The sequence below is a fragment of the Vipera berus genome, assembly GCF_964194415.1.
Source record: "Vipera berus genome assembly, chromosome: 3".
NCBI lineage: Eukaryota > Metazoa > Chordata > Lepidosauria > Squamata > Viperidae > Vipera > Vipera berus.
The window spans coordinates 93529769-93590716 of NC_138204.1; the positions used below are offsets into that span (position 1 = coordinate 93529769).

The window sequence follows — 60948 nt, forward strand, 5'->3', positions numbered from 1 at the left end:
GGGTCACTATGGGTGTCTCCCATTCGGCCCCTTCTACTGGCTCTAGGACCCCTAAGTTAATTAACCGGTCTAGTTCATTTTCTATTTTTTCCCTCAAGGCGAAGGGAACTCTTCTCGCCTTGATTCTGACAGGCAATACACTCGGGTTTAGTTTTAAGGATACAGGTGGTCCTGTGTATTTTCCTAGTGAGCTGTCAAAAACGTCCGCGAATTGAAGGCAGACGGATTCTAATTTTGACAGCTGAGTGGCGTTGACGCCTGTCAACGCTATCCCTAGCGCCTCAAACCAGTCCAGCCCTAGCAGGCTGGTTCTGTTTTCCTGGGTCACTAGTATAGTAAGGGGTCCTTTAAATTGCTTAAACTCCGTTGGGACGGAAGCCTTTCCCCGGAGTTTAATGGGCGTTTTTTGGAAATCTGCTAGGCGGAGTTTAGTGGGGTGAAGGGCGGGCCGTTTCCTGCTGCGGATACAAATGTCCCTGTAAGTTTGCCAAGAAATGAGTGAGACGGAGGACCCAGAGTCCACTTCCATCTCACAGGGAATTCCGTGAATTAGGACGTCCACCTTGACTTTGGGCTTAAGGGTGCTGTGGACTGTATGTTCCCTCACTTTTCCCTTCACATTTTGTACTAGGGGTTTGGATTTGTGCCTGACCCTGGGTGTGGGCTGGTTCATACCTGCGGACGTCACCTCCAATTCATGCAGATTCTCACGGCTCCGGCTGCGGCACACGGCTTTGAGGTGACCTGTTTTCCCGCATCCATGGCACTTGGCACTGCGGAACCGGCACGCTGCTCTCGGGTGGCTTCCGCCGCAGCTGGCACATTTAGCCCTGTTCTGCTGGTAGCTGGCGCTCTTTTGGTTGTTGGCAGGGCCCCCTCGGTTGTTACGTTGCAGTCTGAGCCTTTCGAATCGCCGCTGCACCGCATCGATGTCCATGGAGACGTCGTCATCCTCTGGACCGCTGAAACCGCCGTCCTCCTGGTGCACGGACCCACTGGGCCCGCTATCAGGGGAACGTTGGTTGTCACCGTGGCTGTCCTCGTAGGCGATGACTTCCATTGCCACTTCAGCCAGTGTCAGTGCGGGCTTGGCGATCAGCTTCTTCCTCAGTCGCTCATCTTTAAGTCCAATGACAATTTGGTCCCGGATTCGGTCCTCTAAATCAGGGAACCGACATCGCCGTGCTGCGTGTCTGACCCGGGTTATAAAGTCATTGGCGGGCTCGTCAGGGAGCTGAACTCTTCGGGCAAAATTTACCCTCCAGAAGAGCTCTGACTTCATGGGCATGAAGTGTTTACTCAGCCCCTCGGTGAGCTCAGCGTAGGAGATTGTAGCGATTGGTTCTGGACTGAAGAGTCCCACAGCGGCATCGTAGACGGCGGGCCCGCTGAGCCAGAGGAGGGTGGCTGCCTTTGCCCGGTCGTCCGTAATCTTCTTCACCACCAGGTATCCTTCTACCTGGCCTAGATGAGATTCCCAGCATTCTGGGTGGCGAGTGTTGAACTTGCGAATGTGGCCGTGGTTCGTCATGCTGTCTATCTAGTCGTGGGTGCAGCTGCTTGCGTTGTGTGGAAGCTAGGCTTCCAAGTGACTTCAGCGAGTGACTAGCTCAGGCTAAGGGAAAAAATCTCTTCTCCCCTTAGGCGGTGACTTCAGCTATGCAAGCAGGCATCCCATCCTCGTCGCCAGTGCTTTGTCGAAGAGAGCAGGCGAGACAGCAAAGTTAAGCAACTTAACTTTTATTAAGAACCAGGCAAGGAACAGAAGAACAGCGCTCTTATTTATACTCGCAGCTGTCAACATCTCGACCAATCAGGGCTGAGCCGGTTTCCCACGCCGTCTGCTTCGCCAATCCGAGCCGGCTGGGTTTTGACAGCTCGGAGCTGTCATCGGTAGCACGTGCGGTTGCCAGGTGATTCTGACAGCCGAGAGCTGTCAGACGGCGGCGCCTGCGTGGTTCTGTCCGGCAGCTTTTGACAGATGTCAAAAGCTGCCGCGGCTTTTACCTCAGCCCTGTATTTAATTATACTTATGTTAACATTAATAACCTGTGAATACACAACACCTATATTAATATTGCATATTTTACACAGCAGCTTAGTGTATCAATTTTGCAGGGATATTGTGTGGGAGCAAGTGTCACATATGATGTAATCAACTGCATATTTATCACCATCCCTTTTCCTTTCACATATGGGATCAGTATGATGTAGTAGTTAAGATGTCAGAGTGGGGTAAGAGACCCAGGTTCAAATCCACCCACTGCTATGGAGTTTCTATGGGTGACTTTGGATTTCTCACTCTCTCTCAGCCCAGTCATCTCACAATGTTGTTAGGATGGGTAGAGGGAATGTTACTTATATAGTGACTTGAGCTCCTATAGCAGGCTATAATGGCAATAAATGAAATTATTATTATCTACACTATGGAAAATTACTGGTGCCAGTTCTTTAACTGGTGTTGGCCTTCATACACCTTGAGTTCTTCCTAAGGATGTCATAATGTGTCGGCATAGTATATGTGCAGATCAGTGTTGGGATTCATCTTGTTCGCACCACTTTGGCAGAACCAGTAGCTAATTTTTTGTTGCCCAGGCCCAGAATGGACTTCCGGAAGCAGCATCCACACAGAGAACCGGTTGTTCATATTTTTGAATCTGACCACTGGTGCGGATCCAAGCAGTGTAGCCTTTTGTATTTGAGAGACAGAAATTGTTGTCAATGAGCAGATTTTTCTAAGCACCATCCAAGATTTTCTGGTATGACCCCCTGTGTGCTGATTACTACTGGGACAGCCAAGATCAGTTTATGTCATAAATTATTATTTTGTTCTAAAAATCTAACAAATAAATTAACCTCTTGAAACCTTTCCTCCAGCAGCTGGGCAGGGAAGCAGTCACAATTTAAAAAAAAAAAGCAGTAATCTTCCAGGATAGTGTATTTGTGATGTGTGAAAGATCGGAAGGCTGCCAGTCTGAATTGATTTTGAGCTGCTTTTGCTCTTTTCAATCCTGCCTGACCCCAAAAGTAAACAATTGATTTTGCTGAGGAAACATCTTCATTCTTGCACAATGTTTCCTGGTGAGAAAGATTCCCCGTTTGAGCAGCAGAGCCAATTTCTACATACGGTTTTTATTATTTCAATGCAATTTTCTCAAAATATAATGATTGCCTAATACACATAAGATCACACAAAACTCTTTTTTTTTTGCTTTCAGAAATCAAATCATTTATGGTTTGATTTTTACAATAACTTTCTATATTGTTAGCCAGTTAAAATATTAACCAGGCCTTCTAAGTAGCATGGTTGTCTAAGCTGAACTTTAGAGAAAAAGTTCAAAGTGTCTGTCTCAGAAAAAATCCGAAGAGGCCCTCTGAATACAGCAGCGCAGCCTTGCCCCATTTTGAGGTAAATGAAATAATATATAGTACTGTCCAAAAAGCCTCTTTCTTCTCTCTCCCTCCCTAAAACCATTAAATTCAGAGTCTAAAATTACATAGTGAGTTACTGACATCAACAACCACAAACCTAAGCCAATGATTTTCCCCGAATTGAAGCAGTATACACAAACACACACACACACACACACACACACACACCACCAACACTCAGACTGTAGGTTCCAGAGAGCCATGTGCCGGGCCTGCAGAAAGATTGGCCACATCACGTCCGTCTGCAGAGGTCACCAGAGGGACCGGCCATTGAATCGCCAGTCGGACATCCCGACCAGGAGAGGTACCGGGGCCCCGGGACAGTATAGCGTGGGGGTTTTGCTCCAGCCACAGAAGCATTTGCCATATAAGAGCTCGCCGCCCCATTAAGCCAAAGTTTAGACTTCAGGTGGAGTTGCAAGGGGTCCCCTGCAAGATGGAACTGGACACGGGCTCCACCGTATCTATTATTTCATTAGAGACATTTAATTTCATCTGTAATCGCAGTAAGAGATGGGCCAAGCTGAGGCCTTCTGACATTATTCTAACTGATTTCCAGAATGCCAGAGTTACAGTCAAGGGTGAGGCCACACTAGCTGTTAAATTTAAGGGGTTTTATGGGCACCTGGACATTGTCATAGGGGGTCAGCGAACGAGCCTGATTGGGCTCGATTGGTTTGATGCACTAGGCATCCAAGTAACCGGAATCAACCAGACGCAAGTCGAGAGTCTAGTGACAGTATGCAAGGAATTCGCAGATGTGTTTGATTCAGCTCTGGGGACATACACGGGCCCGCCAATAACATTTAAACTAGATCCTACTGTAGTGCCAGTCAGGATTAAACCTCACAGGTTGCCATTTGCTCTTAAACACAAGATAGATGCTGAGTTAGATAAACTTGTTGAACAGGGCATACTGCAGCCAGTAGATGGGGTGAATGGGAGACCCCAATCATAATGCCACTAAAAGCCAACGGGGAGGTCAGGATCTGTGCCGATTACAAATGCACAATTAACCATGCACTCAAACAGCATGCATACCCAGTGCCAGTAGTAAGCCACATCCTGGCATCTTTGCAAGGTGGTACCATTTTTGCAAAATTAGATTTGGCTCAGGCCTACCAACAGCTCCCTGTTGATGAGGCCACAGCTGTGGCACAGACAATTGTAACCCACAGGGGGGTGTTTAAAGTAAAGCAAGTGCAATTTGGGGTCAGTGTAGCCCCCGGCACTTTTCAGAGCATTATGGAAGAACATTCAAGGGCATTCCGGGGGTTTGCCCCTATTTTGATGACATGCTCATTGCCAGTGAATCCACTGAGGTGCTTGTAAGGAGGCTGAGAACCGTCCTTCAAAGGCTGCACGAAGCAGGCCTCAATCTTAAAAAGAATAAGTGCAGTATTAGAGTCCCTTCAACTGAGTTCCTGGGTTTCTGTATAGATGGTGACGGCATCCATCCCTCCGAGTCTAAAGTAAAAGCCATTCAGATGGCACCCAGCCCCAAAACGAAGGGAGAGCTGCATGCATTCCTAGGCCTCCTAAATTTTTACCACACGTTCCTTCCTAACAAGGCCACAGTGGCAGAGCCGTTACACCAGCTTTTGGACAAAAATGCTACATGGAAGTGGACTAGTGTTCACAAAAATTGTTTTCAGAAATTGAAGGCTCTTCTGTCAGTTAGTTCCACGATCACTCATTTCAAGGAATCAATGCCAGTATGCCTAGCGTGTGACACGTCCCCATATGGGGTGGGGGCAGTCCTAAGTCACTTAGAGAGAGATGGAATTCAAGTTCCAATTGCTTTTTATTCGAGGACACTGTCCTCCGCCGAGCGTAATTACGCTCAAATTGACAAAGAGGCACTGGCTATAGTAGCTGGAGTAAAAAAAATTCCAAGACTACTTATATGGCAAGGACTTCACAGTCTTCACAGACCATAAACCGCTATTGGGGTTATTCACTACAGACAGACAGACACCCCACATCTTATCCCCTAGGATGCTAAGGTGGTCCATTTTTTTATCGGCTTACAGCTTTAAGCTAATTCACAAACCTGGCAAGGATATGGGCCATGCAGATGGCCTGAGCAGGCTTCCACTGCCGCAAATCCAACCAGATCTGGTCCCAGCAGCCCACGTTTTGTCCATTAAGGACTTGCCGGAGTTTTCCCTCCATGTGGGGGACATAGCTGCTGAAACGGCAGCAGATAAGAATCTAAGCAGAGTGCTATCTTGGGTACATACATGGTGGCTAGTTTCAGAGCTATTTCACAAGGAGACATGAGCTCTCAGCTCATAAAGGTTGTATTCTTTTGGGGAATAGGTTCATAGTTCCCACCTCATTAAGGGACAGGGTTTTTGCAATCGCTTCATGAAGGTCATCCAGGTATTGTTTGCATGAAAGCTTTGGCAAGAAGCTATTTATGGTGGCCAGGATTAGATAAAGCCATTGAGGCTCAAGTGCATGGGTGTTATACATGCCAGCAATCGAGGCCTGAAATGCTGCACGCTTCCGTTCACAGGTGGAAGGAAACACACACACCCTGGTCAAGGATTCATATAGACTTCACTGGGCCCTTTCAGGGACAGCTTTTCCTTATAGTGGTTGACAGCCAGTCTAAATGACTAGAAGTTATACCAATCGCAAACATGACTACTGCTAGGACCATCCAGGTGCTTAGGAAACTCTTTGCAATGCACGGGCTGCCGGACGTCGTAGTGTCCGATAATGGGCCCAATTTACTGCGGCAGAATTTCAAGCATTCCTGAGGGCAAACCTCATTAGGCATGCGACATTGGCTCCATTTCACCCATCTAGTAATGGTCAAGCCGAATGTATGGTATGCACCATGAAAGAGTCATTGAGGCGTATAGTGACTGGGGACTGGCACCATAGACTGGCCGACTTTTTGCCCTGCCAACATTCCATGCCATGCATGGCAACGGGGAAAAGCCCAGCAGAGCTATGCTGGGGGAGGCACCTAATGACGAAACTGGACAGGTTGCACCCAGACTGTGTGGCAGCTGAGGCCTCTCACCCAAAACCCCCAAGGGGGCTGCAAGTGGACAATGGGGTGTGGGCCAGGAACTATGGGCATGGGAACTTGTGGGTGCCAGGGAAAATCACCAAAATGTCAGGCCCTCTCTCATATGAAGTGGGCCTAGAGGGCAGGCGAGTCGTCCATCACCATATCGATCAGCTTAGAAAGCATTTTCCAGAATGCTCACAAAGCGAGGACTTCATCCCAGGTCCCATCCATGGACCATAAACTGGCAGCCAGGCCGATCAATCCATAGGCTCTGAGGTGCCAAGCAGTCTGAGCAACAGGGAGGTGGCTGTAGGGGAGGAAAGCCCAGGAGTGCAACATGGGGCCCATGACAGAGAAAGCCAACCAGAACACTACAGCCACTGTGCTAACTCTGTGGAGCAATTGGACTCTGGGGTGGGTCGTCCTGGAAGGGCCAGCCAGAGAATTCCGAGTCAACCAGACTTGCTTGAACTTATGAGCACTGGTCTACCCAGCCTGGCGGACAAACTAATATTTTATTTGCACACTGCCTAGTCTCCCTCTAAAGTTGGAATTAAGATTGCCGGAAGAAATATCAACAACCTAAGATACGCAGATGATACCACTCTAATGGCAGAAAGTGAAGAACTAAAGAGCCTCTTGTTGCAGGTGAAGAAGGAGAGTGCAAAACTTGGGTTGAAACTTAACATTAAGAAAACCAAGATCATGGCATCTGGCCCTCTCAATTCCTGGCAAATAGATGGGGAAGAAATGGAGGTAGTGACAGATTTTATTTTCCTGGGCTCCAGGATCACTGCAGATGGGGACTGTAGCCAAGAAATTAAAAGATGCTTGCTCCTGGGGAGGAAAGCCATGGCAAATCTAGACAGCACACTAAAAAGCAGAGACATCACCCTGTCAACAAAAGTGCGTATAGTCAAGGCTATGGTCTTCCCAGTTGCAATGTATGGCTGTGAAAGTTGGACCATAAGAAAGGCTGAGCGCCAAAGAATTGAGGCCTTTGAACTATGGTGCTGGAGAAGACTCCTGCAAGTCCCTTGGACTGCAAGGCGATCAAACCGGTCAGTCCTAGAGGAGATCAATCCTGACTGCTCTTTAGAAGGCCAGATCCTGAAGCTAAAACTCAAATACTTTGGCCACCTAATGAGAAGGAAGGACTCACTGGAGAAGAGCCTAATGCTGGGAAAGATCGAGGGCAATAGAAGAAGGGGATGACAGAGAATGAGGTGGCTGGATGGAGTCACTGAAGCAGTAGGCGTGAGCTTAAATGGACTCCAGAAGATGGTAGAGGACAGGAAGGCCTGGAGGAATGTTGTCCATAGGGTCGCGATGGGTCGGACACGACTTCGCAGCTAACAACAACAACAAGTCTCCCTCTGTGAGGGATTTAGATAGATAGATAGATAGATAGATAGATAGATAGATAGATAGATAGATAGATAGATAGATAGATAGATAGATAGATAGATACACAGAAAGACAGACAGACAGACAGATGTTGAAATATTTCAAGGTTGTTTTCCAGAATATTTTATTGCATTTCCTGCCCTGACTCACTTGGGTTTTTTTAACTTCTTCTCAGTGATCCTGTGCAAAATTCAATCTTCACATCAAGATGTAGTACAATTTTAACTACTCTCTCCTCAGAATAAACAGGGAGCAAACATCTCCATCACTGGATGTCTATCATTTCTAACTGCTAAGTTTGTAAAGCCGCCCTGAGTCTTCGGAGAAGGGTGGGATATAAATGGAATTAAAATAAATAAAAAATAAATTTCTCTCTAGTTTCAAGATCAATCAATTACTGGTGGGGATGCTACCTCTTTCAAGAATGCACATACTCAAGAGGCCTATTGAAGGTGACAGTGGCATTCTGCAAAGGTCAGACATGAATTACAGATCACACTGATATTTTCTTTTGTATAGCTCTTGAGTATCTGAAAGTACCTGCAGCAATATGAGAATTTATTCTCAGGAAGATTCTCACTCCCAGTGAGTCAGTCTTAAACCACTAAAGGTCACTCCTTTGTATGCCCTGATAGACAGTGGTTAATTAATGCAGACTACTTTTTTGTTTACTATGTGGCTTCAAAGGGGCTCCATTTTGAAACCTGATTATCAGAAGCTTAATTAAACATTAGGAATAGAGGAAAGATCAAGTACTGTGGCAGCCCATTCCCCTGACCACCCCAAAGAGCAAACTCGAATATATTTATTACATTGTTGTGTATTAACCATTAATCCATTTTTAAAATTGTTGCAGAACTCTTGTAGTGAGAGAGGGGGAAAAAGGATCACTCACAAACTATGTGGCATTCTTCACATTATTGTTTGCAGTCTGACCTCTCTGCATGCATTCTTTCAATCTTTTCTTAAAAAATGGAAGAGGTTTGGGTTTATTGTCTTGTTTTTTCTCTGCTTCCTTGAATTACAGATGTTTAGAGTTCTGAGGAACCTATGCAACAACTCAGAATGAAGCTGTTTGGCTTTTCAGAGTTGGTTTCAAATATACAGTCCTGGTTTTTCATTTTCCATCTCTGCACAAGGGAAACATTGCCCAAATAAAAATATACCATTTCCAGTAAATTTAACACAAATAGTTCATCTTACTGGAAGAGTTATATTTTAATCTGGGCATCAGGATACACAGACAAAAAAAAATGAAGAGACAATCCTGTATATTTCTTCGGACTATTTAAGCAATAAAATAAATAAAAATGGAATTCTGTCCTTGCTATTGGACCCAAAAGTGTGTGAGATGAGAAGGGAAATTACTAAATAATTCAAACCCTGAAAATGCAGTGTTCCATTAATACTGTAAGCGGAAAAATCTAAGCATTTTCAAAAGAACTTTTATGAGTAGAAAACACATCAAATTCATTTTTAATAGCCAGTATTTCAGTCAATTTATTGCCACCAAGAGATGTTTAGGCTAATGGCCAGGTGTGCTTTCTGTCCCCAAGGGTTTATAAATCAACCGTCTCTTCTCAATACTTCCCATCTCTGGTCATTTGTTCCCCTTATTTTATTTTATTTTAAAAGTTTATATTACACGCTTCAGACATGAATTACTTCCTTCCAGGATAAGGAACAATTCTTGGGCAATGGAGCAATTAGCATGCACAAGTCTACAAGTGTGAGGTTATTTCTTTCCTTTAGGTTTTTTAATTCACTTAATAGCTAAGGATTCTTCTTCAAACAGATATTGATAGTCGGGGGATTATTGCTTAAATTAATATTGAAATGTTCTAATGAGTGATATCTACTATCTATAGACATCTATAGACATTTGACCTGCCTGAATGTGTGATGTTGCAAAAGAAAAATTTCGAAGTCTTGAATTTAGTCAGCAAAGAAAGAAACCTAGCAAACTTCAGTTGGATGCATTAGGATGCTGTTTAACTTTGACAGAGCTGATGCTGCTTTAACAGTAATGATTCACACCATTGATTATTCATGCTAATCTTCAGGCACTCCTAAAAAGAATGTACATAGAAGAAATGGGGACGCATTTCCTGGTATTTCTGCCTCACTGCCATCACCACATTGATGGAAAAGTTTTACAGTGAGTATAGTTACATTTTGGTGTAAGACGGCCTGCTGGCACAGTGGTTAACGTGCCCACAGTCTGGAGTTTGATTCTGACCAGCTCAAGATTGACTCAGCTTTTCATCCTTCTGAGATCTGTAAAATGAGATGGTTGGTGGCAATATGCAAATAATGCATCTACATTGTAAATCACAAAGAGAGTGTTGTAAAGTGCTATAGGGTGACATATAAGTCTAAATGCTATTGCTATTGCTACATTTTGTTGCACATGTATGACTACAGATTTTCATGGTGGGGAATGGGAGGATTTATATTCTTAGCAATCATCTGATCATTAGCACTCTGAGGGTTGCTTCCATCCGTTCATTCCCCACCAGTCAGTCAGAACTGAAGAAGCTTCTTGAATGAGAAGTGAAACATGTTCAAGGTAAAAAACCAAGAAAGTCCAGTTGCCTTTTGGAAAAGCACCTTTGGGACAAACATGACCTGGATGATTGAGAATCCCCATAGACACATATGATTAGGAACCATACACAATTATGCTCCCAGATCCCCAAAGTCCTTTAAAAACATTCGGCAAAATGTGGTCACACCCTCATGTCAAGTACATCTGATGAGACCTCAGGTGAGAAGTTTTATGAAAGATAGCAAACAAAACAAAATAAATGTTTTTTAATAAAATACATGCATTTTAATTTTAGTCAAGAAAGTCATTTGACTGCATTAAAAAAAAACCTAGTGGGAACCCCAATTGAGGTGTTTTAATGCACAATCATTTATACTTATCCAGAAAATTCAGTTGGCAATTATATCTTCTATTTCCAATTGCAATGTTGCTATGTTTCCCAATCATTTTTTCCAAACATTTTCCTAATCAAAGGAAGATGGAGATTGTTACATGGTGTCTTTTGATTCATAGACCTTGAAGTCATCTATTGCTAGTGCAACTTAAATCAAAGAGGTGGTCCATGTACCTTGTTAGGAATACAACTGACATCCCATTTGTCCAGTCTCTGAAATATGGCATAACAGTAACTTTCAGTATACAAACACATTGAAACAGAAATTAAAATGATTGGTCACACCTAATTCGCATCTAAATTTATTCCAGCTCCTGAACCCAATTGTTCTTCTTTTAAGAGGATGTTTGAAGCAAAAGTATCTGTCAAAATCTTCAAGCTGTTATTCTAACTTGTTAAATTTATTAGAAAAAATGCAGAAAACAAATTTCTCATTAAGATTGCCATACAGTATCTCCTTTGACATCATTTATTTTAGAGTTTATATCTATAAACTGTTTCCTAGGTTTGAGGCAAACTGGAAATGAATATTTTTCTTAATTTGATGTAAGCTCGTGTTCCCACTGACTACCATAAAGGAAATAAAAAAGACATATCCAGTTAATCTTACATCTAGAATACTTAGTAAAATGTTGAACCGCCTGTATAATATTTGTTAATGAATTAGCAAGTTTATCTAAAATTGCTGAAATATCCATTTTAGCACATAAAAATGGTTTATAATCAAAGTCCAACAGTGTAATATGATTAGACTGCCTAATTAAAATAGCTAAGTATTCCAAGACTAATTCAAACATAGCAGAGAAAATAGATACCCCCTGACAGGTACTGCAGTGTAACTCAAATGGCTCTGAAGCAAATTGGTTTGTTATAAATTGCACGCAGGTTTGTTGGTAATAAATTTCCATCCATTTAATAAAATAGAATGGAAACCTATACTGCCTCATCACTTGCTTAAGAAAATTAATTTGAACCACACAAAAGCTTTCTCAGCACTTAAAGATAATAGCAACATGGGGTCAATTCTGTCTCAAACTGTACCCAAAATATCACCGAATAAATCTAAATTGTCTGATCCTTTTCTATCTACAGTATATACTATTAAAACTCTCATTCTTGTAACCTTTAGCTGGGCAAAACAGTGCACCATAGGGCAAAAATGTTTTGAATCAAGGTACCTCAAATAGGCTGACTTATACAATGCATCCAAAGTCCGGGGAAAGTTTATAAAACATTTTATGACATAAAGCAGTTTATGACATAATAAAAAATGTCATAAAACATTTCCTGTGCTGATGTTTGACTGTACTATACAATTTGATATGGGCTACTTTCAAGGCAGAAACATCTCTGAATGCATCCCATCTTTCCCATTGTTGAAGGAATAGGGAATCTGATAAGGAAATATCTCTGAAAGGATGATCCAAGGGGTCATTGGTTGTCTATTTTTTAATAAATTCAGATTGAAAGCTTGATGAATTATATCTGAGAGAGATGAATTCTATCTTGCAGAGCCTTTTGCAAACATTAAAAAAGTTAATAACTTTGTATCAACATTAAGGAATGAAATAAGTCTCCAACATGCAAAGTTTGAGAATTTTACCAGGTTTTAAAATCACTGTTATTACATGTGTCATAAAATGATTGGGACATTTACTTGGTTTAAAAGTTTTTATTATAATATATATGATGAGAGTATTCTCTCTCTCTCTCTCCCTCCCTCCCTCTCCCTCTCCACTCCCCTCCGTCTCCTCAAGGTGGCAGTCCACAGGTCTTAAAGTTGCTTAGTTTGTAGACCCCTGAGCTAGCTGGTCGGCCCTTCTTAGCTCTCTTTCCACAGTGTAATAAGAATGCACCCACACCTCCCCCCAAACCCTTCCCTGTACCCTTAAAGACACAGGAATCAAGTTCAAAGCTAGAAAGGCTCACAAAATAAAGAAACACATAAACTCCAGGTTTCTTTTTCTTTAAGCTGCCTCAGGCAAGTCACATATCACAATGTTGCAATGCAAGACTGAAGGTAAAGGTAAAGGTTCCCCCGCACATGCGTGCTAGTCATTTCCAACTCTAGGGGCCAGTGCTCATCTCCGTTTCAAAGCCGAAGAGCCAGTGTTTGTCCGAGGACGTCTCCGTGGTCATGTGGCCGGCATGACTAGACGCCAAAGGCGCATGGAACGCTGTTACCCTCCCACCATAGTGGTCCCTATTTTTCTACTTGCATTTTTACGTGCTTTTGAACTGCTATGTTGGCAGAAGCTGGGATGAGTAACAGGCGCTCACTCTGCTATGCGGCACTCGGGATTCGACCCGCCAAACTGCTGATCTTCTGATCGACAAGCTCAACATCCTAACCTACTGAGCCACCACGTCCCTTACTGCAAGACTGAAAGGCTCCTGCAATTGCAAAAAGCTTTAGCTTTAAAATTAAGCCTGTTTACCTTCAAAGAAAACTTTCTAAAAGCCATAGACAGACTCAAGATAAGGGGGTAAAATTAATTACATTTGTTTAAAGGGATTAAATCTACAGAAGGTGAATTAGCGGGATGCAAAGACCACGAGAGACAGCAGGCTCAGTTCTTGAAGCTTTTATTCGGGAAGGCACCAGACCAAAAGTGAAATTTTTTCACGCTGGCCACGATTGCTAGTGCTTCTTTGTCGATTTGTGCGTAGTTCCGTTCTGCCTTTGAGAGGGTTCTGGAATAGTAAGCGACAGGTGATTGAGTCCCGTCTGCTTGCAAATGGCTCAGAACTGCTCCGATCCCATATGGGGAGGCATCGCAAGCTACGCAAAGGGGCTTGTTTTCTTTATAATGGGTGATTGTGGAGTTGTTAGAGAGTAGTTTTTTGAGTTGCCTGAAACTGTCCTCGTGGATTTTAATCCACTGCCATGGGGCCCCTTTGTCTAGCAATCTGTGTAATGGCTCAGCAATGGTTGCTTTCTGGGGCAGGAAGGCATGATAAAAGTTAAGGAGCCCTAGGAAGGCTTGTAGCTCAGTTTTGTTCTTGGGTGCTGGGGCAGCCTTGATGGCCACAATTTTTGAATCTGTGGGGTGTATTCCCTGAGCATCTATTCTGTACCCTAAAAATTCAGTGGAAGGCACCCCTATTGAGCATTTTCCCTTTTTAATTTGAGACCTGCGGTGCAAAATCTGCTCAGCACCTCCTGCAGTCTCTCAGCTAAAACTTCCTCAGTTTCCCCTGCAATTAATATGTAGTCAAAATAGGGGCAAACCCCGGGAATCCCTTTAAGTGTTTTTCCCATGACTTCCTGGAATATGCCAGGAGCCACCGCTATGCCAAATTGCAGGCGGGTTACTTTAAAAGCCCCGCGGTGAGTTACAATCGTCTGCGCGTCTGCTGTTTCCTTGGTGACTGGGAGCTGTAGGAACGCATGCGCTAAGTCAAGTTTGGCGAAGATGGTGCCTGGCAGGATTTCTGAGAGGATGTCCTTAACAGCGTGGACCGGGTAAGCGTTGGGGTTCAGGGCACGGTTGAGGGTCACCTTGTAGTCTGCACAGACCCTCACCTCCCCGTTAGGCTTGATTGGGGTGACTATGGGGGTTTCCCAGGTTCCCCCATCAGCAGGTTCCAATACCCCGAGTTTTACCAGCCAGTCCAGTTCGTTCTCAATTTTACTCTTGAGGGCGAAGGGGACTCTTCTGGCCTTAATCCTGACTGGTAAAACCTCGGGTTTTAGTTTTAATTCTATTGGGGGGGGGCGTGTATTTTCCTAAGGAACCATTGAACATGTCTGCAAATTGTTTGCAGACGGCTTCGAGGGCTCTGGTCTGTGTCTGGTTTACACCCTCTATTCTGATTCCTAGGGCTTTGAACCAGTCGAGGCCAATGATACTTGTCCGTCTCCCTTCGGTGATTTGGGCAGTGAGTTCCCCTTGGAACTTCTTGTATTCTACCTTAAACTTAGTTTTCCCCTTTAGCTTGATCGGAGCCCCTTGGAAATCGGCAAGCAGAATTTGGGAGGGTTGTAGGGGGAATTGACGTTTGCTGCGGCGGGAAATTCCCTGAAGGGTGTCCCATGAGATAATGGAGACTGAAGACCCAGAGTCCACCTCCATTTTGCATGGGACCCCTTGCAGCCTGACCCAAATTTTTACGTTTGGCCTGAGGTGGTGGATGGCTAGGGAGCCCTGGTCTGAGTGGACTGTTAGGACAGAGGCCTGAGGGAATTCCCTGCTCCGGGGTTGTGGGGTTGTCCTACCTGATGGGGTTGCCTCTAGCTCGTGGAGGTTTTCCCTGTTCTGGCTGAGGCAAATGGCACGGATGTGTCCCATTTTTCCGCAACTGTGGCACTTGGCATTTCGGAACCAGCAGGTGGTTCTGGCATGGTTTCTGCCGCAGCTGGCACACCTTGATCTGGCGCTCAGGGGATTTTTGCTGGTGGCGCCTGGCCTGTCAGGTCTTCTGTCTCTGTCGCGGCGTGTTTGGAGCTTGTTAAACCTCGGGAGGATGGCATTGACTTTGGCCTCATCCTCGGGTTCCCCATTGACGGTTTCCCTTATGCAGTCTTGGTGGACCGATCCATTGGAGCCGCAGCCTGGTGAGGTCAGGTCTTCCCGGTGGCTGTCCTCATATGCCATGATTTCTAGTGTGACTTCGGCGAGGTCCATTGTCGGCTTTGTGACTATCTTCCACTGCAGTCATTCGTTCCACAATCCCGCTATCACTTGGTCGCGGATCCGGTCCTCGAGATCTGGGAAATGGCATCGGCGGGCAGCGTGGCGCACCCCCACAATGAAAGCCGTGGCTGATTCACCCGGTTGTTGGCATCGGCGGGCGAAGTTCAAACGCCAGTATAACTCTGACCGCCTCAGCATGAAGTGCTTGCTGAGGCGTTCGGTCAATTCCGTGTAAGGTACGGTGGCGACCAGTTCCAGGCTGCAGAGTCCGATGGCGACATCATAGACCGCTGGCCCGCTGAGGCACAGTAATGCCACGGCCTTTAGTCGGTCTTTGGAGATTTTATTCACCAGGAGGTAGCTTTCAACCTGTCCCCAGTGGGACTCCCAGCCGGGTGCCTGATGTCAAATTCCCGAATGTGTCCGAGATTAGCCATGCTGACCGGGTCCGCAGTTCTGCTTCGCTAGAGGTCTGATGGAGGGTTCCCTTTTTATCCATCCAGTGACTTCAGCGAGTGACTACCAACAGCTGGTGGGACGGCTTCCCTCCCTTGGCTCGTGACTTCAGCTTAGTGATTTAGCTCTCTGAAGCAGACCGATCCCATCATCATCACCAGGTGAATTAGCAGGATGCAAAGACCACAAGAGACAGCAGGCTCAGTTCTTGAATCTTTTATTCAGGAAGGCACCAGACCAAAAGTGCCTGGGGATTCCCCCTATCTATACATAACCTTGTCAAACAATTAACCAATCCCAATAGCGCGTTCTCCCGCCGCTGCTGCTGTGGCCAATCCGCTGCCGGCAGGTTTTAACAGCTCGGAGCTGTCAACAGCTGCCGCGTCTCCGCGCTCAGCTGACGGCAGGTCTTTGACAGCCTGGAGCTGTCAAAGGCTGCCGCACATGCGTGGTCAGCTGGCAGCTTTGACAGCTGTCACTGCTGCGCATGTGCGATCAGCTGGCGGTGGCCTTTTGACAGCTGTCACTGTCAGCCGGCCACTGCGCGTGCGTATTGGGTAGGCGGCAGCCTTTTGACAGCTGTCAACTGTCAACCGGCTGCCGCGCCTTTTTTACCTCAAGTTGAACTTAACAAATCTGTGCTTTAACACAATATATATCAGAAGCCAACACTTTGGACTCATTGCTAGCCTAAAATACAAACTAAAATATTCCAATAACCAAAGCACACAAACTGAATTACAAAATGCTGTAAAAACTGTACAAAAATCCTTATGGTAACCCAATCAAGCTGCCAGCTGATCCAGAACTAAATAAACCCACCTCCTTTCCGACATGCCAGCTTCTCATTTCATCAGTGCTGATTGCATTCTCCTGGCTGGAGAAAACAAACCAGGGGAACTTTTCTTCCAGCAATAGCTGCTGCTTCTTCTCTGCCCATGTTTCCTCCCTGCCTGCTGACCTCTCCTTCTCTTTCCCTGTTGTCTTTTTTCCCTTTCCCACCCAAAGAATCTCCTTTTATAACTTCTCCTCTCCTCCCCCCACCTTTTTCTTCACCTCCAGCTCGGTGCTGCTTCCGGAAGTGCCAATCAGCTGGAGCCAGTGGTGGGATTCAGCCGGTTCGCACCACTTCAGCAGAACTGGTAGCTAATTTTTTGTTGCCCAGGCCCAGAATGGACTTCCGGAAGCGCCATCCACACAGAGAACCAGTTGTTCACATATTTGAATCCCACCACTGGCTGGAGCCAATCAGCTGGAGCCCTGCCGGCTCCTGGGACTTCCGCCAAGCCCAGACAGTCCTGCAGCTGCCTCTCCCTTAGGCTCATTACCCTCCCCTGCTACACCAGGCTAGCAGTTGCGTACCACCTGCCACGTGGCAAAGTACCACAGGTGGTACATGTATCAGTGGTTGAAAAGCCCTGTTCTAGATAACCCTCTGCTCAAGCAGGAAACCCTATACTATTTCAGACAAATGGTAGTCCAATCTCTTATTAAAAAATGTCCAGTGTTGGAGCATTCACAATCTCTGGGGGCAAGTTGTTCCACTGAAGTAGGAAGAATACTTGCATCCTGCAATTTCCTCTTTGTACAACTCTGGTTGTTGACACCACAATACAAAGATTTCACATTTTTTAATGTGCATTTCAAAGACAAGTATTACTGGATATTTCAAAAATGTCAAAACTAAATTGAAATTACAGATGAGGAACTCTGGATAAAAAAATACATGACCACAATTCTTGTTGTGAGCACTGTCTTTCCTAGACTTTGGTTTTCAGCCTACATGTACTGTATGTAGCAAGAATATAATGTTACTCATATGCTTTGTATAAATAACCCTTCTACAGGTCACATCTTGAATGCATCAACGCACAAGAGATACTAAAGCATAACCTATAATCACAACAGACCTTGTCCTTTGTCACTCCCTCTTTTTTTCTCTCTCTCTCTTTGCAAGCTGCTGAACTTCAAATGCCTACAGAAATGCTCAGAATATGAGCACTGGTGTAATCAAGAATGCTTGCTGGTCCCCATGTAAATGCACATTGCAGTATGTGGATGTTTTAAATTTGCTCTGTGTAGAGCAAGTAAGCTCATCAGTTGACTAGGCAGTTAAGGAAACATAATCATCACCATTTTTCACAGCTAAAACTTAAGCAAGTCTAAGAGAACAGTTGCAATTCCCTTTAATTTACAAGGGGCATATGATGGTTTATAAGCAGGGGTCTTCAAACCTGGCCCTTTTGACTTGTGGACTTCAACTCCCAGAATTCCTCTGCCACCGTGCCTGGCTGAGGAATTCTGGGAGTTGAAGTCCACAAGTCATAAAATGGCCGAGTTTGAAGATCCCTGGTTTATAGGGTCACAGTTAATGCTTTCATACTCTCTACTGTAGAATTCAGCACAGTGACCACTAGCACAGGATCAAATAACTTACATTAATGCAGTGTCTTCCCTCAATAACACAAAATGCATTTCAGATCTTTTGTGTATCATATTCCTGAGGCAGAACATTTTCCAGACAAGAACTTTAATGATATAATATAATTGCTAATGTTGTATAAACTGTATTCAGATTCATATTGGGATTGTTGTGATTCAGGGTCAGCCTGTGGGTTCGGCAGTTGGGTTGGATGACTCAGATGAGGGGGAGGAGGGGGGTGTTGAAGAACTTGCTGATGATGGCTTTGAGGCTCCGCAGAGCCCCCAGCCAGGCCCCTCCTACCTGGTGGAGACCCAGACCCAGCTGTGTGAGCCTGACAGTGTGGATGAAGATGACCCACAGCTGGCCCTGTTCAAGGACGCCCGACGCAGGATGCAGTCAAGTAGGAGCAAGCAGAGGAAGGCTGTGGGACTTCTCGGAAGGAGGCAAAGAGAGGCCACGCCCTGAACTCTTTATAAAGGGAATGTTTGGGGGAGGGCTGGTTTGCTGAAAGCAACCGCTCCAATAGAGTTTCAAAGCTCCGGTATCTTGTTTCATGTTTTGTTTGTTGTTGTAATAAATTTGGCAGATGTATTCCAGCCTTTTGCCGTCTGTAAAGGGGTTGCCTTTTCTGCAAGGCCGGTAGCAGGCTGGTACAGAACAGTTTGCTTTCAGCCTCCCACCCCTTACTAATATTATGGAGCAGCTACGTGCGGAGAATGCCCAGCTCACCCAGCAACTCACTTTGCTGGCAGCTCAGGTGGCTCAACTGCAAGCTCAGGTTCATGCTGCACCCCCACCATCACCCCCACCCAGGAGAAAATGCCAAGTTGCAATGCCGGATAAATTTACAGGCACTCCAGAACTGTTTCCTGCTTTCCTGGGACAATGCCAGCTCTTTATCAGCGTGAGAGCAGCTGATTTCCCCACTGACCGGGATAAGGTGGGGTTTGTGTTAAGCCTTCTTTCGGGTGATGCAGCTCGTTGGGGCACGCCTCTGCTGGCTCAACCTAGCCCATTGTTGGACAACTTTGTGGGGTTTTGTGATCATATGCGTCTGATGTATGAGGACCCTATTAAGACGCAGACTGCTACTCAACATCTGAAAGCTCTGAGGCAGGGTCAACGCCCCCTACAGGGCTATATCAGCGATTTCCGGCTGCTTAGCCAGGATTCCGCCTGGAATGAGGCTGCGCTCGTGGATGCCTTCCAGGATGGATTGTCGGAGGAGATGTTGGATGAGCTGGCCTGTGTGGATATTCCCTCAGACCTGAATGGGCTGATCCATCTCTGCCTGCGGATCGATGCTCGGTTGCAGCAGCGAAGGAGTCGCCGTGCCACCCCACAGACCCCTGCCGCCCCTGTTGTGCGAGAGCCCCCAGTTCAAAGGGAGGAGCCAATGGATCTGGGTGCCGCCAGGTCTCGTCTATCGGTGACTGAAATGAACAGACGACGATCAGGGGGGTTGTGTTTTTACTGTGGGGACCCTGGACATTTGGCTGCTTTTTGCCCAAAGAAGCGACAGCGGGCATCAGTGATCGAGTCTGCCCCGAGAAAGTCCCCTACTTTTCTGTCGGGAAACGCCCCGAGCCCGATCTAGACGGTGTGATAGATCGGGCGTCCCACAACAACAACACTGAGCGACGTCTTTCCGATGCTGCCTGTGGACCTCCACGGCATCTGATATTGGAGGCACGTCTGATCCTTCCTGGCAAGCCAGAGGGGATTCCAGTCCATGCCTTAATTGACTCTGGGGCCACCACAAATTTTATGGACTCAGCATTTGTGGCCAAATGGGCTGTTCCCCAGTGCCTGGTGGATCCGCCCATGTTAGTGGAGACTATCGATGGTCGAGTGCTCCTGTCTAGGCCTATTACAGCCGCCACGCAACCATTATGTATGGCCATCAGTTCCCATGTGGAGGCCATCCAGTTCTATATCACCTCAGACCTGCACTTCCCCGTGGTCTTGGGACTGGCGTGGCTCCGGGCGCATGACCCACAGATCTATTGGTCACAGAACTTGGTCACCTTCCCAAGCTTGCAGTGCGTGGACCACTCCAGCCATATTTGTGCCAGCCAGGTGGAGGGTTTCCCAGGGGTTTCCTTGCCTCCCGAACTGTCCGACTTTGCTGATGTGTTCAGCGAGACAGAGGCGGATCAATTACCCCCGCACAGGCCCTATGACTGCCCCATTGATTTAGTCCCTGATGCGCCTCTCCCAGTGGGGCGTTTGTACTCCATGTCGGACCCCGAGTTGGCTGCATTGCGGGACTTTCTGGAGAAGAATTTGGCTCGCGGTTTCATCCGGCCCTTGTCCTCGCCAGTGTCTGCACCCGTGCTCTTCGTCAAAAAGAAGCTGGGCGAATTACGGCTTTGCTGCGATTACAGAAAACTCAACGCCATCACGGTGTGCAACCGTTACCCGCTGCCCCTCATCCCAGAACTCTTGGACCGACTCCGGGAGGCTAAGATCTTCACAAAACTGGACCTGCGTGGAGCTTACAACCTCGTCAGGGTTCGGCTGGGTGATGAGTGGAAGACGGCGTTTGGTACTCGCTATGGACATTTTGAGTACACGGTGATGCCGTTTGGCCTGACCAACGCCCCCGCTGTGTTTCAGCATTTCATGAATGACATTTTCCGGGATTTGTTGGATCAGTTTGTCGTGATCTACTTGGACGACATCCTGATCTACTCCCCGTCGCGTGAGGTGCACCATCAGCATCTCCATCAGGTCCTGCAGCGACTCCGAGAACATCGGCTGTTTGCCAAGTTGGAGAAGTGCCAGTTCTACCGGGTGACCATCGATTTCCTGGGTCACCGCATTTCTCCTGAGGGCATCGCCATGGAGCCGAGTAAGGTTGAGTCTTTGCAGAGTTGGCAACCCCCGCGTCGCGTGAAGGATGTTCAGCGACTTCTTGGATTTGCCAACTATTACCGAACTTTCATCCCTGGGTTTGCTGCCTTGACAGCCCCCTTCACCCGGCTCCTGCAGAAGAAGACTCGGTTCCAGTGGAACGCACCAGAACAACAGGCTTTCCAGACTTTGAAGGAAGCCTTCATGAAGGAGCCCATCTTGAAGCATCCTGACCCGCAACGGCCGTTTGTCGTGGAGGCGGACGCCTCCGACATTGCCATTGGGGCGGTGTTACTCCAGGCAACGACGCCCAGCGGTACCCTCTTCCCTTGCGCGTATCATTCACGAAAACTGAACCCTTCGGAGCGCAATTATACAATCTGGGAGAAGGAGCTGCTGGCCATCAAAGCGGCGTTCGAGGCCTGGAGGCATCATCTGGAGGGAGCGCGGCATCAAATCGAGGTCCGGACGGACCATAAGAATCTGGAAAGCCTGCAGACCGCTCGGAATTTGAACCAACGCCAGATCCGGTGGTCTCTTTTCTTTGCGAGGTTTGACTTCCGGGTTTGGTACATACCTAGCGGGCACAATCAAAGAGCGGATGCTCTGTCCAGGAAGCCCGAATATTCCCGAGTGGAAGACAAGCTTCTGCCCAGGACAGTGATCCCCGTCGAGTCTTTTGCTGCAGTACGGGAGCCGGTTGATATACGGGCTCGGATCCGGGAGGCACAGCAGCAGGAGGTGTGGGTGGCTCAGCGGAAGGAGGAGGTGGGGCCAGATTCTCCTTGGACGGTCACGGATGGACTCTTGTATTATCGTGACTGGCTCTATGTTCCGGGAGGGCCACTCAGGGGACTCATCCTCAGCCAGTGTCACGATAACCCGGCAGCGGGGCATTTTGGCCTGTTCAAGACCCTGAACCTGGTCTCCCGTACCTTCTGGTGGCCCCGAGTCTGACACGATGTCCAGTCCTATGTCACCTCCTGCATCCCATGCAGGCAGGCCAAGTCAGCGACAGGGGCCCCGCCTGGATTACTGCAGCCCTTGCCAACACCCAAAAGACCCTGGGGGGCTGTGTCCATGGACTTTCTGACGGATTTACCCCCATCCTCTGGTTTTACGACAGTGTATGTGGTGGTGGACATGCTGACAAAGATGGCGCACTTCATCCCCTGTCGCGGCTTACCGTCAGCCCGCGCCACTAGTCGTATGTTCATTCAGCAGGTGTTTTGGCTGCACGGCCTCCCTGATAGAGTCGTCTCTGATAGGGGGGCCCAGTTTACAGCCCGCTTCTGGCAGGAGTTGATGCATGCGTTGGATATCAAGATTTGTCTCTCGTCCGCGCATCATCCTCAAACTGACGGGGGAACCGAGAAGGTCATCGGTATCCTGGAACAATATCTGCGCTGCTACGTCAATCTGCAGCAAAACAATTGGGTGGACTATCTGGCCATAGCTGAGTTTGCATTTAACAATTCGCAGCACACCTCCACACAGATGACACCGTTCTTGGCCAATGTGGGTTATCACCCCCGGTTTTTCCCCCTTTCTCCCGTGGACTCACCGGAGCCGGCAGCGAACGACTTCATGGCAGAGTTATAGGCGATCCATCGATTGGTGCGACATCAGTTAGAGAAGGCCAAGGCCGATTACAAAAGGTTTGCTGATCGGTCAAGACGGGATACGCCTCCACTATCGGTGGGGGATCGGGTCTGGTTGTCCACCAGGAACCTACCGTCAACACGGCCGGTGAGAAAGTTAGATCACCGATATTTAGGACCGTTCCCAGTCGAGGCTGTCATCAATCCGGTCGCCTATCTCTTAACTCTGCCACGTTCCCTGCGCGTGCACCCAGTCTTTCATCGGTCTCTGTTGGTCCCCGAGCAACCGGCTTGTCCACTCCGCCGAGCGGAACCTCCCCCATCAGGACCTCGTGATGGAGGCAGCACCCCCGAGTACGAGGTCGCCAGCATCAGGGATTCCCGTTGGCTGAAAGGTCGTTTCCAGTACCTGATTGAATGGAAAGGTTACGGACCAGAGGACTTCACCTGGGAAGACGCGACCGCCGTTCATGCCCCTGCGTTGGTGACTGCTTTTCATGAACAATTCCCATCCCGACCGCATCCGGATCGGCAGCCCTGGGGGAAGGGCCCTGCGGTGCGGGATAGTGTTGTGATTCAGGGTCAGCCTGTGGGTTCGGCAGTTGGGTCGGATGACTCAGATGAGGGGGAGGAGGGGGGTGTTGAAGAACTTGCTGATGATGGCTTTGAGGCTCCGCAGAGCCCCCAGCCAGGCCCCTCCTACCTGGTGGAGACCCAGACCCAGCTGTGTGAGCCTGACAGTGTGGATGAAGATGACCCACAGCTGGCCCTGTTCAAGGACGCCCGACGCAGGAGGCAGTCAAGTAGGAGCAAGCAGAGGAAGGCTGTGGGACTTCTCGGAAGGAGGCAAAGAGAGGCCACGCCCTGAACTCTTTATAAAGGGAATGTTTGGGGGAGGGCTGGTTTGCTGAAAGCAACCGCTCCAATAGAGTTTCAAAGCTCCGGTATCTTGTTTCATGTTTTGTTTGTTGTTGTAATAAATTTGGCAGACGTATTCCAGCCTTTTGCCATCTGTAAAGGGGTTGCCTTTTCTGCAAGGCCGGTAGCAGGCTGGTACAGAACAGGGATGTCTGAACTTTTAGTGGCATTCTCACGTCCATTCACTTCAGTTAGCTAGGAATGATCACTCAGGAATGATTTTTTTGATGTCTTTGAAGCTATCCAATCAATGTCATTATTATTCATTCACAGGTGTATCCTGATTGGCTCTGATCATAGGCAGTTCGTGAACCAGTTGAAACCCCTTCTCTGCAAAGAGGGGAGAAAAAAACCTAGACGTTTGATTCCTGACTCTTTCTTGATAAATCTATTTGTTTACTGTAAGCACAACACAGGGCCCTCAGGAAGCTAACTGGGAGATCAAACAAAGAATAACGGGGGAGATGAAATGTAATTAAGGGAACATCTGAATGAAAGCACTTCTGGAATATGAATTTTATTTCTCCAGGAAGAGCCCTAATATCTAAATAGTGCTGTGATGCCAGAAATACATTTCTGAAGGGGAAAATGCTATCTGCAAAATATCCATCCTGACAATGATGGGATTCAGCCAGTAAATAAGTAAAGGTGATATTCTGTTACTGAAATGAAATATGGAAGTCATCTAGAATATTGTAGATATGTGTATTCTGGTCAGATGGCAATTTTCCATGGAGATGTGACATGTAGCACCAGAAAGAGGATTAATAGCTTCGGCTTTAATATCCTTGCTTAAACATCCATTGATGCAGAATGAGGTTTTCTCTCTTACAGTATTTTTGCAACATGTTCCAAATCCAAATATTTGACCATATATTACTTCCCAAGTTACCAAAATTTGTATCATAATTCCAAGGTTTCATATTCCCTCCAATATTTCTTATGGCTTCTCTCCTTGCAGAATCACAGAAACAGGATATCATGTTTATTAAAATTGATCGGATCTGGAGTAATTCAGAAAAGTTAGATTCTTCTCCCTCCTACTCATGTTATAGAGCAGTGGTGGCGAACCTATGGCACGCATGCCAGAGGTGGCATGCAGAGCCCTCTCTCTGGGCATGCGCGCCGTCGCCCCAGCACAAAGTGTCATGGTTCCGATAAAAGACACAGTTTCAAACAAAATGCAAGCATTGTTTATCTAAAAAGTCTCAATAATGAAATGAAACATCGGCACTCATGGAGGGATGCCAGAGTCTGAAATCTCCTCCCCCCAAACCCATCATCACACACAAACAATCCCCGCCATTATCTACACGTCATAAATCACATCATCCAATTAGTTTTATATATGAGGTTTCACTTCCCATTCTGTACGTGGGCTTTTCTAATCTTCTCACAACATCCGAGTAGATTTCCTCCCCCCCAAATGAAGCAATTAAAGTTTGAGTCTGTCTCTTATATTGTCAGTGCAAAAACATGTCAATGTTTGCAGCATTGACACAGAGTTCACCCGAGTAGCTTCCGCCTTCACTTTTCCTGTTTCCGGTCTCGCTGTCCTTCAGTGGTAGCGAGGCCTGTGGGGCGATGGTGGCCGTACAGGGCCTCCGTATTTCGGTGAAGGTGACCAAGCCAGAGCTCATGGAAGTAGAAAAGGGTGAGCTGTTTCTTCAGACTGGAGCCCCTTGCCTGTGTTATGGCATCAGCAAAGGAATTAGCATACCAGTGGGGCACTCACTGAGGGAGCTGCTGCTGGTAATGGAGCCAGGGAAACAGGCCAGGTGGGGGAGGGAGCTGCCCGTGCTGCTGCCACAAGGCAAAGCCGGTGGGGGAAGTGGGATCAGACCCGTGTACCCCTCTTCCTGGTATCCTGCCACAGCTGTGATGCATTGCCAAAATCAGCCGCATCACCAGTGGGGTGGCGTGAAAGGCTACAGCAGGATACCGGGAAGTGGACACGTGGGTCCAATCCCCCTTTCCTCTCCAGCTTCACCTTGTGGCAGTGGTACTGGCAGTGCCGCTCCCCAAACCAGCCTGTTTCCCTGGCTCTGTTACAGGCAGCAGCTCCCTCGAGTGGCGCTCTACACAGCCGGTCAGTGTATCTGCTTTCACTTTTGCTGTTTCCAGTCTCATCCTCCTTTGGTGGTAGTGGGGCCTGTGGGGCGATGGTGGCTGTACAGGGCATTCGTATTTCAGTGAAGGTGACCGAGCCAGAGCTCGCTGAGGGAGCTGCTCCTGCTAGCAGAGCTGGGGAAACGGGCCGGGTGGGGGGGAGCTGCCCATGCTGCTGCCATGAGGTGAAGCTTGTGGGGGAAGGGGAATCAGACCCATGTGCCCCACTTCCTGGTATGCTGCCACAGCCATGGTGTGGCAACGTTGCTGAAATTGGCTGCAGCACCAATGGGGTTGCGTGAAAGGCTGCAGCAGGATAATGGGAAGAGGGCGCTAGGTCCAATCCCCTTTCGCCTCATGGCAGCAGCACTGGCAGCTCCCCCACCCCACCCAGTCTATTTCCCCAGCTCCTCCCCAGCAGATGGAGATGGCAAAAAGGGGCTGGGGGCATGCGCGGGATGATGCAGAGCAGCAGCTGTGAGGGGTGTGCACACGCCAGAGCCTGCTTTCACCTGCCGCCAGCCCCACCAGTGCGAGGATAGGCAGCACAGCTTCACTTCCAGAACTGCTGCCAGGCAGGCCTGGCAATGCAGGGATCACAATCGCCACTGCCTCCTGCCCAGCCTGCCACATAATAAAGCAGGCAGAACTGCAACTGTCCCTCTCTTCAACCAGCCTCCCACTAACTTGCCGAGGTCCCACGTGGCCAGTTACATCCCAGCATAGTTGGTTTCCCTCCTTCCCATCCCACCCCTCCTGGCCTTGCATCTTCTCCTTTTCCTGGGCACGACCCACTGCATCGCCTCCTCAGCTGTCAGCTGGCCGTCCAGCTCAGAGGCAGCTTCTCTGAACTGCTGGAGGCGGGCAAGACGGGGTTGCTTTTTGTCTTCTCCTCAGGGCAGCTTCAGCAGATCCCTCCTCACCTACCTACCCACCCTCTTCCCTTTCACTCGACTTCTGAGCCCTCTTCGCAGCTCTGCCCACACAGCCATTGAAGCAGCAGGTGGAGGGCCTCTGCCACTGCAGAGCTGGAGAGATTGCCCCACCCACCACTGCCCAGATGCCCTCGCTTTCCAAACCATTTCTTTTCTGACCTTCTTTCTTCATCACGCGCCTCCCCCCTCGCCTACTCCACCTGTTGCTGGAGGGCTGGCCCGGTATTTGCAGCAGGCTGAGGAGCCCCATGTTGGGCCTGGCACGCCCGACATTCAGAGGGGCCGCGGAGCGACCCGCCAGGCCCCTAAACCTACCGCCGGCGCCCGCAGAGCGCCCCGCCAGGCCCCGAAACCAACCGCCGGCGCCCGCGGTTTCCTGGAGGGCCGGGACAGTGCTCGGCCGTCGCCACACCCCAGCAACCGCCTGCCCAGCACTCGGGGAAGCCACGGAGCGACCTACCAGCCTCCAGGGACTCCCGCCAGCCTCTTCTTCTCCCCGACGAGCTGCCGCGCTCCGGAAACGGCCGCCAGCGTCCACGCTGTCCTAGCAGACCAGGAAGAAGGGCGGCCGGGGTGACAGCGCAGCGGCGGGCCGCCCGTCAGCTGGGGAGGCCGCGGACCAGCCCGCCGGCTCCCGGAAGCAGCCAACGAGCCGGGAAGGAGCACGGCTGCCGTGTACGGCCAGGGAGCGACCTACCGGCCTTCAGGGACTGGAGAAGAGGGCATGGACGCCGACGCAGCCTAGCAGCCTCCGGGGCCGACCAGAAGGCCGGGGAGCGGCCGTACGGTGGAGCAGCCGGTGGATGCCCAGCGCTCGAGCGGCAGAACAAGGACGGGCGCCAGGGTGACTCAGGGGGTGGTGGAGACTACCGGCGGGTCGGGGAGGGGCTCAGGGCACAACTCACGGCGGACTGGAGAGCTGAGGGGGAAGATGAAAGTATGCGGAGCCCTGGGGAAAAAGAGGGTGGTTTGGGCTGGGGGGTGGCTTACCGGCTGCAATGGTGGTGGGACGGGTGCCAAAGGGCGGGAACCATGGGAGGCGGTAGTTAAGTAGGGTGTGGGCGTGGTGGAACAATTAAGGGTGTGGTGGAGGGTGTCGGCTTTGCTGGCTATTTAACAGCGTTGATTATGCTGTAGAATCAACGCTGACTTCGTCTGTCTTCGAGCAACTGTTTATGAGGATAATAAACGTGGCTTAGGAGAACCAGCTCCCGTTCCGGATTCATTCTTTTTGGTGGCTCGTCGGACGGGGCCTGAAACCCCAGAGTGTGCCGGTCGAGGGGCCGGCAGGCTGTGGCTGCTGACGGAAACTGTCAGCCCCCATGCACTCTCTGGCCTCTGTGTGTGGAGGCCTATGGTGTCAAAGCAGCCCCTGCCAGACCTTGCCTTGCCCCGTGGCAATGGCACCCCCCCTGCCCCTCTGCCTCGCCTCACCTTGCAGGATGAACCTCCTGCCCACTGCCCCACCCTCCAGAGACCCCCCAACCCTGCCTGGCCCCACAGGCATCCCTCCCCATGAGCAACATCGAAGAGTCCACACTCACCCTTCTGTCGTGACCCACCCGGCACCCAGCAATAAATAAGTGGCTTTTGGGTTGCAGTTTGGGCACTCGGTCTCTGAAAGGTTCGCCATCACTGTTATAGGGAATCACCTAGAAGATGCACAGTCATATTAGATTCCATAGATTACTCAGTGTGGATTTTCAATTAATCTCTAGTCCTTTTGATCATCCATTGAAATATATTTAAACATATTCTTTTGTCTTTCTCTCTGATAATTATTAACTATTTTTCTGTGTATCTATCTCACCCTAAAATTTGTCTTTCATTTCTAAGCATCTTTTGTATTATATGAGTCTTGGTTTTTATTTTCTTTTGATAAGTAAGTAACTTACCTTGTTAAATGTATATTCTTTAATTTGCTTTTTAAGAGCAACTAGTCATTTTTTTAGCTTCTCTCATCTTAAATACTCAATTACTGCAGTATCTTTAAAGGGTATCCACATGGAAAGTTGAAAAGGTCAATATCCCACAACCCATGGGATAAAATCCCCCTCCCCCATTTTTACATGAATGTGATGAGGGCTTAGTTATATAGTCATGTTTGTATTTTGACACCCCCTACCTATATATTGCTCTTTAGTTTTGCATGTCTAGGACTGATTTTATCCAGGCCACCTAAGTTGATAGGTAGAATTAAAGAATCTCACTAAAGAGTACTTGTTATTTGTGAAAAACAATTTCTCATATATTTCCAGTGCCTCAAATGACATTGTCAGGGAAACTTTTAGACAAGAGACATAAGGCTTCCTTTAATTAAAAAAAAAACAAGTTTAATCTCAGATCAATCAATCTAATGATAGACACTAGCTTAATTCAGAACAGGCAAAAAAAGAACACATTCCTTGCAAATTAAGTTTTAATTAGTTCCTCTGAATTTTTTTTCTCCAGCTCATTTAATGAGTTAAAATAAGATAAAAACCAGTACAACAACAAATTAACTTCCTCCTGTCTTTCTGACCTAATCTAAATCAGGAAATAAGGAAATCGTAGCAATGTGTGGGTTTTGCTGTCTGTATTCCAAGAATCACATGCTTCTCAGCTTTGATTTGTTGGCATGGGAACGAAGGTACAGCCTACATGTTAACAGTACACTGGCTATTATTTTAATTTTGTAGAAATTTTAATCAAAATAATTAAATCCCTAGTATTCCAAATTCACTGTTGAATTTATATATTGGATTTGAATTTAATGAAGATTAAAAGGGCTTCTTTTTCCAATATATACTGCAGTTGAGCTGTTAATACTACCTTATGATATAGATTTATATAACTGTTGGTGAATAAGCCCTGACTATAGAATTTTATTTGGATTAGAAGTCAGACTTTTTTTTTCTTTTCCTTCAATTGTGTCTGATTCTTGGAGACTGCCTGGACATGTCCCTGCAGTTTTCTTGACAAGGTTTTTCAGAAGTGTTTTGCCATTGCTTCTTTCTTAGGGCTGAGAGAGAGTGACAGGACCAAAATCACCCAGTTGGCTTTGTGCTTAAGGTGAGACTTGAACTCACAAATTCCCTGTTTCTTAACCTAGTACCTTAACCACTATACGAAACTCTCTCTCAAAGTCAACATTCAGGACAGTGTAATAAAGAAGACTTTTAATACAATATTTTATCTAAAGCTTATTTTCTCTGATAAGAGCAAAGGAAAAACCATATATGGATAAGATCATATATGAATCTCATCCATAGTACAATATGCAACACAAAAGAAAACTGAGGGGATTTCTCTCCATACTTTATGTGATCACAACACCTTTCATAGTTTCCATGTATATTCAGTCCTCAACTTACAACAGTTCATTTAGTGTAGACATGTCAAACTCACGACATCACGTGACATCACGCGACGTATCGGGACTGTTTTGCCATTGCTGGCAATGGGTTGGGCGTGGCTTCTGTGTGACACGTCCAGCCCGTGGGCCGGCAGTTTGACACCCCTGATTTAGTGCTATTCAAAGTTACAACAGCACTGAAAAAGTGATTTATGACTGTTTTCACATGGTGGCAGCATCCCTATAGTCACATGATCAAAACATGGATGCTTGGCAACCAGTTCATATTTATGACGATGACAGTGTCCCAGGGTCATATGATGCAACCTTCTGATAAGCAAAGTCAATGGGGGAGTCAGTTTCACTTAAAAAACTTAGCTTACTAACTTAACAACTGCAATGATTCACTTAGCAACTATGGCAAGAAAGGTTGAAAAGTGGGGCAAAACTCACTTAACAAATGTCTCACTTAACAGCATAGGTTTTGGGGCCAATTGTCTGTACTAGCCACCCACTGCATGCTAATACAGAAATTTATCCACAATATAGGGAATCAGTAATTACACCTGAGAATCTGATTTTCAGGGAATAATTTAATTTTCTTTCATAAACTAGGGCTGTGCTTGAATTGACAGTAATTCAAAAACACTTTGGACCATGCATAAATGCTACAGCAGTGTGCTATTAAGTAGCCTGACTTTTTTTCAAGCTTTCTTCCGCTTCAGCTTGAAAAAAGAGCTGACGCTGTTATCTTAATGTTTGGGGTGTGTTGTTTTTTTTAGCAGCCATAACATTTGTTCAAATACCCGCAGAAATCTGAAAATAGCTTATTTATTGAATAGCAGAAAAATGCTGTCCCTGTACAAGGCTTGGAACACATTTTCCACAGCATTTTTAAAGAATTCACAACCCCCTCCCAAACAGAAGTCAAGGGCTGAATGGATGGAGACGTTTTCACTAGAATGCTTAATACTCTTTTCCTTTAAAGACTGAAAAAGCTTTCTAAGGAAATGATCACATGGCCAAAAGTTGCTGGCTCCAACAATATTTGATCTGAGAGCAACAAATTTTGGGGAGATTTAAAAATTACTCATTCCAAGTGAGTATTGTCAGTTTGTCATACCCTTTTATTTGCTGTAAAAAAGAAGGGGGGGAAACAGCCAATCTTCTCTATCTGCCAGCATTCAGACATGGCAAATTGATCATTTTCATACAGTATAGTAGCCTTTCAAATTTGACACCTTTCATTAAGGTATCAAGGAGAGATTTCCCAACAATTAGAATCAGTGCAACAACTTGCCTCCAGAAGTTGTGGGTGCTCCAACCCTGGAGGTTTTTAAGAAGAGACTGGTCAACATTTATCTGAAATGGTATAGGATTTCCTGCTTGAGTAGAGGGTTGGACTAGATGACCTCCAAGGTCTCTCCCAACTTCGTTATTCTGTTGTTATTATTCTGTTATATGTGTTCTGGTTACAGCCCCAACATCCCCAACCAGAAACCATAATGATAGAAGTTGTAATCTATTACTCATAGAGGGGAGAGCTCTTTAAAGCTTTACATTTCTCCATGGGAAATATGTCAGTTGCATTTGAGTTGTGTAATCTGTCTGCATTTATATATATATTTTCCAAATCTCAACATTATTGTTAACTTCTAAATTAGTTTTTAGCCATCTGTCTGCCTACTCACTAGTTCAAAATGGGGCCATCGTGGGTGTTTTGGCAAATTCAACAGTCTGTTTTGTTATTATAATTCATAAGGATGATGATGTACCTGTGGGAAATGTCCATTTGGACACAAAACATAGTTAGTTTTTATCAAGATGGCTTATGACAACAATTGATGATAATAAACAGAAAGCTGCCAAACCTTATCATGGGATAGGAAGAGGAATGCTTAATGGAGTCTTACTCAGTGTTTAAACAAAATAAATAAATAACAGACTGGAATTTTTTAGACTTCCATCATATCATTGTTTTCAACTGTCAGTTTGTTCCTTATGTAAATGCAATAATAATCTGGTCCAACCTGCTGGCTTACTGCCAGTCAACTGCATAGATGAATTTCACAGACAATAAAATCCTACATGTAAGACAAACTATCTGAACAATACAATGTGTGTTGTTGATGGGATCATATAACATGCTAGTAATAAATTGGATAAAGGGATAAGTTTTTAGAAAGGTGTATTTTAACAGAAGCTAGCCAAGACTAAGCCTCAATCAGATACTCTCTTTATACAGTAGGATAAACAATCATGTAGGACAGAGACTAGGGCCCAATCAAGTCCCCAGTATGAGTGGCCCCACATCCATTATGTGTGGGGCTGCATATTTATAAATGGCAGCTTGGTGGAGTCCTAATCATACAATCCATCCACATGTGACATTTGCACTGCTCTGGGACTAATATCACATTTGGGGGGTTATTTGGGTTTGCGTAGCCTTTTTTGCAGCTGCAAAGTCAATTTCTGGTTCAGCCATAGCAGAAATTCCAAATGAGAGAATGAGGTACAATGAGAATGAGGTTCATTTTGATTTTATTTGGAAGGACATATTTTGTATACTACTGGAACAGACTCTATTATAGAGATTACAGGTAGTCCTCAATTTACAATTACAATCGAATCCCAAATTTCTCTTTCTAATAAGTGAGTTTTGTCCCATTTTTACAACCTTTCTTACCACATTTGTTAAGTGAATCACTGCAGTTATTTAGTAACATGGTTGTTCAGCGAATCTGCCTTTTCCATTGACTTTGTTTGTCAGAAGGTCACAAAAGGGTCATCCCGGCACATTGCAACTGTTGTAAATATGAGTCAGTTGTCAAGTGTCTGAATTTTGATCATGTGACCATGGGGATGTTGCAATAGTCATAACTGTGAAAAATAGCCATACAGTGCCGTTGTAACTTTGAATGGTCACTAAATGAACTATTGTAAGTCAAGGACTACCTGTGTATAAGAAAGAATGTTCAAAAATTTTTTATAAACAGCATGGTCCTGAACCATTCCATCTAAGAAGGATAAAATGTGTGAGCAGCAATCAGTATACAAGCTAGAAGACTTGATAAGAAAAGTAAATGTTAAAATGGATTTCTGATCTGGAAAAACACTGAATTTTGCTTCATAATCAGCTACCACTCAACACTTATTGAGGGCCAATAGAGTCCTAATTTCTGAATGCCATTATGTAAAAGAGATGAGCTAGTATAGTTCATATGAAGCTTATGGTATAATCTCCTATTCATATTGGTGGTAGCTCTCTCATAAAAATCATTACAGTTTTATAGGTTAAAATTTCACAAGAGACAATAAACTAACTCAGTCTAAAACAAAATACCACAAATGGTTAGGGTTAGCTTGTTGAAAGTCCAGTAATATATATGCAGACAAGCATTGGACAAAGTATTCTTAAATAAGACCCAGTCACTCAAATATTCCTGCCATTTTATCTTCAACAATGTTCTGCCTAGCAGTTTAGGGATTGGAGGCGGAGTGTGACTGATTTTTGCCTCTTTAATTCAATGCTATTTTAAAAATTAAGCTCACAAGAATTCAGATCTAATTCTCTTAGAGGAAGTAGAAGAGAAAGAGCTCTCTTTTGCACCCTCACAGTTACATGGTCAATTTTGCATGCAGTTTTCCTTGCTTTGCCCTATTTCAGAGAAAACTGGTGTATAAAATGATAAAAATTAAAATGGATTATAAATAGGTACAAAAATTTCTCCGTTGAAAATGTGGCAAAAGAATCATCTGGAGAATGCAACCTACAGACTGCCTATGTTATCCATTCTCATTATTTTGATTAATGTACCTCTGCAGTCTCAGAAACAGTTCTTTTTCAATACTATTCCCAGATCCTTTGGCCTGAATGTGAGACCTTTTAGTTGAAAAACAAGCACCCTGTCAAAGATCTTTCTCCTTTGTTGATCAAAGATTGAAGACTTTGTTGACCATAGTGCTAAGTACAATTCCGTATTATATCAGATTAAAGGTCCAATTTCTCAAAGCATTGTCTGAAGTTTAACCACACACATTCCTATCCATCTCCAGGTCCAAGGATAGAGAACAAAAAGTATTTCACAGACACACATTCCACCTACAATGGTGTACTATACAGCTCCATGGTGTGATCTTCCTAAAATTACCAGATAATTGATGTAGCCAGGGATATACAATTTAATGGTCCTCTTGATCTTTCTTTGTATTTCAAATGTATAATACATTCACCACCACCATTCTCTCTCTATTGAACAATTAATCCTTGCAAATCACTCTCCAAAGATAAAACTTGCACAGAAGGAAAACATTTATTAACCAAGACAAGGCTAATACCACAGATAGAAAATGTCAATTTTCATCAACTGTTTCCAAGATAATTCTAGGATTTATGGTGTGCAGTCTACTAAAAAATTAACAAGATTAGAGAAAGAGGGGAAATAAGAGAAGTTCCTTTCTACTGATTTATTGCAAAATGAGAAAGAATGAGTGAAGTTGTTGCAATTTATTTCACTTATTGAAACTACTGGTCTTCCTTACAACTATGAGATGCATGCCCTCTAGATGTAACAAAGGAATAGATTAATGACTGTTCTCTTGCTCTTAATTCCAGTGAAGGAGGAAATTGGTACCATAAGACATAACATAGTTGAGCACAAAAAAGTTAAAAAGACAGATTAGTCTGAAGAGCTGTCAGTGCATTATATCCAAATGCATGAAATAACCACCACAGGTATTTTTAAAAGAGCAACTATGCAGAGGTTGAAAGTAGCCAGGAGGCAATGATGGAATCCATAGGAGGCAAGAGACTGAAACTAAATCTCAAAAAGAGAGAAGACATCCACAGGTCAGCAAGTCAGGATTGTGTTCAAGGAATCAGAAAAGTGAACAGTTCTGGATGTGGGAATATTTTCCTATCAGGACTCTAACTTGGAGAAGCTCCTCGATTCCAATTGGTCATAAGAGGCCTCCTCAGTGGCAAGGAGGACCAGGATCCGGTTTTGGATGATGGGACAATCACAAACCTTTGAGTTGAATTGGCTAATCTTAGTGGCTCACGTTGTAATAATGCTGACATTGGATTGTACTGCAATCCACACTATACAACAAGGCTACCCTAGAAGATGCTACCATCAGTAGCATGAACAAAAAAAAAGCATTCCTGTGCTTTAAAACCTATGCTGCCTTCCCTTATATAGAAGATTCCCTTCTGTGAATCAGTAAATGAGAAGCTTTGGACCAGCTGAAAGGTTGCTAAGGCATACTTGAACTACAGAGGCTGTTGCAAGCTTCAGTCTCAAGGGTTCTTCTCCCTGCAATCCACTGCCTCATGCCACCCTCTCCTAAGCAATTACCCTGGTCAGTCTCAGCTTGACCACCACTTGGCGGTGTCTCTCTGCCATCACATCTCTTCGATAATACACTGCTATTCTAGCTTCTTCGGTAGCTTAAACTCCATATTAACATATATATATATATATATATATATATATATATATATATATATATATATATATATATATATATATGTATGTATGTATGTATGTATGTATGTATGTATGTATGTATGTATATATATATATATATATATATATATATATATATATATATATATATATATATATATATATATATATATATATATATATATATATATATATATATATATATATATATATATATATATATATATATATATATATATATTATTTGCTTGCTTATGCTCCCTGTATTTCTCTTGAATAGCCTCTAATAGCCTTCTCTTGTACTCGCCTTGATGCACAGGCACTTGCTGACCTAGATGTATGCTATTTATCTCAATCATATCGCTATGATGAACAGACGTACTCTATAACCCTTCAAAAGGAAGGATGAGTTGACAGATGCCAAGTAAAGACATTTTCTCAGAAATGTTCTTGGTGGGCATTTCCAGGTGTTACTGCGGATCATCCTCCCTCATGCATGAAAAATTATTGAAGCTAAGTGAATTCAGGGTGAGATTAGGAAGTTTGGCATAAATTTAACTAGGAAGGTCTGTGTCCAGCTGGCAGGAAAAGAGATCCATCTGCAGTTTTTCTGGAGTCTGCAGAAAGCATGCATAAGAATACATTGTCCTATAATTTATATTACTTATGATACACTTCTGGACTGTTTTGTCTATGAATGAGTTTATTGTCTCAAATCCTAAAGCAGCCTACTTCTATCCAACTGGCTACAGGATACCAGAATAATTGCTTCACTCCCTTTCTTCTCCATTGAAATGTGCCCCCACTCCTAGCCAGAGTTTAAAACACAGGTTAGCAACCACACATTAAAACTATATGGGAGAACAAGCAACTGGGAAGGTGTGAGGGGAGAAAGAAATCAACAGAGTCATTGTCGAGTAGAGTGGTTTTATACAGTGTATATATAATTGGGCAGTAAATCAAATCAGAAGTCCATGCAATTCAAATGAATATAGGTTTATTGTATGTTAATGCTCTCTACAAGAATCTGAACTACTAACAGTCAAAGCAAATTGGTGGTAAATAAGAATCACCAGAATTCAAGGTAGGCAGGACTTAGATCTTTTGTGGCTATGAAGGGACTCAAGACTGATGATGCATTTCACTCCTCCCTCAAGTTATTTCACTTTTCTTCTCACACTAGAACAATATTTTTTTTGTAAAAATTCCCGAGTGTCTTTGGAAATATCCAGAAATCCAGAAACGTATTCAATAGAATCCAACCAAGAGTGCAACAGAGAAGAAGATGCTTGTATCTGTGGCTAGTTCTCAGTAAGCTTGTCACCCTATGCCTAAATTTTGTCAAGATTCACAAAATCCTTGTTTTTCTATTTTTTAAAAATAATTTTGTATATCATTCTACAATTATTTAGACTGAATGTAAAGTATATAAAATGGATAAAATAAATAGCCTATTACAAAAGCAATGAGAATAACAAAAATATGTTCAAGCCTAAACAAAACACAAATGAAACCTCACACACTTGCATACATGGGCATACATATCTGAACACCATTGATGGATAAGCACACATACAACTCTCAGTATCAAGGGAAACCTCCTCAGAAAGAGAGCTCCAGAATTAGTGCCATAATTAAGATTAATTAATATGTAATTAAGAAGATACTGCTTTAAAAGATTCAGATGCTGTTCAAGGACTATTGGTGATTGGGAATTCTAGTTTGAAGCCCCAACAGTTTAGAAAACACCTTTTTCAGGAAAGCTTATTTAGAGAGAAAGGCCTAACCTGAGCATGGTCATATGGAGCACTTTAAAATATTGGTTACTTTTGTTATCCAATTTTAATTGTCATATAATAAATGGGAAGTCTTTATATTAATAGTATTTAATTGACTGAAGTGGATTTTAATTTAATTTGAAATGAAAATAAGTTCAAATCAAATGTATCATGACATTTTTCAAAAAATAATTTCTACCCTTCATTTATTTTGGCAGGATACACAGTCCTTCTAGCTTGTACATTGATATTCTGTACAAAACTTCATGGAAATTTTTCATTTAATTTGAAAGCTGACATGGAAACTGAACTGAAACTACTTGCAATAAAAAAAATGCAAAATCTCTTTGCTTCCTCCTAGATAAGTTAGTAACAGATGTTATGGCCTATAGCCAGAAGGCTGAAACTCTACAGAACCATTTATTGTCTGTAACAGCCTGTCTCAGAACGGGGGGGGGGGGGGGGAATGGCATTGTCCGAAGAGGTAGCAAAACTGCCTCCATCACTCTGAGAACTCTAAATCTGTTTTCCCTCACAAGCAACTTTGAGTCATGCCAGACCAGCACAGGGCCAACATGACTGATATGTAGGAAGTCAATCCATTACATCGCCTGTTTTTTTCTAACAAAAGTAATCTAAGCTTGTCACAGAATTTTCATTTTTCAGACAATCCAAATTCTTTTTTAAAAAATGGTATATTAGATTTTCTGTTGGATGGGTACCTTTTATCTTCTTTTAAATTGCCTTTTGTTTTTAGTATTTTTTGTTGCAAATTGTTTTGCAATCTGTGCATTGTCGTAATAAAATATTTCAAAAAGTAGGCAGATGATTATCTTAAACTCACCTCTGTTTTGCAGCTTGATTCCCAAACTAAACTTGCTCCGGTTCCGTCTCAAAAGCAGAGAGAGGGGCAACAGCATGCAAAACCTCAACTCAAAATTAGCAATAAATGCTACATTTGTGTTTTCTCATGCAAAATAGCATTATATTGCAATGGAACTTGTTTTACAGCTGTATGCTCTAATTGCTAGAGAATCAAGATGTCAATTTTACTGTGTCAGTGATAAAAGGAAGTGACATTTCCAAAGCCTAATGAGCATAGGTTCTCCGCAGAATTTATCAATAGTTTTCTTAAGACAAATTGTTTTAAAGTGTTCCCGAAGGATCAAGGGGATCAAACATATAGGGAAAAATATTAATGTTAACCAAAAATGGATGTGCAAGAAGCAAAGCTCTATAAATGGACCTGATGTAAATCTCCTTCTAACAATTTGTGGCACACTTTCCTAATTTTTAAATTGTTCTTTGGACACTGCATATTTCACAATGTAAACATTAATATCAACTGGGAGACAAACTCTGCAGCGAGTGGTAAATGAAACAGATTCCTAACCAACCCAGCCGACAACTTTTTCATACAAAAGGTAGAGGAGGGAACTAGAAGTAAAGCTATACTGGACCTAATTCTTACTAATAGAGAAGAAGTGATAGAGGGAGTCAAAGTTGCCAGAACCTTTGGTGAAAGTGACCACATCATGCTGGAATTCAATATAATGCAAACATAAGCAATAGAATATAATCTAACCAGTGTCTTAAACTTTAAAAGAGCTGATTTTAACACACTCAGAGAGAACCTAGGAAAGATTCTATGGATGAAAATCCTAAAGGGGAAAACAATTCAAGAAGCATGGGAAGCTCTGAAAAATGTGATCATAAAAGCCCAGTCTAGCACAATACCACTGAAAAAGAAAAACAAGAAATCCAAGAGGAAACCAGCATGGCTGCACAAAATCTCTCTGACAAACTGAAAGACAAAAAGAACAAGTATAAAAAATGGAAAGAGGGACACATAACTAAGGCTGTTTATCAACAGATAGTCAGAACATGCAAAAATAAAATCAGGAAAGCAAAGGCTCAAAATGAACAAAGACTTGCAACAGAAGTCAAGGACAATAAAAAAGTTTATTTCAACATATTAATAATAAGAAAAAGGTCAAGGAAACTGTAGGTCCACTAAAGAGAGAAGATGACAAGGAAGTTACAGGCAGTAGGGAGAAAGCAGTGCTGCTTAACTCATTCTTTGCATGTCTTCACACAAAAAGAAATTATAGCCCAACGTACCAAAAAAAACTACTGTAAAAGACAAACTAGAAATAAAAATTAAAATAAGAAAACAGTAAGAGAACACCTATCAGACCTTGACAAATATAAATCACTGGGACCTGACAGATTACATCCCAGAGTTCTGAAGGAGCTGACAGGTGTTATCTCAGAGCCATTGTACCATATCTTTCAAAAATCCTGGAGCACCAGGGAAGTACCTGAGGATTGGAAAAGGGCTGATGTGATTCCCACCTTCAAGAAAGGTTAAAAAACAGACTCAAAAAACAGACCCAGGAAATTACAGACCAATCAGTCTAACATCAATACCTGGAAAGATCCTGGAAAAGATAATTAAAAAAAAGATCTGCAAACAACTAGAAGCAAACAAACTTATAACTAGTAGCCAGAAAAGGTTTGTTAAAAACAAATCATGCCAAACCACTCTTATTTCATTCTTTGGTAAAGTGACTAAATTAGTAGACCAGCGAAATGCTGTGGACATAGTATATTTAAATTTCAGTAAGGCATTTGACAAAGTAGACCACAACCTATTTCTTGGTAAGCTAGAAAAATGTGGAATAGACAACATCACCACCGGATGTATTTGTAGCTGGCTGACAAAACATACTCAATGAGTAGTTCTCAATGGTACTATATCCACATGGAGAGAAGTAAGCAGTGGGGTACCACAAGGCTCCATCTTAGGCCCAGTACTCTTTAATATATTCATAAATGACTTAGATGAGGAAATAGAAGGGAAATTCATCAAATTTGAAGATGATACTAAACTGACAGGAATAGCCAACACCCCAGAAGACAAGCTCAGCATCCAAAAAGATCTTGACAAATTTGAACCATGAGCCTTATCCAACAAAATGAATTTTAATGGAAAGAAAAGCAAAGTTTTACATTTAGGCAGGAAAAATCAAAGATATAAGTACAGGAATAACTCCCAGGAATTCTGGAAGTTGAAGTCCACAAGTCATAAAAGAGCCAAGGTTCCCCATCTCTGGTATAGATGGAATTTCAAACATGTGATGGTTGAAATACATTACATGATACTGACGGTGAAAATCTACATTACACGGAGTCTTCCACTTACAACCACAATTCGAACTAGAATTTCCGTTGCTAAAAGCAAAGTGGTTGTAAAGTGAGTCCTGCCCAATTTTACAACCTTTTTTGCCATGGTTGTTAAGTGAATCACTGCTGTGATTAAGTCAACTACATAGTTGTGAAGTGAATCTGGCTTCCACCATTGAACATGCTTGTTGGAAGTCAACTGGGAAGGTCACAAATTAGGGTCACATAAGTCCAGGATGCTGCAACCATCATAAATACATGCCAGTTGCCAGGTGCCTCAATTTTGATCAGATGATGTGAAGATGCTGCAATCATCGTAAGTGTGAAGACCGGGGTTATAAGTCACATTTTTTTCAGTGCTGTTGTAACTTTGCAGTCACTAAATGAATTATTCTAAGTCGAGGACTACCTGTATACTAGTTTGGACTACTTCACAGTGTTCAATATGTTGAACAAGAGCTTTTTCCCATCAAATACTATGTCTCTCCCTGTTTTAAACTGCATTTTTCTTAAATTTTAATCCCATTTATATCCTGCCCTTCTCCGAAGACTCAGGGCGGCTTACAATCTAAGCACAAATCAATGTACTTAGCAATAGCCTTTATTCTATGTATATGCCTGCTTATTAGGGCTTTCGGGGGGGCCCAAGCGGCATTATTACAAAGTCAGCTTATTGCCCCCAACCATCTGGGTCCTCATTTTACCTACCTCGGAAGGATGGAAGGCTGAGTCAACCTTGAGCCTGGTGGGACGCGAACCTGCAGTGATTGCAGGCAGCTGGTGTTACTTAAGGAGGCATTAGCCCACTGCTCCACCAATGAGGATTGAACCCCAAATCTTCTGCAGGAATGTTATGGAGTTTTTATGGAGTTTCTTCTACAGGGGTCCCCAACCCTCACTCTGTGGAACCACACCAGTCCGCGGCATGCCAACAATCGGGCTGCACAAACAACTGAAGCCCCATCCACGGGATGCAGGCAGCATGCAAAACCACACCCATTCTGGTCTGCAGAAAAATTTCTCTCCATGGAATCGGTCCTTGGTGCCCAAAAGGTGTAAGGCTAACCATTATCCACAGCCTTGTGTGGCAGACATGCTATAGGAGCAACGGCCTTCAGAGCATTTAATGGCCTATTACAAAGGACCATATTGGCAAGGTTCAGGATCTCTAAAGAAGCAGTAATGGCAGAAGCTGAGGGCCATCAACAAGATCAAGTTTATTTCAAAAGATTGTGTGTTTTATGCATGGCTCCCTGGCTGTGGGGATAGGAAAGCAGAGAGAGTAATTTTCGTAGACTCCTACAGTTGACTGTAGACACTTAAAGGGTGCTTTCAAGGGGTTTCAGTAGTGTATGGGTGAATAGCTAACGAACCTAGAGCAAAGTAACAGCTTATCATCTGCATCACAGCACTGGCTTCAGTCTACTGCATTTTATATCCATGGATTAACTAACCATGTGCCTTGAAATAGATTACGTTTTTATTGCTAAAGTGGGCTTCCTTGCACTTTTCCTATTAATCACCTTTCAGTGACCATATCTCTGGAGTCAGTGCCCTAGAATAGAAAAATACCCATGTAATTTTCCCTATTCCAGAAGAGAAGCTCTTGGGAAGCATGTCTATACTGTATGTGAGTTAGTGTAGAGTGAGGGGTCCTTGGTGCTCTCTGAGCTTGTTTGTTTTCTTGCAGATGTTTCATTACCCAAACTAGGTAACATCAGGTTGCTCTCCTTAATCTTGAGAGTTACAATTCCTGCTGTTCCTACTGAAATGTTAATGCATTACTATCCAGACACAGTAAATCTTGAAAATCACAAACAGGAGTTAAAGCATAGTTCTATTGACATAGGAGAAGCGGTTGTTGTAATGAAGCATCCTTGGTGCTCATGATAATGTTACCTAGTTTGGGTAATGAAACGCCTGCAAGAAAACAACTAAACTCAGAAAGCACCAAGGACCCCTTCATTTCAACCCTGAAACTACAAATATTCTTCTTTATGAGTGTATACCAACTAAAGGGAACAGCATCCTAGAAGCCAAGACTCTAATCTTTTATTCTGGGTTGGGGAACTAGCAACTATTCAGGTTGATCAAAGAAAATGGGTCTCAGTGATGGTGAACATTTTGGATTTAGGCAAGTCAATTTTTTTTTAAAAATGCCTAATTTGACTCTGCTCTCTCTCTCTCTCTCTCTCTCTCTCTCTCTCTCTCTCTCTCCCTCCCTCTCTCTCTCTCTCTCTCTCTCTCTCCCTCCCTCCCTCCCTCCCTCCCTCCCTCCTCTCTCTCTCTCTCTCTCTCTCTCTCTCTCTCTCTCTCTCTCTCTCTCTCGTCTCTTTCTTTCTCTTTCTCTCTCACACATACATACACACAAAAGAAAAACAATTCACAACAAAGAGTCCCTTTGGATAGTAAGATGGGTAGAATATAAATTAATTAAATAATTAAATAAATAACAACCTACATAATTCTAAATATTTTTCTATTTGTCTTTGTCTCTCGGGGGGGAGCCTATCTGAGGAGGTTCCAGCTTGCACGAGGCCTGGAAATTTTGGAGAATGCTCTTGCATGGCCTTGCACCTCAGAAAAGAGCAGGAAAGCACGCCCCTCCCCTTCTCATATGATTTTTGGAAGCTCCAGAGGCCATGCAAGAGCAGGCCCATCTTACGCAACATCCAGAGGGTTCAGAGGCCACGTGAGAGTACAACATATTCTTGTGTGGCCTCTAGGCATGTCTCCAAAAATGATGTGGCATGTCACTTGTGACATGTGTGTCATAGTTTCACCATAATCAAAATAAGGAAAAGAATAATAACGTGGTAGGAAAAAGTAGCAGAGGCAGAAGAATCTCTGGAACGATAAGGGCATACATGCAAGCCTGTTCAATTGGTTCCTCCCACTTGTGGACCTGTCAATCCTTCCAATCTCCTCATTCAGTGGCTCTTCACAGGAAAAGGTTTATCCATCCTGTTTTTAAAACCATGTCCAATTTTGGTAGGCCATTCTGGCTATCAACCGAACCTTTTTGCTATTATTCTTGTGGATAAAACTATCTCAGCAAAACATAACTGGTCATCAACAGTTTGCAGCTATTGTTTAGATAATGTTAAATTTAATGTTACTATTAAATTTCAGTGCATTGAAGCATTCTAAACCATCTGTTAAAATGCCCAACAGCTAAATTCAGGATGTTTTGCCAAACTCCACTTATTGATTTGCAACATTGTTCCATTCGTGTGCACACCGACTGCTTCACCATGGTGCTCAGCCCTGTGGCAAAGTGCTTTCAATTCATAAGCTAAGCATTTATATTTAAATCAACTTTGATCAGCCTAAACCACCAGGTCAATACAAAACCATTTAAAAGCCCTTTAGGTAGTCTGAAAATTTATTTATGCTCATCTTGGCTAAAACTAACATGAAAGAAAGCAAGGATCTGAAATCAATGCTCAGTAGATATGCTTTGTGTAAAATGTGGGGCTAGTAATAAATATTTCTGACTATAAGATACCATGGTATTAAGTCAGGTAAATGGCTTTTAGGAAGAAACTGAAAATATAAACTGGATTAATGCAAATATTATAATAAATCTAATATTTGGGGGACTGGCTTTAACATAAATAAGCAGAGAAAACAGGCAAGAAGATATACTGTCTTTGGGACTTACAGTAAACAACAGATACTGTATGCATCAGACTATTTCAGTGGTTAAACCTGTAAGCCACAGACTTCCTAAATACCTCAAGGTTTTTTTTCTCCCAGACAAAACAGCAAAAACTCCTGATGTACAATTCCCTTCATGAAGGCTCCATATCTGTAGACTGAGTCTCATTCTCTAATTTACTAGAAATAGTAATTGACTGGTTATTGGATCTGAGATCTCCCAGGCTCCCCTCAAAAGCAGTGAACATAGAGTTTTAATATTAGCTAATCTTAAAATGGCCTCTATACTGTATGTTCAGAGATCCAGTATTGTTAAAGGTAAAGATAAAGGTTCCCCCGCACGTGTGTGCTAGTCGTTTCCAACTCTAGGGGCCAGTGCTCATCTCAGTTTCAAAGCCAAAGAGCCAGCGCTTGTCCAAAGGACGTCTCCGTGTTCATGTGGCCGGCATGACTAGACACCAAAGGCTCATGGAACGCTGTTACCTTCCCACCGTAGTGGTCCCTATTTTTTTACTTGCATTTTTATGTGCTTTCGAACTGCTAGGTTGGCAGAAGCTGGGATGAGTAACAGGCGCTCACTCTGTTACGCGGCACTTGGGATTCGACCCGCCAAACTGCCGACCTTCTGATCAACAAGCTCAGCGTCCTAACTCACTGAGCTACCACGTCCCTACAGTACCGTTACTTCGATTCAAATCTACTGGAGACTGAAAAGACCAAAACACAGCAACCAACACCCAGATAAGCAGAGATTAACACCAAGATTAATACTAGGCCAACAATCAAGCAGTAAACAATATCCCAAACGAGGAACTACCAACTCAGACAAAGACTCAAATAATAAACAACAGCTAATCAAATAAGTATCAAGAACACCCCCACCAACACTGACAGGGCAGTCCATTTATATATAAACAGAGAGAAATCCCCATCTCTTCTAGCACTGATGATGTTATCTAGTTGAGTAATGAAACATCTGCAAGACAACTGCCAAGCTCAGAGAAGACCAAGGACCCCACAATTGAAAAGTATGGTAAAATGGAATTCCATTTTCTTTTCAGAAAGGGAGAATGGATAGAAGCTCTTGCCAGCTACCATTATGTTATCGATAGCATTGACATAAGGGCTTCCAGGCTAAAATGCTGGATTCATGACAAATAAAAGTACTTTTTTATACATTTTGCAGACAGTGGAAGTCATTGCTAGAAAAAGTAGAGTGTCAATTTGCATGGCTTTAAAAGAGAGTTAACAGAAGTGTGGAGGATAATATTATCAGTGGCTACTGTACTCTCTTGATAGCTATATATTAGCTTCAGTATCAGAGTCAGGATGCTTCTCCATTCCAGCATTTGGGGAATGGTGAGCAAAAACCAGGTGCTTAACTACTGCGGTACGCAGGGCTAAATTGGTCTTTGCTTTGATCCAGCCTTCTACTCTGGATAATTTCCCATGTATTTTATTATCCGTGGTCAAAATATTAATACAAAGATTTAAATGATAATTTATCCAAAGTAAAAAAATATATGCTGCAATTGACCATAGCACATGAAGTTAAGCAATGGAACGGGAGCAGGAACATGCCTGCTACCAGTTCACCTCTTATGTGTATTCTGCTCGTACTTTCCTTATTTATGCATTTAGCAATGAGATGGACTTTGAACAGAATATGCATCAAAGAGCTCTTCTTTGCAAGAACAGAGGCTTACATGGTCATGTTAGAAAAATCAGTAAATTGAGCAGGTGCTGTCTTTGCAAACTTGTTAAATGCACATCTTAGGGATAAGTGACTGTAACTGGGTAAATTCAGAAGCCATGAAAGTTTGCCTTTAGCATTTGATAAAGTAGACCACAACCTACTCCTTGGTAAGCTAGGAAAAAGTGGAATAAACAACATCACCACCAGATGGATCTGTAGCTGGCTGGCAAACCGTACTCAACAAGTAGTCCTCAATGGCACTACATCCACATGGAGAGAAGTAAGCAGTGGGTACCACAAGGTTCCGTCTTAGGCCCAGTACTCTTCAATATCTTCATCAGTGAGGGAATTGAAGGGAAACTCGTCAAATTTGCAGATGACACCAAACTGGCAGGAGTAGCCAACACCCCAGAAGACAAACTCAGGATCCAAAAAGATCTTGACAAACTTGAACAATGGGCCCTATCCAACAAAATGAGTTTCAATGTGGAGAAAGTTTCACATTTAGGCAGGAAAAATCAAAGATATAAGTACAGATTAGGCGAGAGCTGGTTTAAAAACAGTAATTGTGAAAGAGACCTTGAAGTCCTAGTGGATGATCACTTGACTATGAGCCAGCAATGTGCAGTAGCAACAAAAAAAACTAATACAATCCTGGGTTGTATAAACAGAGGCAGAGAATCAAGATCACGCAAAGTATTAGTACCGCTTTATAAAACCTTAGTAAGATCACACCTGGAATACTGCAGCCAATTTTGGTCACCATATCACAAAAAAGTTGTTGAGAGTCTGAAAAAAATTAGAGAAGAGCAACTAAGATGATCAAAGGCCTGGAGACTAAAATATATGAAGAATGGCTGTAGGACTTGGGTTTGGCTAATCTAAAGACAAGAAGAAATTGAAGAGATGTGATAACAGCATTCCAGTATTTGAGGGACTGCCACAAAGAAGAGGGGATCATGTTATTCACCAATGCACTAGAGGGTAGGACAAGAAACAATGGTTGGAAACTGATCAAAGAGAGAAGCAAGGGCCGGGCTGCTCCCCTCCCCCTCTCCATGCATGCAGAGTCTGGGAAAGCTGTGAGAGCTGGGTAGGGAGAGGTTACAAAAGAAGCAAGTTTTGGCAGGAGACACATTTGGTGCAGACAGCAAGCAGGAATGAGCAACCAATGGTGAGTTTTAGTGGCTGTTGTTGCAAGCCCCTTGATTGGCTGGCCATGCAGGGGAGGAGGGGGGGTGAGGGGCTGCCGGGTATGTGAAGTTTACACACCGGTTGCCCAGCTTCATGGGGTGGTGCCAGGCCTCCGTGCTGATTGCCATTATGTGAGCCGAGGGGACAGTGACACACAACCCCCGGTGTTGCGATGATGGCTTCCCTGCCATCATTGGCCAGTCCGTGACCCCACCTGCCAGGCGGGGAATCGGTGGGTCGTCCCACCACACGGCTCCACACTGCCCGCTCTGGGGTCCTCTCCTCCTTTTGCGGCCTACAGCTGGCTGCCAGCATGTCACCACTGCTGTCCCATCTGTCCTTCTGTCCATCTTCGTAGGCGAGAGCTGGCCCGGCGAAAGGGCTCGTCTCCCGTCCCTCTCTCCTTCAGATGCATTGGACCGATTGGAGGGAAACTTCTGCAGCTCTGAAGGGAAAGGCGGGTTGCCGCCACAGCCATTCTTCACTCCAGACTCCCGAATGCAGCTGGCGTGCCACGCGGCTGAGGCTGGGGCCAGCATCATCGCGGTTGCCATGCCTGAGGGTTGCCCTCTTTCCATGCCACCAGTTTCCCTCCCCAACATGTGGGCCAGGTACCTGAGGCGGTGGTTCAAAGCCTCAAGCTGCCTTGCATGGCAAGGCCAGGGACTGGGGAGCTCCTCCTCAACTCCCCACGTCCCCTCAGCAGCCATGGAGCCTCCCAAGCAGAGGGGTCCTGAGTCACGCCAAGCACCCGGTCCCATAACCATTGAAACCTAGCTCTGCCCGAGTCTTGTCTTTCCATCAGGCCAGCCAGCCACGCAGCAGAAGAGGAGGATGAGGGGCAGCTGGGTGTTTGGAGCTGCCTCAGATGCTCCCCACGTCCCCACGTCCCCCCAACTCCCCACATCCCCCCAGCAGCCATGGAGCCTCCCAAGCAGAGGGGTCCTGAGTCAAGCCAAGCGCCCGGTCCCATAACCATTGAAACCTAGCTGTGCCCGAGTCTTGTCTTTCCATCAGGCCAGCCAGCCAGACAGCAGAAGAGGAGGATGAGGGGCAGCTGGGTGTCTGGAGCTGCCTCAGATGCTCGCTGGCCTCAGCAGGCCCCAACGAGGCAGCGGAGTTTGCACACTGGCTGCCCAGCCTCATGGGACAGCAGTGCCTGGGCAAAGCTTGGGGCTGGGCAAGAGACAGTGGTGGCAGCCTAATGGACCTGCATGTGCTGCTGGCAGCGGCAACCCGAGGCAGGGCTAAGGTGCATTGGGTGTGCAAGGGGAACAGGCTCCACATGCAGGCCAAGGGCAAGATCTGCAAAGGGGCCAAAGAGATGACCAGTAGCGACCTACTCTCCAAACGCAAGCAAAAACAGATTTGATAGAATAGGTGTGTCCGGTGATCTGCATCACATGCCTCCCCCCTCCTCTACTACGCCTGCTACTGGAGGGCTGGCCCGGTATTTGCAGTGGGCTACGAAGCCCCAAAGTGTGCTGGTTGAGAGGCCGGCAGGCTGTGGCTGCTGACGGACACCATCGGCCCCCATGCACTCGCTGGCCTCTGTGTGCAGGGGACGATAGTGTTAGGCAGCAGCCGCCCTGGCCCCTGCCTCACCTTGCCCTGCCCCACGGCAATGGCAGCCCTACCCTGCCCTCTGCCTCACCTCACCCCGCAAGACGAGCCTCCTGCCCACTGCCTCACCCACCAGAAACCCCCTGGATCTCCCCCAACCCTGCCCAGCCCCCACAAGTGTCCCACCCCACGAGCAACATAGAGGTGGCCATGCCCCTTGGCCACACCCACCCAGTCTGCCATGACCACCGCAGCCACATCCACTCAGTAGGCCACGCCCACCCGGCACCCAGCAAGAAATAAGTGGGTTTTGGGTTGCAGTTTGGGCACTCGGTCTCTAAAAGGTTCACCATCATGGGTATAGATCCTCCTGCTTGAGCAGGGAGCTGTTTTCTGTTCTGTTCCATTCGAAGAACTGACCCCTCTTTGCAAATAGCATTTCATTCAAAATATAGAACATAGAATACAGGTAATCCTTTACTTACAACCATTCGTTCAGTGATCGTTTGAAGTCGCAAAAGCACTGAAAAAAGTGATTCATGATCATTTTTCACACTTACGACCACTGCAGTATCCCCGTGGTCACGTGATCAAAATTCGGATGCTTGGCAACTGGCTTGTATTCATGACGATTGCAGAGTCCCGGGGTCATGTGATCACCTTTTGCAACCTTCTGACAAGCAAGGTCAGTGGGGAAGACAGATTCATTTAACAACCATGTTACTAAGTTAACAGCCGTGTTACTAAGCTAACAATTGCAGTGATTCACTAAACAATTGTGGCAAAAAGGTTGTCAAATGGGGCACAACTCACTTAGCAACCGTCTTGCTTAGCAATGGACATTTTGATCTCAATTGTGGTCGTAAGTCGAGGACTACCTGTATGAAATAAAAGGTTTGGGAGGGACCTTGGAGGTTAGCCCTTTTCCTCCTTGCATTTAGCGCTAATGTGTATGCCTTCGAGGCTAGTCCCAGCAGTTTTCCTAGCAAGGTTTTTTTTTTTTTTGAGAGAGAGAGAAACTGGGCCAAGATGACACAACTGTCTTCATGCTTAAGGCAGCCCTAGAACTCAACAACCATATTAAAAAGGGCAGTAAAATTGGGCATGACTCAACTGCCTTGCTCAGCAACAAAAATTCTGGTCCTAATTGTGGTCATAAAGCGAGGACTACCTGTATTTACCCAGGGAGGTTCCTAACTCTCCCAGCAAGATTTGGTGCTACTTAAAGAAAGGGAATGTTTCTGCTCATACAGAGACACGACAGACGTAACTTGTGGGTCGGGAGATCTGGATGCAGTGGGAAACAGCAATTCTACCCTAGCCATTTTTCTGAGTGAACGGTCCCCACTAATAACTATGTTGTTTTAATCATGCCCTTTATTTAACTAAATTAGTATACAATTCGATTCATTCCAGATACAACACAGACTTCCGACAACAGAAATCAGCATGAAGGAAATGAGAAAAGACAGAAGTGACACACAAACAGCTGACATTTCACTTACTTCCTCCACTCCTTCACAGATGAAAATAGAATATGTTTAAATATGTTTGTAACATGCCAATTCACAAATCAAGGATCTCTGCAGGAGACTTCCTCAAGTCTTATGCCTTACTTAAAGCAATACTCTCCAGAGATGATTGTGATTTGGCAAATGGACACACACCAGAAAAACACTCATTGAAAGCTATTATTTGTATTTACTAGATATAAATATTAAAGCAAATCTTAAGCCTTCAGAAGCTTTAAGAACAGTGTGATTAACTGTGATCTCTTTATTAGTCAACGAGAAGCAAGGAACATATGACCCAATCTTACAGCTGGAGTTCTGCTACAGAAAAGGTCCTGTCCTCATTTCTTACTAACTTCTTTTGAAGTAGCATATTAAAGAACTCAAATGAAGGTGCAAATTATAGGTTGTATGAAGAAAAATAGACTCTTTTTACAATATTCCTCCAAATGCAGTATCTAAAAATGGTAGGTTTGTGCAGGCATTGTTATAGATGTGGATTTTAAGGACAAAATACTGTATAAGCATTGTCTATTCAAGCAGTAAATGAAGATGTAGGCTAGGATTGCAAAAATGCTGAACTCTACAAACTATCCAAACACATTTAAGCCCAGGATGTTATGTGGAGCCAGCCCATGCAGTTATTGTTCTACATGTTGTCTGAATGCATTGAGTAAACAGTGATTACTCCTCCTGATGGCTAGTCCTCCTGATCTTCCAAATAGAGTCTTCTCACTGGCCCCCTCCCAATTTCCTTGTATTTTGTCCACTGCCCACTCCCAAACTCCCCAGCTTCTTTGCACCACCCACCCTAAATCAGATCATCCAACAATTTCCTATCAGCCTACACACAGGACCTTGTTCCCACAGCTGCTGCCAATATTCCTGCTGGTCTTTTCCTAAACTTGTTAGGATTTTCTTGCCTACCAGCATTTTTGGGCTATTGACACTGAGCTTCCTGCCTGTCTGGCTTTCCCTCCCCTCATTTCCCTTCCCCTCCCCCTCCCATTATGTTTTACAACAGCTACTAAAAATTGCACCCTATTTTCAGTTTAATGCAGAATGGCAAAAGGTGAGATGTATTTTTTTTTAAAAAAAATATCCCACCACTGATTGGTATGAATTGGCCCAAACTAATTAGTTAACAACCTTGGAGAGATCTGCCCCCTGCAGACCCAGGAATCAAGTCATATATGTACTAGAGCCTTCTCCTCCACCCTTTTGCAGGGGTCTTCAAACTTGGTCCTTTTATGACTTGTGGACTTCAACTCCCAGAATTCCTCAGCCAGCATGCCTGGCTGAGGAATTCTGGGAGTTGAAGTCCACAAGTCATAAAATGGCCAAGTTTGAAGACCCCAGCTTTAAAGCTAGTGGGCTTTTAGCCATTAATTAATTGTTTTATCAATTGATTGGTGAAAGGGCTTGCCTCAAGAATTTGTGGGTGCTCCATCACTGGAGGCTTTTAAGGAGAGATTGGACAGCCATTTGTCCTGAATGGTACAGGGTCTCCTACCTGAGCAGGGGGTTGGATAGACTTCCAGGGTCTCTTCCAAATCTGTCATTCTGTTATTCTTTTCTTCAATCTTGAGGATCAGAGACATCTGTCTACATTTGTATGACTAATATGATTGACTGGAACATTGCCAATTCCTTTCTTGATATACTTGTTGACATTTAAGCTAATTCTGCCATTGCCCAATTCTGGGGAACTCCTCAGAATAGCAGTGAGAAGTGGCTGGTTGATTACATTGATTTTACACAAGAAAAGCTAGCTGGAAAATGAAGAGTCAGCTACATTCTGTGTTTCCCCCAAAATAAGACTGAGTCTTATATTAATGTTTGCTCCAAAAGATGCATTAGGGCTTATTTTCTGGTTAGGTCTTATTTTCAGGGAAATACGGTACTAAATGCATCCATCTGGCTGACAATCTTAACTGGGGATTATTTTGGGGATGGGGCTTATATTATAACTGTCCTGAAAAATCATGCTAGGGCTTATTTTCCAGCTGAGTCTTATTTTGGGGGAAACATGGTAACTGACCTACCAAAACTGCTAATAAACTCCAAGTATTTTGCTGCAGAACTCAAGTTGTATGGCAGGATCCTTTTCTCTGATCTATTTTGTGGTAGCTCTGATTTATTACATATAGTAACTGTGGTGTTAGACACAAATCAAGTTCTTCCTCCGCTACATATATTCTTTTGCCTTGCAAAACTGTCCTTCAGGGGGGGAAAAATAGGAAAGACCACTATATATATGCCATCTTGAGCGCCTGAAAGAAAAGTTATTATAAACCTAACAAATACTAGTAGCTTGCACTTTATTTTCTAAATTAGAAGCAGAGAGCTATGATTTGAGAATACAATACTGAATTTTAAAAACCAGAATATTACTACTACATGAGACTCTTTCCAATTTGGTTATATTAAACCAAATTGGAAAATAAACAATAAAATGTATCTGAAGTATATGTATCTTTTTTTAAAAAAAATGTTGAATTGTGTATTTAAAAACATAATTCTAGGAATGTAATTACCTTGCTTTAAATTATCATGTGAGAGGAATGAAGGAGGGAGAGTGGGAGACTAGGAGTTTATGATAAAAGTAAAAGACAGAGCAGTGAGCGCAAGTGGTTAGAATGCAGTATTGCAGGCTAATTCTGCCCACCATTTGGAGTTTGATCCTGATGGGTCTCAAGACTGACTCAGCCTTCCATCTTTCCACGGTCAGTAAAATGAGGACCCAGTTTGGTGGGGCAATATGCTGACATTTGTAAACCACCCAGAGAGTGCTGTAAAGCACTATTGGATGGCATATAAGTCTAAGTGCTATTGCTATTGCTAAAAGTAGGAAGTACAAAGTATGGAAAGGAATGGAGTAGAACCAGGGCTTTGTTTTCTCATAGAATGCTCAGAACGGAGTTCTGGCACCTTTTTTGGATGGAACCTTGAAGGGTAGGCAAGGCAGGTTGTATGACATGTGTGAGTTCCGGCACCTTTTTCTTTTACAAAAAAAGCACTGAGTAGAACAATCATGACTGGTCCTGAAGGCTGAAAGTAGAGATGTGGTTTGACCATCCCTTTGAAAGCACAGCCAGTTCATGCAAACAGTACTGCTCATCCATTTTCATTAAAAAAAAATCACCATGGAAAACACTGTGAGATATATTAGATACATCCGTTCCAAAATGATATAGTAACAAAATCCAATCTGGAGGTGGAAGATTTTAAATCTCAAGTTACTCTCCACACCCATTTTGAGGGTTTATGGACAATGGATAAGTAGCTTTTGAACATTTGGCAGATGTAATAGGAACTCCTCTCCAGAGGAAGATATTAGGATTGTGGAACAGGAGAAAGAACTCAAAAATCCCAAAACAGGTTCTTATCTTTAAAAAGCTAAAAGCTGCTTTTTAGCTTTCAAACATTCAAAAGAGGGAAATATGTATATAGATAGTCCTCCTTTAGTGACTACCTCAGACAGCAATGTGATCTGGTGAAAGATAGTAAAAGAGAAAAAAATAACTCAGAGTGATAATTTACCAAATCCTTCACCTGGCACAGATATGAAACCTGCAACTCTGATGATGCTAGTTAATTTTCAATTTACATAGTAAGTCATACGATTCCTGGGAGGACTTTACAAAGCAGCTCTTTTAGCTTGCAAAATATAGGGGCTGTGCTCTCTTTCTTTTCCTCACCAGCTTAATTAAACAAAAAAGAGTTTCTGCAACAAAGGAAGGATCAATAGTTAGTCTAGGTCTGGAAGTTAGGAAAAAGCCAAACAAAATGCAAATCATCACAATTGATTGGTTGGCAGTGGTAAAGAGATAGTTGGGCCCAAAATCTGCTGGACTAATTAATTGTTCCTGTCTAAGACACAACTTGACATAACTATAAGTTTTAATAAAGAATTCACAGTGGTAGGCCAAAAGGGAAACAAAGTCAAAATACAAAATATAGAGGCCCATTCATAGCTGAAACTAAGCACACCCAGGCTATGTTCAGATCCAATGACTTCTAAAGCACAGTTACTACACCAGAATTCTGCACCTTTATGGAAACTTTGTAGTCCTGATCAGTGAGAAACATGCTATTATTTGTTGGGACTGGTTCAAATAATTTGTGATTAGAGGAGTAATTGCCTCTGCCTTTTAAGGGTGACAAATAGAAGTACATGTACAAACACCTCAATTTCAGTGACAAAATAAATATTCTTGAAAGCCAGTATGAGACATAGTTGTGAAGCTGGATGTGAACATTACTGAGAAGTATGGATTCTTCTCATTAAACTAATATTAAAAAACAATATAAATAGCCTTTGGCTTCTAGATGGAAGGCAGGAATATAAATATACAAAAAACTGTATATGCTTTGAAAATTATTTGGAAAAGAGGCTTGAGACTCATATAAACACGGAATTTATTTGCTCTTATGGCTCCCTAAAGTAGCCATAATTTTTAAGGCTTCCAACAGTGGCTGGAAAATATACCACACCTTTAAGGAATCCACTTCTTAAAATTATTCTGACTCTTAAAGCAATGGCACCTTTTGTTTTCCCAGAAAAAATAGAAACTTGAAAAATACTGGGCTCCTTTAACAAAAGACACAGAGCACTACCTCTGATTTTTCTTAATCATTTTCATTAAACCCCCTATGACAAATAACATTGGTTGGGTATCCCATAAACCAGTGTTTCTCAATCTTGGCCATTTTAACATGGTACAACCTCAACATATGACTAACATACTGTCACAGTGGCCTGCTTCATATCTAAATAGCAATTCATAATAAGTAGTAGTAAAAATTATCTATAAAGTCCAGTAGCTGTGTTCACATAACACACTAAGCCAAAACAAGCCTTGTTATCTCTTAAAGTGATGTATAAACTCAATCGCACAGTACTTGACATCAGGAGTAGTAATACAAGCTACCTGTGAAAAAGGAGTTCCCACTCGAGTATTTTCCAATAACAATTGAAATGGATTATTTCTGATCAAGGTTTCCCTACAGCATTTCCATTTTCCTCTCCTTCTGTTCTTTCTTTCTTGGGAGAAAAGAAATTGTCAAACTACTAAGCTATTTCCCCACACACACACCTGCAAATTATTTTAGGCTTTGCACACTATAAAAAAAAGATGTTGAGACTCTAGAAAAAATGCAGAGAAGAGCAACAAGGATGATTAAGGGAACTGGAGGCTAAAACATATGAAGAACGGTTACAGGAACTGGGCATGGCTAGTCTAGTGAAGAGAAGGACCAGAGAGACATGATAGCAGTGTTTCAATATTTGAGGGGCTGTTACAGAGAAGAGGGGAGTCGACCCATTTTCCAAAGCATCTGAAGGCCAAACAAAGAATAAAGGATGGAAACTGATCAAGAGGAGATTCAACCTAAAATAAGGAGAAATTTTCTGACAGTGAGAACAATTAACCAAGGGAACAATCTGCTTTCAGATGTTGTAGGAGTTTCATCACTGGAAGCTTTCAAGAAGAGACAGGACTGCCATCTGTCAGAAATGGTATAAGGTCTCCTGCTTGGGTAGTGGGGGCGGGTTGCACTAGATGACCTACAAGGCCCCTTCTAATTCTGTTATTCTATATCTTGAGGTTGTTTCAAACCTGCTATGACTTTTAGGTGTGGCTGTGCTATTTTGGATACCCAAAACCCCACTTGAATTTCAAAATAGAAGAAATGATGCTGAAAGAATTTGAACAACTGAAATTCGATTTTTTGGGGGGGGCAGCTAGAGAAATTGGTATGGTAATGAATTTGTCACTTGCTAAGTTACATGTTGCTGCAGCTGCGGTGTTCATGTGGTTGTCATATGACAGACCTAGAACTCAGAATGCCTCATGAGTCTTGCAATGTCTCGATGGCTCATTGTACTTAATTCAAATGCATTTGAAAATCACCAGTGAGTCACTAGTAGTAAAAACCATGACCTGCGCTGATTAGCTGGAATACCTCAAATGCACTATGGTGAGAACAAACAGTATAAGCTTTTCACATTGTCACAAAATTAGGGAACACAAATACATAAATTAGTCATACTTCTGCTTCATCTCTTCTGTCCCTCTTAGACTCAGAGGGAAAATTCTTACCAAAATCTTCTCATGGCTGAGTTAATTTTCAATTTGCGGTGAACTCAGACATATGACAATCCACTTGCACTCTGATTGTCCCATCACTTCCAGGCTTCTGTCCACAATTCTGGTGTCCCTGTAGACAAGATGAAGAAAACAGATGAGAAACAAATGCTAATTAGGAGAAACTCAACTTCTCAACCTCAGCAAACTTTAAGATGTGTGGACTTCAATTCCCAGAATACATGCTGACTGGAGAATTCTGGGAGTTGAACTCTACACAGCTTAACATTGCTGAGGTTGAGAAACACTGTATTAGAGAAAAAGGTAAAGGTAAAGGTTCCCTCGCACATGCGTGCTAGTCGTTTCTGACTCTAGGGGCCAGTGCTCATCTCCGTTTCAAAGCCGAAGAGCCAGCGCTTGTCCAAGGACGTCTCCGTGGTCATGTGGCTGGCATGACTAGACACCAAAGGCGCAAGGAACGCTGTTACCTTCCCACCAGAGTGGTCCCTATTTTTCTACTTGCATTTTTACATGCTTTCGAACTGCTAGGTTGGCAGAAGCTGGGACGAGTAACAGGCGCTCACTCTGTTACGCGGCACTTGGGATTCGACCTGCCAAACTGCCGACCTTCTGATCGACAAGCTCAGCGTCCTAACCCACTGAGCCACCGCGTCCCTGTATTAGAGAAAGGGGCCAGCTAAAGTCAAGGTTTTGTCACAGTGAGAACAAAAAAAATGTTCTACAGTTGGGTTTAACTATGGTTCCTGATGACAGGTTTCATCTTTCTGCTTCTCCTTTCTACTGTACTTTGATCAAAAAATCAGTTAACCAAAGGAGTAGATGACTCCACGTTCTGCCTTTCTTTTCTATCAGGGTAAGTCAGTGCAGTGGGAGAGGCAGACAAATAGCGGTAAAGATGTCCACTGCATTGAAGGAGGGGGCTCACTAAGTTTCTTTTTCCAAGCTTTCCAAAGAAAGATTTGACTCCATAGCCAACATGCTCTATTGCAGGGCTTTTCAACCAGTGGTACGGGTACCACCTATGGCACATTGGCACCTGGCAGGTGGTACGCGACCATCCTAGATAAGTGGTAGCAGGGGAGGGGAATGAGCTGAATTGGTGGTAGCACCGCACAAGCCTGAGCGAGAGATGGCTGGAGCTGCAGGGCTGTCAGGGCTCAGCGGATGCACCAGGATCAGTGCTTCTTCAGGGCTGTCAGGGCTCAGTGGAAGTGCCAGGATCAGCGCCAGGCTCCAGCTGGAGCTCGGTGCTGATCCTGGCGCTTCTGAGCCTAGAAGAAGCACCAATCAGCTGGAATATTGCAGCATCTCCAGGGTCTTGTGATTTACATTCAGATGCTTGGCAACTGATTCATATTTATGACGGTCACAGTGTCCCAGGAACATGTGAAGTGACCAAAACCTGCTGCAACCACCCACCAGAGTGGGGGGGAAATAAAAACCAAACACCCCACCCCCACCCCACCCTCTCTGCCAATCCTCAACAGAAATGCTCACAACAATGAACACCTCAGACAGGAGGAAGAGCGCCGCCGGGCGGGCAAGCAGGTAGGTGTCTTGCTCGGCTTTGGCTTGGGGGGCACTTTTTTCAGTGCCATTGTAACTGAACAGTCACTAAGCGAACTGTTGTAAGTTGAGGACTACCTGTACTTCATCACTTTTTTCCTTTTTTTTTTTTTGGTCGTCAAGTTTTTGACACCTTGCTAGGCCACTGGTGGTACTCGGATGTTGCCATATCCTAAAAGTGATACAATGGGCGAAAAAGTTGAAAAGCCCTGCTCTATTGCATTAAAACATGAATTGGAATTAAGGAAAAAGCAAATTAAAATATATAGAGAAGAGGAGAAAAGCACAAGTTGCATTTAAATGAAGAAGGATGTCATGTCATTGTTACTTGCCTATCAGTGGCAGACAAACAACATAAGATGGTCTCTTAATAAATGGCATTATTTTGCTCTGATGCCTCATTTGATTATATTCTGGAACAGGTCTGTTTATCCTGTAGCTGGTAGCCAGAGATCAAGAAAATCGCTGGTGTGTTTGTTCCAGATCTTTTTCTTTTTTGAATCCTAAATCTTCTTCTGTAAGTGTCCCCCGCCACCTACTGGACAGGTTTGATAGAAAATAGAAAATGGCAAAGATAAGACACAGGTTTTTGAGCTTCCATAATTCTTCCTCAGGCAAAGTAGTCAAGAGAAAAAGAGGGGTGCCCCTAATCATTGCAAGAACACAGATGAAGAATATTGCTCCACCAGTTCTAAAAATTTCTTAAATGAGATCTGTTTCTTTCTTAGCACGCAAATATACAATATTCCTTGACAGAAGGAAGAGTGGAAATACAAATGAATTGGAGAGTTTTATACTAATAATCTGAATAGAAGTCGATTAAAAAAAAACCTGGGATTTTTACCTAGTGGCAAGGCTCATGAGCTTCAGGTAGTAGAAAATCCTCAGCTCTACTGAGGTGAGTATTCTTCAAATCATACAGAAAACAAACATAAACATGTTTGCTAGCAGAAAAAAGACTCAGGTTCCTTAATTTAAAAAAGAGCATGCAATTATAAGTGCAGAAATATTCCTCAGATAAACAGGCTTGAAGTGTACAAATTACCCAAAAGGCTGATATTTAAGCCCCTCAGTCTGCTTTAGGCCCTAAATGGCTGTTGTAAGTGCATCTACTCACCCCTCACAGATTTACATAGAAGGCTTCTGCTGTTCTCGGTGCCCTCCTCTTCATCAAGTTTCTTTTATCCTAACCAGTATCTCACAAATAGTTTTTCTGAGTTTTAGGTTAACTTAGAACTCTTTATTTTAGAATTTTATGGCTGATATGAGGCAAAATCAATAAGGTGGGGGGGGGAATTGTGTACAGACGCACATTTGGGAGTAATGCTTTTAGCCAACCATTCATTAGATTCTAGAGGGTGTAAAAACTTTATTAAAAATATAAATGGTAAACTTGGGCATTTCTGAGGAAACTGTAACCTGAGAAATGTTTTTTTTCCTGTCCAAGTTATTTTTCAAACTCAAATTAATGGAAGGGTGTTGGATTCAGAAACCAGTCATAGCAGGGTGTCCCAAAATGTCTGTCCGCTTACCCAGAGTTTATTACTTTTATACAGTTTTAACAAGCAGCAAAGAGCACACAGCAACAACATTGTAATTGGTGTATTCCCTTGTCAATCTTTTAAGAACATCCCAGCCAGGGTAGAGTCTCACATATCTTGATGGTTCCTGGCAGTCCCTGGTGGTGCTAATTGGGGTGAGCTCATAGACATGAGCAGGGTTAGGCAACCTCGGCTCTTTTATGACTCATGGACTTCAACTCCCAGAATTCCTGAGCCAGCTGGCTCAGGAATTCTGGGAGTTGAAGTCCATGAGTCATAAAAGAGCCGAGGTTGCCTACCCCTGGACATGAGGTAAACAAGATATTGAGGCATGGCAGTTTGCTGCACACGGCCCCTTCGTAACCTTTATATGACCTCTATCTCTACAGAAGGGACCAAGGAACCTCCCAGAAATATGCCTTTTTTAACTGGTACTGTATTATTAAACCCAATAGAACATTTATAGGAATATAATCTTTCAAAATTTCAGTTACGTAACTTAGGGAAAACTGAGAAGAAATATCTATAGCAGGGGTGTCAAACTCGCAACATCATGTGATGTATTGCAATGTATCACGACTTTTTTGCCATTCTGGGCAATGGGATGGGCGTGGTTTCGCTATGATGCATCCGGCTTGTGAGCAGGCAGTTGGACACCCCTGATCTATAGGCAACCTAAGCATCCATCTACCAGGGCGACATTCATATGTGCTTATAAAAGTTGGATGTTAAATATCACACTGGCTTTTTGGCTGCCTGGGCAAACATATTTTATGTTTTGCAATTTCACTGTGTTCATTAAAGCTTGCATTATTCTTTGCCAGAAGCGCAATGATGTTCAAAGAGGATAACTTATGGGTCAAATAATAAAATGTTTATTAAGTTACCACACTCCTTCTTTCAAAGTCTTTGTCTCCGTGACCTTTTTTGTCGAGCTAAACATTGTCCTTGTTGTAGATGCTGATTGTCTTCATTCCTGTTGTTTACAACCACTTGCCTTGCATGTTGATGTCTGTATAATTCTACCCTTGCAGCTGAAACCTGAAAGATGTATCTCTTTCTCTTTCATGACTTATTCCATTTACTTCTATGAATTATTGCATGCTGTCCCAAACACAGCAGGAAAACATAATAATGACAAGTCTATTGTTGGGTAGCTGCCTGACCTTATCACGTCTTGTTTTTAAAATTAGGAAGGAACTTTTCCATCCTGCTGTTCTGCACTTGGCTACCCTGCTGCTTTTTGCTTCTTAGAATGACCCTCAAAGGCTGTTGTCTTTGGATTCAACAGCTGTTACCGCAGCCATGCCAGATTTTGGACAGAAGGCATTCAAGAGTTGGAATTCAAGATCTAGTCTTGTTGATATGCTGTTATAATGGACCAACAGGGGGCAGTAACATTGCAACCTAAATAACTCACTACTAGAAGACCTGACATTTTCCATGCTGGGCACACAAAATAAAAACATTTACGCAAATCAGTGGTTTTTTTTGAGATGCTTGGAGAGCAGTACTAGGCTTCCGAGTTTAAAAAATGTGCATTAGAACAAGTAAAGGATACAGTACAAATAACTTTGGTCACCAGTTAGTGAAAC

The 60948-nt window shown here is 44.0% G+C and overlaps 1 long non-coding RNA gene across 1 annotated transcript; it reads right to left on the reverse strand.

Moving 5' to 3' along the window:
- Positions 1-28054: 28054 nt before the first annotated feature.
- LOC308664696 lies at positions 28055-58334 on the reverse strand. Its single transcript, XR_014025726.1, has 3 exons — positions 57756-58334; positions 56241-56358; positions 28055-28398 (listed from the first exon to the last, which is right to left on the reverse strand). It is a non-coding gene; the product is annotated as an uncharacterized lncRNA (long non-coding RNA).
- Between the last annotated feature and the right edge of the window lie 2614 nt (positions 58335-60948).